The sequence below is a fragment of the Arachis hypogaea genome, chromosome 20 (genome assembly GCF_003086295.3).
Source record: "Arachis hypogaea cultivar Tifrunner chromosome 20, arahy.Tifrunner.gnm2.J5K5, whole genome shotgun sequence".
In the NCBI taxonomy this organism is placed as follows: domain Eukaryota; kingdom Viridiplantae; phylum Streptophyta; class Magnoliopsida; order Fabales; family Fabaceae; genus Arachis; species Arachis hypogaea.
The window spans coordinates 137,847,943-137,908,527 of record NC_092055.1 but is presented as its reverse complement, the minus strand read 5'-3'; the positions used below and the strand labels follow the sequence as shown (position 1 = coordinate 137,908,527).

General features: G+C 33.0%; 3 protein-coding genes, 1 long non-coding RNA gene and 1 pseudogene across 4 annotated transcripts; 4 read left to right on the top strand and 1 right to left on the bottom strand.

Annotated features, from left to right (window-relative positions):
• Positions 1-13,582: 13,582 nt before the first annotated feature.
• LOC112786497 (agamous-like MADS-box protein AGL92) lies at positions 13,583-14,380 on the top strand. Its single transcript, XM_025829869.1, has 2 exons — positions 13,583-13,850; positions 14,202-14,380. Exons 1-2 carry the CDS (start codon positions 13,583-13,585, stop codon positions 14,378-14,380), a joined length of 447 nt encoding a protein of 148 aa, XP_025685654.1.
• Positions 14,381-34,085: 19,705 nt separating this feature from the next.
• On the top strand, positions 34,086-35,084 carry LOC112784510 (putative RING-H2 finger protein ATL71; annotated as a pseudogene).
• A 6,090-nt stretch (positions 35,085-41,174) lies between these two features.
• Positions 41,175-43,169, top strand: LOC112786496 (uncharacterized). The gene is made up of 2 exons (XR_003816183.2): positions 41,175-41,285; positions 41,396-43,169. It is a non-coding gene; the product is annotated as an uncharacterized lncRNA (long non-coding RNA).
• Positions 43,170-45,726: 2,557 nt separating this feature from the next.
• LOC112786495 (uncharacterized protein At5g39865) lies at positions 45,727-46,263 on the top strand. The gene has a single exon (XM_025829867.1). The coding sequence runs from the start codon at positions 45,727-45,729 to the stop codon at positions 46,261-46,263; it is 537 nt and encodes a 178-aa protein (XP_025685652.1).
• Positions 46,264-55,927: 9,664 nt separating this feature from the next.
• On the bottom strand, positions 55,928-59,702 carry LOC112784980 (uncharacterized). Its single transcript, XM_025828375.2, has 4 exons — positions 59,107-59,702; positions 58,450-58,605; positions 57,681-58,340; positions 55,928-57,410 (listed from the first exon to the last, which is right to left on the bottom strand). Exons 1-4 carry the CDS (start codon positions 59,446-59,448, stop codon positions 56,226-56,228), a joined length of 2,343 nt encoding a protein of 780 aa, XP_025684160.1. The 5' UTR covers positions 59,449-59,702; the 3' UTR covers positions 55,928-56,225.
• Positions 59,703-60,585: the final 883 nt, after the last annotated feature.

Here is a 60,585-nt window from a genome sequence, read left to right as displayed (position 1 = left end):
TGACTCATTAAAGCCCAGTGACGTTACGTATTCCCAGAAAAATACGTGTCATTTAAATGATGTGTAACTATCGTTTCACATTTTGAGAATTTGAAAAGGTTGCACGTGCCTGGCATAAGGAGTATTAAAACTTGTATTTTTTAACAAAAATAACAAGTTTAAAAGGGGTAATTTGTTGGCACCAAAAATGAAATTTTTTTCTCAACAAAAGGGCATCTTCGACTATAAAGGATGTCGACTACAGAAGCAGTGTTTTGACTATAGGAACAACAACAGGCAAAGCTAAAAGTCGAAGAAAGATGGTACAAAGAGCGTCGAAATCGAAAGGTAGTTATTGTTTTTCCTTGAACATCAAGGCTTGCTATTCGACCTTCAAGTTGAGTGGAAAACACGGGTGCAAAATTTGAGGAACAAGATGAAGAAACATGGGGATTTGAAAACTAAGGAAGACGTGAGTGTCAAAACTTAGGGGACAAGATTATTTATGGTCAATGCAAGGTCATGGCTGAGAAAAATGAGGAAGTAAGATAGCGGACAACATGCTCAATGGCAAAACCCATTTCCATGTTTTATAAATAGTAGAAACTCAGAAGAGTTATGAGACTTCAATTGGAACACTAGATCATCACAGAAGCTCATAAAAAATTTCTAGTCTCAGTGACACCATGAAAGAACATGAAGTGCAAGTGTATGTAAGTAGTAGAAGTCAACTTCTAATTTATTTTCTTCTATTTTCTTTCAATTTCTTTATATTTTGTTATTATTCTGCTTTTTATTGAATTTTTCACACTTTCATTTATTCAAGACTTTTTTATTTAATTATTTATTTATTTATTCACTTTATTCGTTACAAATTTATCACTAGTCCCTCAACTCAATTTATTTTAACTCTATTATCAAGTAATTTTCAAGTCAAATTCACTCTTTTTTAAAAGAATCTTATATACTTCTCGATACTTAAGATCTTGGTACAAACTTAAATTGATATCCTGTGAAAATTATCAAAATTTGAGGGAAACACAACATATATATAGTTGTAGCAGATTGAAAAAAGAGAAGAGTGTACCTGCAAAGCGTTCTAGTATTCAAGTTAGTGACTATTTTAATTTAATACGTATACTCAATTCATGAGAAGTATAAACATGAGATAGAACTTGTTACAACTATAAGCATATATAATTAAAAGCTAATAGAAAGTATGCAAAGGTTGTAGAGAATGAGAATTGGCTTCTTGCTGAGGTATGGAAGACAACTTATATAAACACTTGGTACTTGGTGGCTCTGGTAATTGACATTGATATACTGACTGTTTCGTTATTAAGTCGGTAATAATCATTGGTTAATGCCTTAATGGTTATAACTAATAAACTCGTAATGAATGGCCATATTAAAGTAAAATAACTCAAGTTATAACTCTTAAAGATACATTAGTAGACTCTTTAATTAGTTAAGTTTTGATTTACATATATATACTCTAAACCTCATCATTTTTAGCAAATTCTAAAGACACACTATATGTGTGTGTGTAATATTAGTATATTACAAAATTAGTATAATTTATTATTTTTAGTTAGTAGTAGTTAACAATATTTAAAAGTTTGTTAAATTATAATATTAAATTATTGAACTAAAGGTATTGGATTATTGACTAAAAATATTAATTAATATAAATTAAAATTATTAGTCTTCAAACTTTTTTCTATATATATCTTTTGTCAAAAAAGAAGAGAGATCTCGTATTTTGTGACATAATTAAAATAAAACTCATAACTTTTTAATTTGTGATTAACTGATATTTTTAAACTTTTGGTTCTATTTTATTATTGACAAATTTTTCTATTAAAAAATTTGTAATAAATTATTACAATCATAAACAATAAATAAAATAAAATAAAAATTATAAAAAAGTATTAAACAAAGATAGAAAATAGACTGAAAGTTTGTTTTGAAACTAAAAATTTATTAATTATGATAAAAAAAATTCTAAAAGATTGTATCTCCTAACCCATGTATTGTTTTGGAACAAAAAGTTTGTTGGACAATAGAAATTTTTAAAAATTTGTATCTCCTAAGTCGTGTATCATCATTTTTTTACTTATTCTAATTAACTTTGCAAATTAAGTATATAATATCATGTTTACTTTAAAGAAAGATGAAACTATTCAAAGATATAGTTTAATGTATAGCTCAAAAACAATAAAATAAAAATATCTAGAATTCTATAATAATATTTAAAATTTTTAATAACAATATAATACAAAGTTCAGATCTACCAAAAGAAATTTTTATCTCAATCTAATAGTTTTCATTTGTATATCTTATTTAAATTTAAAGTTTGAAATTCATTTTGTATCATCTTTTTCTCCTTTAATATATATCATCTTTGGCAAAAGAAAGCGAAAAAATAAATCTACCAGACAAAAAAATTCTATCAAATAATCACTATAAAGATATTTATAATTGGAGAAATAATAATAATAATAATAATAATAATAATAATAATAATAATACATAAGAAAAAAAGTTCACGTTAAAGAACATTTTAAGAAAATGAAAATAATAATAATATCAATAAGTACTATATATAAAAATCAAAATACATAAGAAAAAACAGACTAATATATAAAAAAATTAATTTGAGTACATTTATATATAAAAAAATAAAAAATATCTAAAATAGCAAAAAGAATAAAAATAATAATTCTTATAATTTTATTTGATCATCTATATATAGCAAACTAGAAGACAATAGTTATTTAACTAAATTAATTTGTATTTAATTATTTATTGTATTCAATTTAAATAAATAAAAAATTATTTTATTTTAATTTTATTTTTAATTTATATAATTTAATTTTGACTCAATACATATAATTTGATTTAATTTAATTAAATTTATTATTTTAATATATAATGAGTTAATTAAATCAATTAATTAATATACATAATTAAGTATAATTACTTTGGTTTAATAAATTAAAAAATAAATTAAAAGTATTTTTAAAAATATGTCACCTTAACTCTATTATTATATACACAAATTCGGTATTAATATAATATTATAATATAATATATAATAGATAACAGATGTGCTTCTCATTGTGAAGGTTGACGGAATTAGAAAAAGTGCAATGTATTTGATTAAATGGAATGGACTAATGGAGGATTATAATTTTGCACTAACTATTAAGCTTTTAGCAAGTGGAATATATGAGTGTTTCTTAATCTTCGTCATTCACAACTAGAGATGATGAATATATATATGTTTATGCAATTTGATTGCCAAGTTAGTTAAGTATTATAAAGAATAATTCTCTTTTGAATCTTCATCCACCAATATCTAAAATTCAAAAATTTGCCTTAGAATCTTCTCTAGCAATGAGTCCATATACACTCATTGTATTCTTCTTTTAAATTGGAGCCAACCACCAAGTGGATCGGAGCCCTATGACATAATATAGAAAAAGTTTTAGGTATTTTAAAAATATTGGTGTTTCAATTTTTTTTAGTTGTTAATTTCAATTATATAAAAAATTTATAATTAAGAATAGTGACTAAAATCGTTGTAATATCAATTTTTTTTAAGTACCTAAAAGTTTTTTTCTAATATATATCATTATATTTTGTGTGAAGTTCGTTACATATACTACATACATAATGATTTTTCTTTCCACAACGGAGATAGCTAGGTGTGACTTGCGTGTATGGTAATTAAATCAATGTTGGTTTTGTAGGCACCTCAATAGATGGGATAACTAATTCGAAATTTTTAAAGTTTTTTTTTTTTTTTTTATGTCACGAGATAAGGATTAAACTCGTTACACTTAATTGGTTAAAGAAAAATGAATCCTTTTGTTTAACTATATCCCGATTGCATAATGAATATTATAGTACAGTAATAAGAGTTATTAATGTTGTGATAACAATGGATATGTGATGCTATTTATTATGAACAGTTTATGTTCTCAAGGATGAATGCATTAAAAAAATTTAAAAGTGTAAATCTTTTTTTGCCTATAAATAGAGAAGTAATTGAGGAATTATTACACACAGAAGTAATAAAAAATCTTTTCTCTCTTTTATATTACTAATATAATTCTCTTTCTCTTTATTTTACAAATATTTTTGAATACTCTTCTCTCTCACTATTTATATATAATATTAGTAAATATATTAATCATTTTTATTATACTGAAATAGTAATTGTGGTGCTAGAGTCTTCCACTTATATTTCTTTATTTTATATTTATTTTACAACACGTTATCAGCACGAGACTTTGACCAAAATTTAGAAAGACTCAGGTAACAAATTTTTATTATGTCAAAACTCTCTCATCTTAAATTTAATGCTCTTGATATATCTAGAAACAACTATTTATCATTGATACTAGATGCTAAAATCCATCCTGATTCAATGGATCTTGGAGATACCATAAAGGTTGAAAATAATATATTCCAGAAGGATAAAGCCAAGGCTATGATTTTCCTTCGTCGTCATCTTGACGTATGATTGAAAAATGAATATCTCACGTTAAAAGATCCTGCAGATCTGTGGAAAGACCTTGAAGAAAGGTATAATTATTAAAAGACGGTAATATTTCTTCAAACCCGATATGTTAGAGAAAACTTTCTCGATCTTCCATGTCTCGAATGTGCTCCTGCAGCAGCAGTATCGAGAAAAAGAATTTAAAAAGTATTCTGAGTTAATTTCTTATCTTCTTGTTGCCGAACGCAACAATGAGTTGCTCTTAAGAAATCATGAAGCGCGCCCAGCTGGCGCCGCCCCATTTTCTGAAGCAAATGCGGTAAATCATAACCTCATAAGAGGTAAATGGCAAGGTTTTGGTAACAAGAAAGATTATGAAAGAAAAAAAAATTATGTTCACAAGAAAGGATCTCACCAGAAGTGGGATAAAGAAAGAAACAATGAGCAAAGTAAATCAATTGAGGATAAATGCTTCCATTGTAGTGGAAAGGGCCATTTGTCACGTATCTGTCGTACCCTAAGGCACCTAGTTGATCTTTATCAAGCATCCTTGAAAAGGGATGACAAAGGAAAGGAAACAAATTTTGTTTCAAATTATGAAAATTCCACCACTCATTATGATGTATCGAATTTCTTTGAGGATCCTCAAGGAAATATTGGCTATTTGATCAATGATGGAATAATTTAATATATGTGTTTGTTAAATATTCACGTGAATAATTATACTGTGCATGTACTTTTACTCATTTTATTATTATTATTATTATTATTATTTGTCTTTGAAGAAAATGACAAGGGTATATAATGAAGATGTATGCCTTGCGGATAGTGCAAATTCGCACACCATTCTCAAAAGTGATATATATTTTACCCATCTTGTACCAAAAGAAGAATATGTTAATACTATTATTGGCTCGGGCAATGTGATTGAAGGCTCCGGAAGAGCTATAATTTTGTTTCCCGGAGGAACAAAATTCATACTAAATAATGCACTATTGTCTACCAAGTCTCTAAGAAACTTGTTAAGTTTTAAAGATATTCGCTGAAATGGATATCATATTGAGACTATGAATGAGGGAAGTCATGAGTACTTATGTATCACAACTCATGATTTAAATAAAAAGGTTATACTAGAAAAGTTACCCTCAGTTTCATCTGGATTATATTATACCAAGATTAGTACAATTGAATCACATGCCACTGTAAACCAGAAGTTTACTAGCCCAAATGAATTCGTAACTTGGCATGACCGATTGGGTCATCTGGGAACAACCATGATGCGGAGAATTATTGAAAACTCCCATGGACATTCACTAAAGAATCAGAAAATTCTTAAATCTAGTGAATTTTGTTGTGCTACATGTTCTCAAGGGAAGTTAATTTTAAGGCCATCACCAGTAAAGATTGGATTTGAGTCCCCTGAATTCCTAAAAAGGATTCAAGGCAATATATGTGGACCTATTCATCCACCATGTGGATCTTTTAGATATTTTATGGTCCTAATAGACGCATATTCGAGATGGTCACATGTGTGCTTATTATCTTCTCGCAACCTGGCGTTTGCGAGATTACTGGCTCAAATTATTCGATTAAAAGCACAATTTCCAGAAAATTCAATCAAAGCAATTCGTCTTGATAATGTTGGTGAATTTACTTCCCAAGATTTTGATGCTTATTGTATGGCTAATGGAATAAGTGTCGAACATCTAGTAGCTTATGTTCACACACAAAATGGGTTAGCAGAATCACTTATTAAACGCCTCCAATTAATTGCTAGACCTTTACTTATGAAAACAAATCTCCCAACCTCGGTTTGGGGCATGCTATTTTACATGTCGCAGCACTTATTTGTTTGAGGCCAATGAATTACCATCAGTTCTTTCCTATGCAATTAGCTTTTGGCCAGCAGCCAAATGTTTCCCATTTAAGAATATTCGGGTGTGCGAAATATGTTCCTATTGCACCACCTTCTCCTACCAAAATGGGACCCCAAAGAAAATTAGGAATATATGTTGGATATGATTCTCCCTCTATAGTGAGGTATCTTGAGATACAAACTGGAGATGTATTTAAAGCCCGGTATGCGGATTATTATTTTGATGAATCAAAATTTCTAACATTAGGGGGAAAGAATAAGCTTCCTGAAAAGGAACTTAATTAGAATCCATCATCCTTGATACATTTAGATCCTCGATCAGGGCAATGTGAACTAGAAGTTCAAAAGATTATACATTTGCAAAGAATAGCAAATGAATTGCCTGATATATTTTCTGATACAAAGAGGATAACCAAATCTTATATACCAGCGAAAAATGTCCCAATTTGAATTGATGTTCCAGTTGGACAAATTGCCACCGAAGCAAATACACGCCAGAAGCATGGCAGGTCTGTCGATTCCAAAGACAAAAATCCTCGAAAAATAAAAGAGGTAAATACTATTCCTGTTGAAAAAGACATAGTAAAGACACCTGCAGTTGTTCAAAATTCTGATATAGTTTTAACGCCAGAAGACGTTCAGGTACCTGAAAATTGTGAAAATGACGAGATCTCGATAAATTATGTCTTTACAGGAGAGAAATGGGACCGAAATAAGACAATTGTCAATGAAATCTTTGCATATAATGTGGCATTGAATATCATGCATGAAAGTAAGGATCTTGAGCCAAGATCAGTCGAAGAATGACGACAAAAAAATGATTGGCCAAAATGGAAAGAAGCCATCAAGGCTGAGTTAGACTCACTTGCAAAACGTGATGTCTTTGGACCTATAGTCCATACACCAGAAGATGTAAAACCTGTTGGATACCGATAGGTATTTGTGAGAAAACGAAATGAAAAAAATGGAGTTGTGCGCTACAAAGCCCGACTTGTGGCACAAGATTTTTCACAAAAGCCCGGTATAGATTATGAAGAAACGTATTCTCCTGTAGTGGATGCGATAACATTGCGTTATTTGGTCAGTTTATCTGCATATCATAAACTGCATATGCATTTAATGGATGTGATAACAGTCTACTTATACGGCTCATTAGATCGGGATATCTATATGAAAGTCCCTCAAGGACTAAAGATATCTAAACCATCCAATAAATATTCACATGGATTATACTCAGTTAAATTGCGAAGATCTTTATATGGTCTGAAGTAATCTGGACGAATGTGGTATAATCGTCTTACTGAGTATCTGGCCAAAAATGGATATAAGAATGATGATATATGTCCATGTGTTTTCATAAAGAAATCTGCATCTAGATTCATTATAGTTGCTGTGTACATTGATGATTTAAAACTCCTGAAGAGATTCCAACAATTATAAAAACTCTAAAAGAAGAGTTTGAGATGAAAGATCTTAGAAGGACTAAATTTTGTCTCGGCCTGCAGATCGAGCATATAAAAAATGAGATCTTTATTCATCAAACAACATACACAAAGAAGATCTTGAAAAGATTTTATATGGATAAGTCACATCCCTTGAGTACCCCAATGATCGTAAGATCTTTGGATGTGCAAAAGGATCAGTTCTGTCCTAAAGAAGAAAATGAAGATATTCTTGGTCTTGAAGTACCATATCTTAGTGCCATTGGAGTGCTAATATATCTTGCTAATAATACAAGACCCGATATATCATTTGCTGTGAATTTACTAGCAAGATATAGTTCCTCTCCAACCAAAAGACATTGGAGTGGAATCAAATAAATCTTTCGATATTTTTATGGAACGGTTGATATGGGACTGTTCTATCCCTATGGATCTAAGTCTCAACTAGTTGGCTATGCAGATGCTGGGTACTTGTCTGATCCATATAAAGAGAGATCTCAAACAGGATACCTGTTTACATATGGTGGAACAGCTATATCATGGAGGTCCATGAAACAGACGATTGCTGTAACAGCAACATCCTCTAATCATGCCGAAATACTAGCAATTCATGAAGCAAGTCGGGAGTATTTTTGGCTCAGGAGTTTGATCAAATATATTCTGTCATCATGTGGACTGATTAATCAGAAGATAGCTCCAACTGTCTTGTTTGAAGATAATCAAGCATGCATTGCTCAACTTAAAGGTGGATACATCAAAGATCCGTTCAAGTGATAATCTAGCAGATTTATTTACAAAGTCACTTCCAAAATCTTCATTTGAAAAATTGGTACATCATATTGAGATATATCGATTTCGAGATGTTAAATGATGTCGACAAGAGGGGGAGACTGTACTCTTTTTTCCTTAGTCAGGTTTTTTTTCCATTGGGTTTTTCTTGACAAGGTTTTTAACGAGGTAGTCCCATTACAAAGGATTTTGTACTCTTTTTCCTTCACTAAAATTTTTTTCCCATTAGGTTTTTTTTAGTAAGGTTTTAACGAGGCATAATCCTAAATGGGCATCTAAGGGGAGTGTTGTGATAAGAATGAGTATGTGGATGCCATTTATTATGGGTGGCTCATGCTCTCAAGGATGAATGCATTAAAGAAATTTGAAAATGTAAATCTTCCTTCGCCTATAAATAGAGAAGCAAGAGGGACTATTACACACAGAAGCAATAAAAAATCTTCTCTCTTTTTTATATTACTAATACAATTCTCTCTCTCTCTTTATTTTACAAGTATTTTTGAATACTCTTTTCTCTCACTCTTTACATATAATATTAGTAAATATATTAATCATCTTTATTATATTGAGATAGTAATTGTAATACTAGAATCTTCTACTTATATTTTTTTATTTTATATTTATTTTACAACAATTAATATTAATTTGTGATTTGTGGGTTAGGCACTACACATAATACTATATTAGTGGATTTAGTTGTATAATAGGTAGCCAATAATCAGACATTTGTAGAAGCGAGGTAGGAAAGCTATATCAGCTCAAAATCCATAATTGTAACGAGTTTTTGTTTTTCTATATTTTGGTTTACATACGGGCCTTAGGCCCGTAACAATTTTTGTTTTGGTCGAAAGAGATTAAGGAATTTGTTACTTCATAAATGAACTTTCAATGAGTATGATGGGCTATAAATATATGCCTGTTTGTTGTGTTTGTGGGTTGGGCGTTTGCCAAGCCCAAATCTCAACCAAAATATACTCTTTCAATACAAAAAAGACTACTGATGACATTCACAATTTGTTAAATTCATTCAATATGGTACTCAGTTACTCACCTTAGTATAAAATAGTTTTCTTAACCAATTTGGTTGGTCGAGCTCACTTGTCCGTTTAAATAAGTATTGGGAGTTCAAATCTCATTTCGTGCATGCAGCAATTCATTGGCCAACGACAGACCTTTAAATAAAGCTCAAATCCGTGACGAATTAATTCTTAGTCTGTTGAACTAGAAAATACCATGGACAAAAAAAATAATTTTCCTAATGTCAATCTTTTAGAAAATCTAAGTCAATTTTATTTATAAATAAATTTTCATTTATTATTAAGAAATTTAAAGTATAGACCATTATGATTAATATATAGATAGATAGAATGGACCGAGCAAGTAAAGTTCAAATTATATCTTTCTTAGTCTCGTTAAGTGTTTCTTTGGATTAATTGCTTTTAAAATAATGGCTTTTACATAAAAAAAATATTGTATCGTTATTGTTTATATCTTGACCCACAATTTAATCAGGTCCAAAAAGGTTAAAGCTCAGTTTATAGAATAAGAGTCTTTATCACACTCTAGAACCTATCCAACCTCATAAGGTCGGCCCACGTGGCGCCAATTTGGCCCGACTTATTCAAATAAGATGAATCTCAACCAACTCCTAAGATATCTCCTATTAATCTAGAAGAGAGGTCTTAACAACCCCTAGATAAAACGGAACGGTTATACACCACTAAAGATTGAACTACTCTAAAAGGTAGTTATTTATTCTACTATAAATACATTGACACTTTCAAGTATATTCAGAACCCAATTTACTAAAAAGTTGCCTAAAATCCTTGCTAACTTAAATATCGGGGTTCCTTGCAAGTACCATCCCCCACCTCCTCAAGAGGAGCTCAGATGGCGGCACCTAAGTCGGACGCTACCTCAAAAGGAGTCTGCACCTCATGTTCAGGCCCAAAAGCAACCCAGTTTCAGGTAACTCTCGAAACATTGCCGTCATTGCCGGGGACCTGGAGCTCAATCTTTGATAATGGCGGATGATCAATAAGATGGTCAGACAACCGCTCGAAAAGAATAGGATGCAAGCATATTAAAATCAACGCACAATTATCTTTAACAAAATGTACGCTGGCTTCCCTATGCATCCAGTTCAAAACAGCTTGATGAATTGATGAGGGAAAATTGAATTTTCGCACAAACTCACCGGCAAGTATATCGGGTCGCATCAAGTAGTAAAACTCACGCGAGTGAGGTCGATCCCATAAGGATTATATTTTTTATTTAATTTTTTAATAAATTTTTTTATATAATTTTATGTATTATCCTGTATAGGGTACGAAAAGATACACTAGTTTATTTGTAAAATATACATTCTCATCTTTTATAGCTTTTAAAAAACTCCCTTTTTAATCTATTTTAACTTTTTTGTTAAGTAACGTTAATTTTATCCATTTTTAGAAAAAGTAAATTATTTTTTATAAAAATACTCTTTAATAAAAATTTTATTTTTTTATTAAATTTTATTTATTAAAATATCTTTTAATAAATTATTTTTTTATTGATTAAATTATATTTTTACCAAAATATTTTTTAAAAAATTTTTTAATGATTAAATTATTTTTTTTCTAAGATATCTTTCAATAATTTTTTAAAAGATCTTAGAAAAAATTAATTATTTAATTTTAACAAAAACTTTGATAAAATTACAATTTAATAATTAATTCAACGAAAAATTTGATAAAATCACAATTTAATCATTATTGAAGGGTATTTTAGAAAAAATAATTTAATCATTAAAAAATTTTAAAAGAATATTTTGGTAAAAATATAATTTAATTAATAGAAAAATAATTTATTAAAAGATATTTTGGTAAATAAAATTTATTCACAAAAAATTAAATTTTTATTAAAAGATATTTTTGTAAAAAATAATTTATTTTTTCTTAAAAAATGAATAAAATTAATGTTAGTTAACACAAAAAATTTAAAATGGATTAAAGAAGAAATTTTTTAAAAGTTATAAGAGACGGGTTTATAAATAGAGAAGATGAGAGTGTTATTTAAGTATTTAACATCTCTCAAGAGAAAGGAGTAGAATTTTTCCTAAATTTTACTAGATCTAAACCCAAAATACAATTTTATAGAGACCAAAATTTTAAAATGAATATTTAATCCTTCTGAAATTTTTTCTTTCTTTTTTTGTTAAGAATAGTACTAAATTAACATAATTATTAATGGTTGAGAGAGAAACAAAGCTTTTTTCTGTCTCTCATAAAAAATATCAATTATTAGTAAAAATTGACTAATTATCCTGTTGTCAAGACTTATAATTAAAGATTTATTAGGTTAATTATAATTATGGAACTACTTGTCCAAAAAAATTTTTGCAAATAATAAGAATTAAATTTTAAATTTTTAGATTATAAAAATATTAATAATTTATCCTAAAATTATTTTTTTAAAAGTTTAAATTAATAAAAGAGAATACAAATGATGATATATCTGATCTATTAACTACAAAAATACTTTCAATTTACAAAAAAAAAAAAGAAAAATTTAATCATATTAAACGGTCAAACAAAGTTAATTATATCAAATTATATTTAAAATTGTAATCATGTTATATATACATAAAAAATTAATTACCGAACAAAATATATATTAAAAATAAATTAAACTATATATATATTTATACATAAATATAATAATTAATTTATAGCCTAATTTTTTGTATGCACATTAATTTTTTTTAAATGATTTAATATGTAATTATTTCTAATGGAAAACACTTTATTTTTGCATTCAATGCTTTTCTATAATTAATTTTATAAATTTCACGTTTTATACGATACTAAAACTCATTAAATGACGTCGTTTTTTTTTTGTTGGACAACGAATGAATAATCACTTCCAAAAATACTAATTATACAATCAGAAGTCAACCAACAAATAATAACTACACAATACAAAAGATTTTGGAAAAAGTTCAATTTTGCATTTACCCAAAGGCAGTTCTGGATTGTTAGTTAAATTCTGAATGTAGAATTAGAGCTTGTTTGGTGAGCTTCTAAAAGAAAATCTTTTTTCGAGTTATCTTTTTTTAAAAGATCTTATGAAAAAATAAAAGTAATTTTATATTTAGATATCTCATGTAAAAAATTTTTTTTATCTATCAATTATGTTTGGGTATAACAATATAAAAGCACTTTTTTTATGTATTAAAAAACATCTTTTTTTTAAGAAATTTTTTTTTTAAAAAAAAGATATAAATTACAGTTTCTCAAAAAAGATGTTTTTTTATTTTTCTAGTGCTTTTACTTTTACTACTAGAAATTTGTCAAACATGTTAAAAAATAAAAAAATATCTTTTTTATTAAAAAAATATTTTTTTTATCAAAATAATGGCACCCAAACAAGCCCTTAGTCTTTCTATTTATTACCTTAAGCAATTTCATGTAACTTTAAATACTTGAATTATGCAGCATCATAATCACTTTTAAATTTGAAGAGAACAAAATACATATACCACTCTATAATCATAAAAAATGTTACTATCAGAGTTTTAAAGGCATATTTTAAAAACATAAAAAAATATATTATTATACATTTTAAATACAAATTAACCAAACTCTGAAAAAAAAAAATATAGGACAGCTTTTTTTTTAATATTAAAATTTTTTCTTTCTGATATTAAAATATTTTCTAACATACTTTAATAGTAAAAAAAAAATATACCAACCCACAAAATACGTATAACGTATCTCAAATTTGAATGTGGCTCCCATAATTTTTTGAACAAAACATTTATTTTTCAGATTCTGAAATATTATCAGAGAGAATGCTATGTCAACGATGTTGTTAATGCCAATAAGAAACAAAGAGAAAATGAGAATTTTTTACTTTTATAAATAGATAAGTGTGAAGAAAACACCATCATGAAAAACATATACATACATACATACACACCATTTGTGTTAGTTTTTATAGCATTGCATGATGGATAACAATTGTCGTCCTAACCTGTTTTCCGTTCTCCGAAAAAGGAGGGTGTCATTTGCAGAGCTAGCAAGGCAATATGAGATGGCAGCCAACAACAATGATGACGATATCCCAAAAATGAAGAGGAGGATGAAACTACAACTGATAGATGATATGAATTCAAGAAAAGCTACATTCAGAAAGAGGCGTGCCGGGTTGTTGAAGAAGTTGGAGCAGCTCGCCATCCTTTATGACATTCAGGCTTGTATTGCCATCTTTAGTCCAGGTACAATTTCAATTTCAATTTGAACCTAAATTTAAATTGTAACAAATTATATCAACTCCATTCTTCAAAAAGTTAAGTCCATAAGAAAGAAAAAGATTTTTGAGGGTCAACAATTTTTAATATTTTTGTCGTCATCTAATTAGTATAAATATTAAATTATTTTTAACGAATAAAATTTACTAATTCATATATATAAATTTTGATAAATATAAATACAAATTATTTATTCTTTATATGCAAAATTTTTATAAATATGAATATAAATTAATTATTACTTATAAAGTGCTGACAATAAATAATATTTATTGACACATGAATGATTATATGTCTGACCTAAACTAACATGTTCAGGGGACAAGAATCCTACGGTGTGGCCGTCGGTGGAGGAGGCTAAAGAGATCGTGGAGAAGTTTGAGGAGATTCCGGAGCCAGAGCGGTCGGGCAGAATGGTAACTCATCAGGAGTACAGGCAACAGAAGGTGATTTGGATGGAGAAGCAACTTGAGAAGCTCAAGAAACTTAACGATTAGAAAGAGATGGCCATCTTCATGCATCAAATTTATAACGAACATAGGCCTGTAACTGATTTTAGCGATGATGAGTTGGACCGTTTTCTCATCTGTGTTGACGACAAGTTGAAGGCTGTTAGAAACAGCATAACAATAAGTACCCGCCACTCTGAAGCGTCAACTTCGTTGCAGCCACCGCCGGCGGCACCACTAGCAGTGCAGCCACTGATTATTTCTGGTGAAGTTGACAACAGTGTGCAAGATGAACTGTTATTTAATGCAGAGCAACAATAGAAGAATTTAGAAGATGTTGTTGTTCCTAATGATGAACCAGATGATGATTTTTTTGGAGGATTGTTCTTTGAAGATGAGAGTAGCGGGTCGGTTCTGTTTCCTGTTGGTGATAAGAATGTGTTGGTGGTTCCACCGGCTGAAGCTAATGAAGAATTATTTGCGTTTGGAGATTTCGCTGATTCAGTGGATTTTGGTGATCTTGACAATTTTAGTTACCTCACTGTTGGAACTGATGATGATGACGATGATGATTTCTTAATTGATGAGTTATTATTGCCTAATCAGGGCAATGCCGCCGGAAATACTAGTAATGATAATCATAAAGGGGTGTGGTAGTTCCATTCAAAAAACTTAAATCCGAGTACTGAAATCAATGACCAATGCTCATGAATTAAAGCTGCTGGAATGGAAACTTTGCTATCTCTCTCTCATTAATATTGGAATAAATTTGAAACTTGGAAATAAAGAGAGAGAGTTAATTTATTTTCTTTTAATTATTGTAAGATTATTTTCCTGTCTTAAGAATGAAACATGCATGTTATTTCTTCTACACCAATTAGACTTTGAAATAAGAGAATTGGATAATTAACGAGACACTCGTTCATTCTTCGAAAAGTTGATCAAAAGTTTTACATATGTTTCACAAATTAATATTAAGATGGAATGATGGATCAAATCAATACTTAGTGGATATTCTTATTTCTTAGTGTGGAACTGGAAGGCAGTGTATTTTCTTTCATAAATAAGACAATACTGATGAGGTTTTCTTATTTTTAGAGGTTAGATCTAATCACAGTCATTCATCAATTTTACAATTTCATATAACGGTTCTCGCACATAACAACCTCGTGTTTGTTTGGATTTACGTTGGGCAAACTGGAGTTTAAATGGAAGTGATTTTGTAAAATTGATTTTGGGTAGAAGTGAGTTTGTGCCAACATGATTTATGTTTAACAATTTTTATTAAAATTGATTTTGATAAAATAAATATTGTTTGGATAATATTAGTTAAAATCACTTCTAGATAAATAATTAATTAATTACTAAAAAAATATAATATTAAATTATAATATTATTTTTTAAGTATATTTAATATTTTTTTATATTATTTTAGTATTTTTTTATAATATTCTATTTTAGTATATTATAATTTTTTATTATTATAATAAAATTAATATTTATTTATAAAATAAAAAATAACATATAAAAATTGATAATTTTTAAGTATTTTTTATAATAAAATTAATATTTATTTATTAAATTAAGAATAATATATAAAATAATATATTTTAGTACTCTCTTAAAGTACTCTTAATAATATTATTTTTATTATTATTATAGGTTCTAATTTTTTACAAGTTATATTTTTATTATTATTTATAATTAAATTTTTATTTAATTTATCATTTTTAATAAAAACAATAATACATATTATAAAAATTAAAATAATAAACAGGGCACAAAAATTAGAATAATTGTTTTAATATTCTCAGTATTTATTTAAAAAAATTATGAAAAAACTAATAATAACTAACACATACGTTGGCGTTTAGAAAAAAAAAATGACCAAACATCAAAGAACAACGTTTAAAGTACTGAAATATACTTTTATCCTCTCCAACGTGTTTCACAAACACATCCCTCATCATTATGTTTGCTTACTCGACACTAATTAAAAGACTAATTATAATTTAAATTACATGTATCATGTATGTATAGACATGTGAATACGAGAATATCAATTAATGTGTCAGAGAAGGCTTGTAAATACCGTGGTATACGTATTCGAGTTACAATTTGTGCCTATAGTGCATCTGGAAGAATATATATATATATGAAAAAGTCTCCGTGACCAGCAGTGACCAATAATTTTAATTAAATTTAGCCATTATTTAGTTGGTAAATATTATTTCTTTTCAAATGATTCATAAGCTTTATATTATTCATTTCTTTTTAAATATTGGTTGTTTGCTAATTTAAAATCTAAAAAGTACTAACTCCTTAATACGACTTAATATAAAAAGGTAAATTATATCATATTTTCACTAAAATAATATGTAAGTTATTTCTCATGATATATAATATTTTAATTGATCATTATCTTAATTATAGTTGATTATTTTGTAATTAAATAATTATTTAAAATAGATAATTGTATAATTTTTTAAAATATCAAAACACCTATTCTGTAAATTGAAGCACATTTCCATTCTTCCATTCTTTCTTTATAATGTAATTTCAGTTCTTTCAAACACCACTGTCACCGTCATGGTAAGAAGTGCCGATTATTTACTACATTACATAGAATCAATTAGGTAAATCAAAGTATATTTTTAAAACAAATTTTGATATGAACTCAGCCAAGTTCATCTATCCTTGATCCATATCCATTATTTAGCTCATAGTGTACGTGTTGTACATTTAAATGTCATTACAATAAAAATTGTTTTTAGTGAGAAATATTTTATAACAATAGCATAATAACTATTATATATCTTATTTAATTTATATTTTAATGACAATTATATATTTGTCGTTATTTACATGTTATAATGATAATTATTTATTTTTTATGGTTATTAAAAAATTTTTATTGATAATTGTATAGTTGCCATGAGAACCTTTTAACGATAAAATATAAGATAACGGTCTAATTGTGTCAGTATATATATTAGCAGTTATTTTTATTATCATTAAAAATAAAATAAATGACTATTAAAAATAATTTTTTTTAATAGTTTGTAGAATGTTTATAAACAATTAATCTATTCTAATACAATTGTAAAAATAAGAGTTTGGAAATTAAAAAGAAAGGCTAATACTTAAATTTAATGCGTGGAACGTAGAATGAATGTTCAAAAATAATTTTATTATATAAAGAAATAAGTACATACTCAAATAAGCCATCAAATTAATTGATATATTCTATATGTATTATTTCACATATTTTTAATATATATTTTTTATATTTTAATATATATTTTATTTACAAATTATTAATTTGTGGTATATATGTGAATATTTTTTAACTTAACTAAAAGTATAATATCACAATTGATTTATTCAAAATTGCTCGGTCATATAAACATAATATAACTTTTTTCTCAACAATAATATAACAATATACTAAAAAGAGAAATAACACTACACAAATAATACATATCTCTATTTTTACTAATAACTCTCCAAGAAAGTGAAGACGACTTTTACTGTAAACCCATATTAACTTATAAACTTCATTTGAATAATATCATTACATATGATGTCTATTCATATACTTAAATATGTTAATTAACTTAATCACTAAATCATAATTCCTAACAATTCTAACTAATATCTTTACAAAGTTCTAGCTTGCACAATAAATTGACAAATTGTTTTACTACTTAATAAGCATGCTAACATGTGATGATATAATTGTAATAAACTCTGGTCACAAATTTTGATTATCTTTTTTGTAATATGACCAATTTTGACTTGTTAACATATATAATTTTTGTAATAATTTAGTCAAATATATTAAATTATCTAACAATTTTTAATTAAAAAAATTTACATAAAAATAACTCCATGTGAATATTCATCACTTTTTTAAATATTTAGGTTAAGATCTTTTGTTTGCATATATGTCTTTACATAAGAAGATTATGAAGTAGGAATATTTTGAGAAAGAAGTTAAAAAAATTTTGGTACAAATTGAAAAATTAGTCTTAATATTTGATGTTCGGATACATTTTAGGGATACATTTTAGAAGTGATGAACGAAGTAAAAAAGTACTATATGTATTTATCTTATTAAGAGAATAAGAGTGTGTGAATATTGACTGCATCATTTAACACAAATCTATTTTGTAATCTTTTCACCATATTGTACTTTTTTATGTTTAGTAATAAAGGGCTAAAATCATGTAACCTTTTTGCAAATTATATCAATTTTTGAAGGTGAAATTTTTTGCAAAGAGGATAGAATGTAACACCTGAGTATTCAAAAATTAAATAATGAATTATTTAATAATTTATTATATTTGTTTAGAATTATATTTAAAAAATTATTTTACCAAAAAGTAATTAAATCAAAATTATGTGACTTTGAGTTTAAAATTATTAGGACTCATATAATTTTTATAATAATTGGGTATTTTCTTATCTAAAATTTAAAGTTTTAGTAATTAAAAAATATTGAGCATTTATTAATTTAATAAAGTATACTTTTTGTCCTTGAAATTTGACAAAATTTTTAAAAATACTCCAAAGTTTTATTTTGTTTCAATTTTGTCCTAGAAATTTTCGATTTACATCAAATATACCCCTGACGGCTAATTTTTCAAAAAATTTAAGACCAATTCAACAACAATTTTATAAGAACAACCCCTCAACATAAACAAATCAAGCATAATTTTCATGCATTATTGTTAGATTAGTCTTAAATTTTTAGAAAATATAGCCGTCGAAGGTATATTTAATGCAAATCGAAAACTTTTGGGATAAAATTGAAACAAAATAAAATTTATGAGTATTTTTGAAACTTTTAGCAAATTTCAGGGACAAAAAATATACTTTACCCTTTAAATAATTAGGATTTAATTCACTTTTATACACTAAAAGAAAATTAATTGATTTATCTTTAATTTTAAATTAGAGTACTTATTTAAATAATTTGTAAGTGATAAATAAATGATGTTCTTAAAGTAATTCTAATGGATTATATTTGGTTTTAAATTACTAATATATTCTCTACTTTTTATAAAATTCTTAAACTACCCTTACCCCTCTTTTTCCAAACCTAACCCTAACACAAAAATTCCTAATTTTGCTGTAATTCTATCACACACACCAACACACTCAAGATAGAAAAGGATACAGAGAAGGAGAACGAAAAGCAAAAGAAGAAGGGAAAAAGGAGAGAACGACGCCGGCTAAGGTCCCATCGCTGTCGCCGTCAAGCAAGGGATGAGAAAAGCCAGAGGAGTGAGAGCAAGGGAGAGAGGGAACGAAGATGTGATGAACAGAGGAGAGAGAAGGAGGCGACGAAGGAAGCCTCTATCGCCGTCGAAGGAGATGCCACCGTTTCTGCCCAGAGCCGTTGCCGCTGCCGTGATTAATGTAACACCCTACCATACAGAGTCTTATGCTTAAGTCATAATTCAGAGATGGCAAGGTATTACGACCTCTAAAACAAAAAAAATTAGTACGAATAGTATTGTGAAAAATGATTATAACTAGGAGCCTTTATAAGAAAAAGGGGTAAAACAAAAATCGTAACTCGAAAAGCGCAACACTCCGATCGATAACATACCGAACAAGAATAAACCAACGCGAGATTATATATATACGAAAGAGTGTCAAAACGGGAGTATCAAAACTCAAAATCCGATTGCGAAGATAACTGGTCCGAGCATAGCAATATATATACATATAATAAAATAAGGAAACACCAAAGGAAACCCAAAGGGACATAAAAACAGAGAACCTATTCTCCAAAAATCCCCTCTAGAAGGAGTCATCACAGTTTGTATTATTTAATGGAGATAAAAGTATCTACGCAAAACATATAAACCAAAACAGAGCCCCCAAAAACAAAGGATCTTCGCTAATTCGGAAGTCTCCAGCATGCCTCAATGAGAAGCCTCGCATCCTGCATTTGAAAACCACAAAATCCACATGGGTGAGAACCAGAGGTCCCCAGCATGGTAACAGCTTCCACATATATAATATATAATAATAGAGAAAAGCCGAAGGCAATCCTAGAACTTCCTCCAGATAAAATCAAAGCTTATAAACAAGCTAAACCATAAAGGGCATCTAACTAAAGATCCTTCAGTCTAACTAATACTTCCCTTTCCAATTCCTTCAGACCTCTCAACCACCAGCAGGAGTATAATATAGCAAACACAGTTATATCAGACAAGAGATATACAAATAGGAACAAATAAGGCATTTAGATAGATAGCAAGTAATATGCAGTCAAATAGGCAATCTCAAACAATTCACATAGTATGCATATGATGAATGCATGTCCCTAATGGCTGATGATATCATCTGTCGGTTATAGAGCCAACCCGACAAGTCCTGGTAGCTAACCATTGGACTGTCCCTCTGTCGTGTCTTCCCAACTCGAGTTATACTCAATATAAATTTGATCATAATCATGATCCATATCCATCACCTTCACTGGTGAATATTTATGGGGTGAGCTCATCCGGGGCTTTCACAGTGCCCGGCCACCCTGACGACATAGGGTCAAAAGAGCTTCGAGTCTCAACCTGGAGCACATGGTGGCTAGCCACTGCTTCCTCCCAGGGAAACTCTCATCTCCGATAGTGGAAGTGCAAACATTCACAATTCATTCAACAACATATATGCATTTATACTTAGCCATAATCATGGCTCCGCCGTAACACAACAATAATCCAGCCATCCGGCTCACGGTTAAATCCATAACCAGCCAATTCATTAACAATTACGGCCCTTCGGCCCATGGCATAACAAGCACTTCCACCGCTATCCTCCGCATTTCACATAATCATCTTTGATCCTCATTGATCACTCATTTTTCCCTTGCTTCACTCGCAAGTTACCACATTCACTAGCTCCTTGTCTCATTGCTAGGCATATCATAATGATTTAAGACATAAGTGGTGAGATCGGAGGCTTAGAAGTATGAAATTTGACTTTTAAAACTCAAAAATCAACTTTGGGATGAAAACAGGGCTACGCGTACGCGCACTTCACGCGCACGCGTGGATGGCCACAACACTCATCGACGCGCAAGCGTCATAGGCGTGGACGCGCAGATTGAAAAATAGCCAAACGACGCATACGCGTCAGCCGTGCGTACGCACGGGTACATTTGTGCCCCAGGTACAAAACTGGCATAACTCTCGGGAAAATGGCTGGGCATTTGGTGCAGCGCATCGACGCGCCTGCGCACACCACGCGCACGCGTTGATGGTTCCTTCTTGAAGAACGGCGCGTACGCGCCAAGTGCACCTACGCACGGAGGGTCATTCTGCTAAAAATTTTCTAAGTTAAAAGCTGCAGAATTTACAGATTCAACCCCCAATCTTCCGATGGACATAACTTTCTCATTTTAAATCGTTTTCCGCCCGTTCTTCCAACGGCATGGACATCCCAGATCCAATTTCATTTCTAAATAAGTTTGATACAAAACGGGGATCCATAGTCCAAGTTATGTCTCGTCAAAATATGCCCAAAAACCATGTTTTCATACAAAACCACAAGGTGCCATTTTCAAAACAAGTCATTTTCAACTATTTTCAAAATCGACCAAAACATACCAATTTCAACCCTTTTTGAAATCAATCAAAATGTACCAAAATCAACATCAAGCCATCCTCAGCTCACACATTGACACTTTACCAAAATTCCTAAAACCACCATCTAACCATTTTAATAATTCTCAATCAAATGGCTACAGGACAAACACAATATCATGTCATACATCCTTCCCCATCCCAATTTTCAATAATACCATTTCCAATCAAACATCATTATACATACTCATCATCATACTCACCATCAACATGGTACCACCCACCAATACAACCTCAATCATTCATCAAGCATATATCACAACATGCATTTTCTCATATATCACACAATCAAGGCATCAATATTCATAGTCACATATATGATCACATCATATATCTCAACCATTCAATAACATCATCAATTCAATGCCTATCTTAGGGCCTCTAGCCTAAGTATTTCCTACCACATTACATATTAGATACGAGAAACCGAGACCATACCTTAGCCGATTTCCCAAGCTCAACCGGAGCACTTCCAAACCACTTGTCCACAAGTCCTCTAGGTCTCAACACCTCCAAGAACAGATTTTTACCACTAAAAATCCCTTTTTCAAGCTTTCCAAGGTCTCAATCAAGCCCCCAATATTCACACATACACAACCTAAGCCACAATCATCATACCCATACACAACATCTCAATACCCAAACATCATAGAACAATAAATTATACTAGGCTTGAGAATCTTACCACACCCAAGGTCCAAGGAGACAAGATTAACCTTCTCCTTCAAGAGAGTTGGGTCCTATAACATCAAAGATTTCAAAATCTCAACATTTTTGCTCATGAAACTCGAAATCAAAGCTGGACATTCGAAGAGCAAAACGTGGCTTACCTCAAAATTGATTGTATGAGTTTTGTAGAGCTCTCCGTGGTGAACGCGTGGCTGCAAACAGTGTGGCAATCGGAGCTCTAGATCAAAAGTTATGGTGGTTTGAAGATCAAATGAAAGAAAGAACTTGAGAGAGTGTTCTTTCCTCCATGGCCTCTATTTCGGCGTGTTTCTTGAGTGTAGTGAGAAGAGAGAGTGCTGAAATGAGTGTATTAGGTTTAGTTTAGTTGGGCCAAGGGCCCAGTTTGGGTCCGGTTAACCCGGTTTGGTCCGTTCGGTCCAATCTTGGTCCGATTTCTATAAAATTGGTACCGAAATTCTCGTCTCAATCTCCTCTATCATATTTAGCCATAAAAATCACATTTTTTGGCTTTCTAGAATAAATTCTCATTTATGGGTTAATTGGCCATTAATTAACCGGGTCTTACATTCTACCCACCTAATTGGGAATTTTGCCCACAAAATTCAAATTCAATTACCTGAGAATAAGTGCGGATAATACGTTCGCACCTCCGACTCAAGTTCCCAAGTGTGTTCCTCAACACCGCCTCGAATCCAAGCCACTTTGACTAACGAAACCTCTTTTCCACGCAATCGTTTGATACTAGTATCATCAATTCTGACTGGAGCCACTGGAAGCGTCAAATCTTCTCTTAACTGAACCGATTCCGGTTCTAACACATGGCTAGCATCAGGAATATACTTCCGAAGCTGCGACACGTGAAACACGTCGTGCAGGTTCGAAAGATGAGGTGGTAGAGCCATCCAATATGCCACCGGTCCAATCCTCTCCAGGATCTGAAATGGACCAATGTATCGAGGATTCAACTTCTTCGCTTTAATTGCCCTACCTACTCCTGTGGTTGGAGTAACCTTAAGGAAAACATGATCTCCTTCCACAAATTCCAAGGGCTTCCGCCTCTGATCGGCGTAACTCTCCTGGCGACTCTGCGCCGTAAGCATCCTATCTCAGATTTTCTTGACTTGTTCGGTGGTCTCAGCTATCATCTCCGGCCCCAACAAGCCTTTCTCTCCAGCTTCATACCAACATAGCGGAGATTGACATTTTCTCCCATACAAGGCCTCATACGGAGCCATTCCGATGCTCGCATGGTAACTATTATTGTATGCAAACTCCACTAACGGCATATACCGATCCCAACTCGCCGGTTAGTCCAAAACACAAGCTCTCAACATATCCTCTAGTGTTTGGATCGTCCTCTCGGATTGACCATTTGTTTGAGGATGGTAAGTTGTACTCAAGCTTAATCGGGTTCCAAAAGCTTTCTGAAATATACCCCAGAACTTCGAAGTGAAACGAGGATCTCTATCAGAGATTATAGTAGCAGGTACACCATGGAGTCTCACAATCTCCTTTATGTATAACCGTGCTAGATCCTCAAGGGTGTAAGTCATCCGAATGGGCAAAAAGTGAGCTGACTTCATCAGTCGGTCCACAATCACCCAGATAGCATCAAAACCAGTCCTAGTCCTTGGCGATCCCGACACAAAGTCCATTGCAATACTTTTCCACTTCCATTGCGGAACCTCTAAAGGTTGCAACATCCTGGAAGGTCTTTGATGTTCAATCTTTACCTTTTGATAAGTTAAGCACTTTGAAACATATTCCGCCATATCATTCTTCATACCTGGCCACCAAAACATTGCCTTTAAATCATGGTACATCTTAGTACTTCCCGGGTGAATGAAGAATCCGCTTTTGTGTGCCTCCTTTAAGATATCTTGCCTCAAAGTGCCAACATCCGGCACAATGATCCTACCCTTGAATCTCCATAACCCATCTTTTTCTTCCGACACTCTCCACTGTTTTCCTTGCTCGATAGCCGGTAACACCTTCCATAACGCTTCATCATTTTCATGAGCCTTTAGGAGTTCAGACTTAAAGTCACTTGAGATTTCTAATCGGCTCAAACACAAAGTTCCAGATACTTCTCGAGCACCACTTTTCAGACTCTCGAATCCCTTGAGCAACTTCTCCTCTTGAAGCATCATCCAAGCCGCATATAACGACTTCCGACTTAACGCATCCGCCACTACATTCGCCTTTCCCAGATGGTAATTCAACTCAAAGTCGTAGTCCTTCAATAATTCCATCCACTTTCTTTGCCTCATATTAAGCTCTTTCTGATCAAAGAGATATTTCAAGCTCTTGTGATCGGAGAAGACTTGGAACTTAACCCCATAGAGATAATGCCTCCACACCTTCAAGGCAAACACAACCACAGCGAGTTCCAAATCGTGCGTAGGATAACTAACTTCATGAGGTCTCAACTGGCGTGAGGCATACGCCACTACATTATGATGCCGCATCAGCACGCACCCTAGACCCTTTAGTGAGGCATCACAGTACACCTCAAACGGTTCATTCGGCTCAGGTAACACCAACACAGGTGCAGTGGTCAACTTTTTCTTCAACGCCTGAAAGCTCTCCTCACACTCAGGAGTCCAAACATATGGTGTGTCCTTGCGGGTTAACTTTGTCAACGGCAAGGCTAATTGTGAAAAGCCTCTGATGAACCTTCGGTAATAGCCAGCTAAGCTCAGAAAACTTCTTATCTCAGTTACTGTGGTTGGTTGCTTCCAATCCATCACAACCTCCACCTTAGTTGGATCTACGGCTATCTCCTTCTTACTCACCACGTGACCCAAAGACTTCACCTCACTCTTCCAAAACTCACACTTAGACAGTTTCGCATAGAGTTTCTTCTCCTTTAGAATCTGCAACACGGTTTTCAAGTGTTCCACATGCTCTTCTTCAGTCTTGGAGTAAATCAGTATGTCGTCAATGAAGACAACAACGAATTTATCCAGAAACGGACGGAACACTCTGTTCATATAATCCATGAATACTGCAGGAGCATTTGTCAACCCAAAAGACATTACAGTGTACTCGTAATGACCATAACGAGTCCTGAAAGCGGTCTTGGGGATATCCTCACCCCTCACCCTTATCTGGTGATAATCGGATCGCAAATCGATCTTAGAGAAAACCCCATCTCCTTGTAACTAATCCATGAGATCATCAACTCTCGGCAACGGGTACTTATTCTTTATCGTGACCTTGTTCAGCTGCCTGTAATCCGCACAGAGCCACATACTCCCATCTTTCTTCTTTACCAGTAACACTGAAGCACCCCACGGGAAAACACTTGGTCGGATAAAGTTCTTACCCAACAGATCCTCTAACTGAGACTTTAACTCAGCCATTTCCAGTGGTGACATCCTATACGAAGCACTCGAGATTGGTCCAGCCCCAGGCACCAACTCGATAGCAAACTCGACCTCTCGGTTAGGTAGAAATTTATCAATATCATCGGGAAACACTTCCGGAAACTCGCGTACAACCAGAATTCGCTCCAATCTTTGATCATCGCCCGAAACACCCGCGGTCAACAACAAGATACCCTGACATTCGGTCCCAGAGTAATTCACCATCATAGAATTTAAGTAGTAACTATTCACTACCACCGGCCCTTCTGTATCTTCTGGCATGAAGCACACTGTTTTTGTAGAACAGTCGAGCAGGACATGGTTCTCATATAACCAGTCCAATTCCAAGATAAGATAAAGATCGATCATCAGCAAGCAGATTAAGTTATGGATAAAATCATGCTGCTTGAACCTAAACGAAACTTTCGGGCATCCTAGCCTAGTTACCATGGCTTCATGGGTAGCATTATACACTTTTAGGTCATAACCTAAAGTTACGATCTTCAATCCTAACTCATGGGCTTTCTCAAATGCAATGAATGAATGCGATGCTCCCGAATCAAATAAAGCATTTAAAGTTTGACCAGCCATTTCACAGTTACCTCGGATAAGTGTCTCGGATCCCTTGGCACCTATAACTGAGGTGGTGAACACCCGACGAGTCTGCTGTGCTTTCCCTGTACCTTGTTTTTCCTTCTTCGGACAGTTTGGGACCTTATGTCCCGCCTTACCACAGAAATAGCACAAACCCCATCCGGCTATGCACGGGACTCCCGGATGGTGACTTCTACACCTAGCACAAGCTTGATCATTCTGTGGCTGCTTTCCAAACCCTTTCCCTTGGGAGTTGTTGTTGTTGGGCCTCCTAAAAGAACCTCCCCTCTTGAAAGGTGGACCTCTAGGTGCAAAGCTCTTCCCTCGATTCTGTGGGAATGATCCTTTGTGACTCCCTCTCTCAGCAACTGCCTTCTTCACACACTTTTCAGCAACCCTACACTTGTTCACCAACATAGCGAAAGTTCTGATCTCCATTGGTCCCTGAGCTCCATTTCTGTCGTTGCCATGGTTGTTCATCTGTTGACCAAGAGCCTCAGTAGTGGCTTGCATAGCAGCAGCCATGTTCTCCAACGCAGTCATAAAGTTCACTGGGTCATTAGGGTCAATCTCTGGCGCACGAGCATTCGTATGACCTCTCCCACGGCCTCTACCGCGTCCATGAGGCGCCATCTGGTTCCTATACACACCAAACATTCGATATTAATTAAGTTGATCAGTCTCAATATCGAAAGTCTAGTGCTTCAAAGTCCCAAATGTATGCTCATGAACGTTTATGCCAATTATATCAAGTAGATATACTAACAGCACATAACACACATACAGAGAATGCACAGAAGCATAGTCAGTCCGTCCCTCAGGCTCTACAGGAACGAACTGCTCTGATACCATAATGTAACACCCTACCATACAAAGTCTTATGCTTAAGTTATAATTCAGAGATGGCAAGGTATTACGACCTCTAAAACAAAAAAAAAATTAGTACGAATAGTATTGTGAAAAATGATTATAACTAGGAGCCTTTATAAGAAAATTGGGTAAAACAAAAATTGTAACTCGAAAAGCGCAACACTCCGATCGATAACGTACCGAACAAGAATAAACCAACGCGAGATTATATATATATACGAAAGAGTGTCAAAACGGGAGTATCAAAGCTCAAAATCCGGTTGCGAAGATAATCGGTCCGAGCATAGCAATATATATACATATAATAAAATAAGGAAACACCAAAGGAAACCCAAAGGGACATAAAAACAGAGAACCTATTCTCCAAAAATCCCCTCTAGAAGGAGTCATCACAGTTTGTATTATTTAACGGAGATAAAAGTATCTACGCAAAACATATAAACCAAAACAGAGCCCCCAAGAACAAAGGATCTTCGCTAATCCGGAAGTCTCCAGCATGCCTCAACGAGAAGCCTCGCGTCCTGCATCTGAAAATCACAAAATCCGCATGAGTGAGAACCAGAGGTCCCCAGGATGGTAACAGCTTCCACATATATAATATATAATAATAGAGAAAAGCCGAAGGCAATCCTAGAACTTCCTCCAGATAAAATCAAAGCTTATAAACAAGCTAAACCATAAAGGGCATCTAACTAAAGATCATTCAGTCTAACTAATACTTCCCTTTCCAATTCCTTCAGACCTCCCAACCACCAGCAGGAGTATAATATAGCAAACACAGTTATATCAGACAAGAGATATACAAATAGGAATAAATAAGGCATTTAGATAGATAGCAAGTAATATGCAGTCAAATAGGCAATCTCAAACAATTCGCATAGTATGCATATGATGAATGCCTGTCCCTAATGGCTGATGATATCATCTGTCGATTATAGAGCCAACCCGACAAGTCCTAGTTGCTAACCATTGGACTGTCCCTCTGTCGTGTCTCCCCAACTCGAGTTATACTCAATATAAATTTGATCATAATCATGATCCATATCCATCACCTTCACTGGTGAATATTTATGGCGGTGAGATCATCCGGGGCTTTCATAGTGCCCAGCCACCCTGACGACATAGGGTCAAAAGAGCTTCGAGTCTCAACCTGGAGCACGTGGTGGCTAGCCACTGCTTCCTCCCAGGGAAACTCTCATCTCCGATAGTGGAAGTGCAAACATTCACAATTCATTCAACAGCATATATGCATTTATACTTAGCCATAATCATGGCTCCGCCGTAACACGACAATAATCCAGTCATCCGGCTCACGGTTAAATCCATAACCATCCAATTCATTAACAATTACGGCCCTTCGGCCCATGGCATAACAAGCACTTCCACCGCCATCCTCCGCATTTCACATAATCATCTTTGATCCTCATTGATCACTCATTTTTCCATTGCTTCACTCGCAAGTTACCATATTCACTAGCTCTTTGTCTCATTGCTAGGCATATCATAATAATTTAAGACATAAGTGGTGATATCGGAGGCTTAGAAGTATGAAATTTAACTTTTAAAACTCAAAAATCAACTTTAGGATGAAAACAGGGTCACGCATACGCGCACTTCACGCGCACGCGTGGATGGCCACAACACTCATCGACGCGCAAACGTCATACGCGCGGACGCGCGGATTGAAAACTAGCCAAACGACGCGTATGCGTCAGCCGTGCATACGCGCGGGTACATTTGTGCCCCAGGCACAAAACTGACACAACTCTCGTGAAAATGGCTGGGCATTTGGTGCAGCGCATCGACGCGCCCGCGCACACCACGCGCACGCGTGGATGCTGCCTTCTTGAAGAATGGCGCGTACGCGCCAAGTGCGCCTACGCGCGGAGGGTCATTCTGCTAAAAATTTTCTAAGTTAAAAGCTGCAGAATTTATAGATTCAACCCCCAATCTTCCGACGGACATAACTTTCTCATTTTAAATCGTTTTCCGCCTGTTCTTCTAACGGCATGGACATCCCGGATCCAATTTCATTTTTAAATAAGTTTGATACAAAATGGGGATCCATAGTCCAAGTTATGTCTCGTCAAAATATGCCCAAAAACCATGTTTTCATACAAAACCACAAGGTGCCATTTTCAAAACAAGCCATTTTCAACTATTTTCAAAATCAACCAAAACATGCCAATTTCAACCCTTTTTGAAATCCATCAAAATGTACCAAAATCAACATCAAGCCATCCTCAGCTCACACATTGACACTTTACCAAAATTCCCAAAACCACCATCCAACCATTTTAACACTTCTCAATCAAATGGCTACAGGACAAACACAATATCATGTCATACATCCTTCCTCATCCCAATTTTCAATAATACCATTTTCAATCAAACATCATTATACATACTCGTCATCATACTCACCATCAACATGGTACCACCCACCAATTCAACCTCAGTCATTCATCAAGCATATATCACAACATGTATTTTCTCATATATCACACAATCAAGGCATCAATATTCATAGTCACATATATGATCACATCATATATCTCAACCATTCAACAACATCATCAATTCAATGCCTATCTTAGGGCCTCTAGCCTAAGTATTTCCTACCACATTACATATTAGATACGAGAAACCGAGACTATACCTTAGCCGATTTCCCAAGCTCAACCGGAGCACTTCCAAACCACTTGTCCACAAGTCCTCTAGGTCTCAACACCTCCAAGAACAGATTTTTACCACTAAAAATCCCTTTTTCAAGCTTTCCAAGGTCTCAATCAAGCCCCCAATATTCACACATACACAACCTAAGCCACAATCATCATACCCATACACAACATCTCAATACCCAAACATCATAGAACAACAAATTACACTAGGGTTGAGAATCTTACCACATCCAAGGTCCAAGGAGACAAGATTAACCTTCTCCTTCAAGAGAGTTGGGTCCTATAACATCAAAAAGCTCAAAATCTCAACATTTTTGCTCATGAAACTCGAAATCAAAGCTGGACATTCGAAGAACAAAACGTGGCTTACCTCAAAATTGATTGTATGGGTTTTGTAGAGCTCTCCGTGGTGAACGCGTGTCCGTAAACAGTGCGGCAATCGGAGCTCTAGATCAAAAGTTATGGTGGTTTGAAGATCAAATGAAAGAAAGAACTTGAGAGAGTGTTCTTTCCTCCATGGCCTCCATTTCAGCGTGTTTCTTGAGTGTAGTGAGGAGAGAGAGTGCTGAAATGAGTGTATTAGGTTTAGTTTAGTTGGGCCAAGGGCCCACTTTGGGTTCGGTTGGCCCGGTTTGGCCCGTTCGGTCCAATCTTGGTCCGATTTCTATAAAATTGGTACCGAAATTCTCATCTCAATCTCCTCTATCATATTTAGCCATAAAAATCATATTTTTGACTTTCTAGAATAAATTCTCATTTATGGGTTAATTGGCCATTAATTAACCGGGTCTTACAATTAACGAGCCGAAGGAGAGAGAAAGAGCTCGTAGATAGAGAAACTTGATAGGGGAGGAGCCATTTCTCTGCCGCTGCTGCTTTTATCGCCGTTGAGGCTGCCACCATCTCTGTTGGGGAACCGTCGTTGTTGAATGAAAAGAGAGAGATTGAGCTGGCCCGAAAAGGGAGGAAGAGAGAGTCGTGATGGAGGAACCGTTCACCATCGTCGCGGCTGCTGTTGCCATCAACGAACACTACTAAGAAACTATTTATTACAGACGAATATTTTCGACAGATTTTATCCCACGGAAATATAGACAGATTTTGCGAGAAAATTTCTGTCGAAAATGAAGGAAAATGAATTAGCATAAATTATAAATAGAAAAGAGAATCTGTCGATAATTCCGTCAGAAAAATTAATTTTTTTCGTGAAAAATGGTTACCGACAGAAAATCCGTCTATATTTAAATGAACAAAAATACTGCATTTTGTTAAATTATTACAGACAAAAAATATGTCTGTAATTTAAAATGTTCCGTCTGAAAAATTGAGTTAAACATAACATTCCCTTACCCCACCCTATCGAGCTCCATTCACACCATAGAAATCAAACGAGCTTGTTCCTCTCTTTGTCAACGAGCTACTTCTTCTCTCCGTCGCATGAGCTTCTTCTGCCGCTGCCACCGCCGCTCACATCGCACGTGCCCCTCCGCTGTTGCTCTCGTCGCGTCTGCTCCTTTAGTCACCATCATCCCAGAGCCTTCTCCGCTGCTTGCTTTGGAGCTTGCCGTCGGGGGAGCATCACTGGCGTCACTACTAATGAACCGTCTCAGTCGTTGTTTTGGTCTTACTCAGTCCCACACTCCCTTCATTCTTGTCTCTAAGTGGTTCGGTCTCATGGGACTAAGTTTTAAGTAAGTTTTACATTTATAATTAATTGACTTTGCATCTATAATTATTTTAATATATGCTGCTTGAATTTATAACTTTACTTACAAAGTTACTACCAAAGGATTTGAATTTGATCTTAATAATGAATTTATTAGAACTAAATATTTATTTTTGTGAAATTCAGATTTTCAATATGCACATGAGACTGTATATATGTTTGATGAAGTTTTGCATTATTTTAAAATATTAGATTTTATTTGAATATGTGTTTTTGAAACATTAAAGTATTGTTGATACTCACTTATATATTCTGAAATTGTAAAATATATTTATTTCTTATGATTGAAACAGTATAATTGAAAAGGATATTCGATGAGAAAGTATTATTTGATTTGATTTGATTTGATACCTTATATATTTGAAAGATCAAAAATTTGTTTGTATTTAAAATTATATGTTTTGAATTGGTTTGGGAGGTTCGTATTAGAAAATTGTAGTTAACGGCAGTCATGACGTTAACTTAGATGCATTTAACTCATATCTCAGTCAGCAGGGCCGTTGCTAGCCTAACGTCTAGGTCATGCGTTAGATCTGTTATTCTATTTGGACACACAAAAGAAAAGAGCTACCTTTAGAGGTGGAGCTACCAAAATGTGAACTATTTGATTTGATTTCTGTACTGAGAACTCCCTTATTGATTCACTTATTAGTATCAACTACTATTTCTTAATTAAAATTACTTTGATAATAATTTATATGGTCTCATATAGATTATAGATGTATTGTCTAATCACTGAATTATAAAATTTATTCCTTTTTTCTCAAAAATATTTTTCAATAATAAATACTCGAATAATATCTATTCAAGAATATTAATTTACAATGAGTATCTAGTCATTGTCGAATTTGTAGATATTATATGCTCTATATATTATAAGCATAATCTAACTATATTGATTTATTTTATATTTTTATTAAAAATAATATATAATTATTTATTTTAGTACTTATAAATTTATTAAATATTAATATTTGTAACTTTTTCATTTAATTTATATTCGAATTTATTAAGCCCTTCTTAGAAGACATTTTTTTAAAGGCCGTGACAGTCTTCATGCACGTATTTGACTATTTGTATGTTGTGCATGCAATCTTGTACTGAATGAATTATCTTTCAAATTTAAGGAGGGCATTTGTTGTTAATAATACTCACTCACAGTAAACTCATCAAATTCAACCAGCTTATTACTTTTTAAGTTAGATACATATAAAGTTTAATAAATTGAGAATAGTGAATAATAATAAAGGCAAGAGGCAGAAGGAATGAATATATAGATGGAATAAGATGAATTTAAAGTGATTATTTACAAAAAAAAATGGTTAAAGTCATGCAAAATTTATAATTGTTAACATGTTTAAATAAATTTCTTACATATTAATATTATTTTAAATATTATTTATAGTTGAAAACAAAGAATTTACCATGTTTAGCTAAATTGTTTAACATATCATTATTAACATTTTAAATATTAATTTCACATAAAAAATATTTTAATCAGTTTTACGTGAGTATTATTCATGTAATTAGGCGGACAAATGGAAAAATAACATAAGAATTAAATGGGCTAATGATGCGGATTGAGCAGTTACTTATTCATAGTCACATGTTTTGTGTTGCTCTCTGTATTAATATATCTTCTCTCCATGCTTCTCGCGTGACCCTTCACACATGCATCCCATCCCTTATCCTTATTTTCCTTTTTAGTTTCAGTGATGACCCTTTTTTTCTATTGGGGATAACATCGTTGAACAAAAAAAAGTCAACTATCTCCATGCCATTTTGTTAAATCTCAACTTAATTATAATTTGACTTTAAATATTTTAATATTTAATTAAATTATAACATAAAAATGTTCAGTTATCAATATATTCACGTGAAATATAAAATATCTTATAAGTATCTACAGTAAAATACAGATGCATTTATCCTTATAAATGTTTAACATTGTGCTGACTCGGCGTTATATTATTTAACAAAGAAAAGTTTAGGGAGCTAGCAATTTTTTCAAATTCTGGCTAACCAGCAAAAAAAAAGTGAGTCATTGAATGAAATTTCACACCTCACACAATTAAAATCATTATTAATGACTATTTAATGGCTATAAATGTCAAAAGTTGCTGTCCCTAACACTCCTCGTTTAACAATAAATGATACAATATTCAACATAACATCTGAAACATAAAATATTTACATAACATTTTTGTAATTTTTTGTTTGGTTTTCTTCTTCTTAATGTATATAATATGCTAATGCTACAACATACAAGTGGCAAATATATAAAACCGCAATTGCTTCATCAATTTCATGGCTTTCTTCCACCATGACACCAATCATCAGTGGCTATCCCAATGGATCCCAATGGCTTTCTTCCACCATGTCCAATCAAGAAATGAGCAACACAACAAGTGGGGGGTACATTGGGTCCAGCAACATCACCGGCTATGGGCTATGGCTATGGCATAGGAGTCTCCATTGGGATCCTCTTTTTTATCACCACCATCACCCTAACCTATTACTTCTGCACCAGACACCATCAGCAACACTCCCTCCTGCAGCTCCTAATAGGAGACAGAATGTGCTTGAAGTTAGAATAGATGAAGAATCACTTGTGAGTTATCCAAAGTTGTTGTACTCTGAAGCAAAAAAACTGAAGAAGAATGATTCAACTTGTGCACGCTGTTCTATATGCCTTGCAGATTACAAGGGTAGTGATATGCTTAGGGTGTTACCTGACTGTGGCCACCAATTCCATATCAAGTGCATATATCCATGGCTGAGGCTTCACCCTGCTTGTCCACTCTGCAGAACCTCTCCCATTCCGACGCCTCTTTCAACTCCCTTGCCTCAGGTAGGGCGGATGGCAAATTTTTCCGGCGAGATGAATATCCAGAGAGATTTATCCGCGGTGGAGCAGACTTCGAGAGCATTTTTTTCCGCGGCCCGTGGGTGGGGGAGAGGGGTACGGATGACCGGATAAACGGGACGGAGACGGAATAAAAATACATGTCCTATGATATCCATTTAATATTAGTAAATATAAAATTACAAAAATAATCTCGTATATATATTATGTTAAGAGGAGTATTAAGATACAGCAGATTTTGTGATTTGTAATTATTATTATTATTATTTTTAATGGTATAAAATTATATCTAATGATATAAACTTATTCACTCTTCTTTAATTGATAAAGAGTAAAGTATTGGCCAAATTTTAACAAAAATATTAACCCTTACACGATCTTCTTTCTCACTCACAATTTCATCACTTCCTTCGGTCCTTTTCCGTAGTAATTCATTTGTCATATATATAACCGTAGTAATTCATTTGTCATATATATATATAGGTGAAGTCTCTGGTGGCCAAAATACTAATGGCTAAAGATGGCTAAGAGTTGACTTTTAAATAAAATAGTGACACTTGGTGGGTTTGGTTTTATAACTTTTTAATATTCTAAAAGATTAAGTGAGTGTACAATAATTACTAAAAAGTTACCTTGTGGATAGAATTGTCATTTGAGATTATCTCATGTGTTGTTGGATCTTAGACAAAAATATTATTGGGCCATTATACAAAATAAAATCAAAATTCCTCAAATATAAGGTCCAATAATTTTTTTGGTTAGATTGTAAAATAAAGTTTATTTCTTTAATAATTTGTTCCTTAATTTATTTGTATTTCTCTAAAAAAAGATAACCGTAAAAAATATTATGATACCCTAAAAATTTTATTAAGAGAACAAAATTAGTATTTTTTTTACGAGATATATTTGTAAGTTTTATTTTTTATATTTGTTTAAAAAATTGTTGGATTGTGAGAGTGTTCGTTTTTTTTTTAATAATGATACAAAAAAATAATAATGAATTAATATAAATATATAAACATTTGTAAAATTAAGTATATTAATAAAATTTTAATAACTTAATTAACATATCAAAAAATTTAATAATTAAAAAGTATCTTCTTGCTATTTTAATATGTTGACAATATTGTTTATAATATATTTAATAATAGTGTCTTCGTAAATATTTTGTGTCATTATATTTTATTGGTTATCTTTTGTATAATATAAAAAAAAGTACATGTCAATATATAATTGTGTAAGAGAAATAAAAAAACATAAATTTAAAAAAGACTAAAATTCAAACTAAACAATCACAATTTTTTTTTTAAATTTAGGTTCAAATAATGAAATCTTTTTCTCTTTATAAATTAATTATTTAATAAATTTTTGTGATTTGATTGCATAATTGATTCTGTATAAAATTTACAGTAATTTTTTTTTAATGAAATTAACCATTCCATGCAAGACTAAAACTTCACTAAATAAAGAGTTATGCTATATATACATTAAAATTAGTCACTAAAGTCAGCCACCAATATAAAATATATATTAAAATATAAATACACATGTATTATATCTATTATATACTATTAATTTTACAACCAAAATGTGTCACATGTCAATTTCTTATTGCAATTAAAATAAAATTTTTCTTTCCAAAATTAATGAATTCTTCCCTCATCTCTCACCCTTTCTCTATCTCTCTCACTCTATCTCTCTTATATATCATTATTAATTATTAATTATAAATTTGACAATCAAAATATACAACATGACATTCTCTAATTACATTCAAATAAAATTAAAATTTTAAAATTGAATATAGTTATATTATATATTGTATTTATATATTACTAACTAATTTAATAACTAAAATGTGTCATATGACACTCTCTTATTAAAATTTAGAAAAAATATTTTCTTCCAAAATTACTAAACCTTCTTTTTACATTCTCTTATCTATCTCTCTTTTTTTCTATTTCTCTCTATCATTCGCATTCTATATATAATTTATATTTTATATTAGTAATTTGACAAATCAAAATATGCCGCCCAATATTCTTTTATTGTAATCAAATAAAATTTTTCTTTAGCTTCCAAAATTAACAATAAGTTTTTTAGTATTTCATATGAAAGAGTTTAACTTTTTAATAATAATTAATTTTAACATTCCTTATCTAAAATTTGAAAGAATTTATAACTTGTATACTCTTAAATTTAATTAGGTGTTAAGTTTGTTATACAAATAAAAATAATTAATTTTATACTTGTTATTTAAAAATAATATTTGTTACTCTATATATATAAATATAATTAGATATTAGCATAAAAAAATTTATATCAATTCTAACTTTTAATCACAGTATTAGTATTTTTTTTAAATTATATACAATAAATATTTGAAAAAAAAATGAAAACATAAATTAGAAAGATAATAAGTAGAAAAAATTTAAAGCTAAATAAAAAATATGTATATAATAAAAATTTTTATTTAAATTATATTATGTTGTTAATTTTATTTTTGGTAGAACAAAATGGTAGAGAAAGATAGACAATGAGAAAAAAGAGAGAGAAAGATAAAAAAGAAGAATGGGAATAGGAGTTTGTTAATTTTGGAAGTTAAAAAAGTTTTTATTTTAATTATAATAAAAGAATATTTGGTGGCACATTTTTTATTTGTCAAATTTCTAATATAAAATATAAATTATATATATAGTGCGAATGATAGAGAGAAATAGATAGAGAGAAATAGAAAAAAAAAAGAGGTAGATAAGAGAATGTAAGAAGGAGATTTAGTAATTTTGGAAGAAAATATTTTCTTTAAATTTTAATAAAAGAGTGTCATGTGATACTTTTTAGTTATTAAATTAGTTAGTAATATATAAATATAATATATAATATAGCTATATTCAATTTCAAAATTTTAATTTTGTTTGAATGTAATTAGAGAATGTCATGTTGTATATTTTGATTGTCAAATTTATAATTAGTAATTGATAATGATATATAAGAGAGATAGAGTGAGTGAAGGAATGAGAGAGATAAAGAAAGGGAGAGAGAGAGGAAGAGAAAACTCTTTAATTTTCGAGAAAAAAATTTGATTTTAATTGCAATGAAAAAGTAACATGTGGCATATTTTAGTTGTAAAATCAGTAGTATATAATAGATAATAAATATATATTTATATTCTAACATATTATACTGGTAACTGACTTTAATGTTTATAATGTGTATTTTACAAATATTAATATATTTATATTAATTCATTATTATTTTTTTGTATAATTATTAAAAAAAACCGAACACTCTACAATCCAACAATTTTTTAAACAAATATAAAAAATAAATCTTACAAATATATCTCGTAAAAAAATATTAATTTTGTTCCCTTAATAAAATTTTTAGGGCATTATAATATTTTTTACGGTTATTTTTTAGAGAAATGCAAACAAACTAAGGAATAAATTATTGAAGAAATAAACTTTATTTTATAATTGTGCCAAAAAAATTATTAGACCTCATGCTTGTGCAGTTTTGATTTTATTTTGTATAATGGCCAATAATATTTTTGTTCAAGATCCAACAACACATAAAGTAACCTTAAATGACAATTCTATCCACATGATAACTTCTAGTAATTATTGCACACTCTTAACCACCCTTCAGACTATTGAAAAGTTGTGAAATCAAATCTACCAGGTGTCATTATTTTATTTGAAGGTCAACTCTTAGCCATTTTTAGCCATTAATATTCTAGCCACCAGAGACTTCACCATATTCTAGCCACCAGAGACTTCACCATATTCTAGAGGTAAAAATTCAGGTGCAGTCAACTTTCTTAAAATTCAAATTAAATTTTTATTTAACGACCATCAATTATTAAACTTTACGTAAAGTTAAATGCACCTAAATTTTTACAGTATATAAAAGCATTTGTGCTCGCAGAATTATTCAATAAGATTCTGATTTTTATCCACTTCTATATATTTGTTTATAGTGTCCAATTTTAATATACAAATTAATTAGTATTATTATTGAGTTTGAAAATCTTTATTATTATAACCAATTTTAGATCTTGTAATAAGAGTTTAATTTTAATTTATAATATAAAATATTTTATATAATTATTCAATTACATTTTTTTTATGATCATTTATATTGTTAATATAATATTATGTAATTGAATATACGCATAAAATTATTTTATACTAATAATATATCAAAATTACATTCTCTAAAATAATATACCAATAATACTAATAACTATAAATTTCTTGCTATAATAATAATAATACCAATTTCAGGTCTAGTTTTCATGTTGCTGAAGGCAAGAACATATGACAATTACTTAAATTGATCAAATATAATAAGGGGTGCTGATTTTTTCTTGATGATCGAGTACATAGCTAGATATAAATAAATAAATAAATATATTTGTTTTGCCATGACGTATCAGTTTATAATAAATAATAATGTAGTCAACCATGGCCTTTCAGAGCTTAGATTAGTCATACATATATAGAATTCAACAAAAAGAAATTGCAAATGCTAAAAATATATCTATGGCAAGATCCCATTTCTTCACCAAGTGGCAATCTTACAATGAACAGAAATTATTTTTAATATGAAAAGAGAGATTGTGTTTTGGTTGAATATTGATATTTGAAGTATATTACAGTAGTATGGAAATCATTCAACACGCCCCCCACGTGTTGGCTAAGAAGCTGTCACGTGTCCAACACGCCCCCACGTGTTGGCCAGAATGCTGCTACGTGTCCACCACGCCCCCCACGTGTTGGCTTCTCACCCAAAAAATCCACCCATCTCTAATTACACCAAATACTCCCATTTTCAACAAAAACACCAATATTTTTTCCATACCAAAAAAAATTAGCCTACAATGAAAGCCAATAAAAAATAAAAAATTTGAAAGTAACTGAAATGTGACTGTGTCTATCAATATTGAAAGTTTAAAAGTTTAAAACAACCAATTAAAAGACATGCATACCCAAATTAACTTGACCTTGAATTGAACTAATAATAAATTAACAGAAATATTTGATAAAAAAAATTAAAAATAGTCAAAATTTATTTTATTTAATATTTATTAATTATTATAATAATTAATAAATAATAAATAAAAATAAATTTTAATTTTTTTTATCTCTTAAATATTATCATAAATTAACAAGACTACAATTTAAAATTTTTTGAATAGTTTATGATAATAATATTTATTTATTTTTATTAAATTATTAAATTTGATTTTACAATAATTTTTTACTCAACTTTTGGTACATAATAATTTATTTAAAAATTTTATATTAGATATCTATTAAAATAATCAATTCTCAATTTAAATGAGAATAGTGTTCTTTCTTAAAAATCAACTTAAAAAAGTATTATTTATCTTCTTTTAAAATTAGTTTTAATTATTTTCATAGCAATTGTATTAATTGAAAAAACTTTTTTAACTATAAATATTAGTAAGAATTAATTTTTAATTGTATGAAAAGTAAATTTTTAAATAATTATTTAATAATATATTTATAAAAAGAAAAATATTTCGATTGTATTATTAAAAAAAAATTACTCAATTTTTTAAAATATAAAACCTAAACAATAAAATTTTAAATTATATGTTATTGTTTAAATTACTATTTTAGTATTTTAATTTGTAAATTAGATATTTTAAAAATTAACATATTTTACAATAACAAAATATAATTATAATAATTATGGTATATGTTCGTAAAAAAAATTACTTGTATAAAATATATATTAAAATATAAAATATAAATTAAAAATAAATTAAATAATATATATATATATAAATACATAATAATTAATAAACAATTTAATAATTAATTTTTATATACACATAATAATTTTATTATAAAAATTATTATTATATTATATATATTTTACCACTGTTGTCAAAATATTTTAGATTTGTCACTGTCTCACTGACTATGAATACATGCATTAGCCAAAAGGTAAGTGACACAATTAGAAAAGGTCAATACTGTAGCATATTCCACATATTACTAATTAGCGGTAAACTTTTATTTATTTTGGAGAAATTATTAAAAAAAATGGTTATGTTACACCACGGCAACAGTGCCATAGTAGCTAGAATCTCGATTTAACTCTTAAAATCTTTCGATATTACGATTTTAAATGAGTTTATCGATTTTACGAAATTTATACTAAGTCTGACGATTTTACGATTTAAATCTTGTTAAGATTTTACGTTTTACGTTTTTTATTTACTTTTTCGATTTCCCGTAAAATCTCGATTTTCTCTACCTTACAGTGCCACTCCCACCTAACGTTCTTCATCAATCTACCATTCAATCAACCCTTCTTTTCTATAACATATATCAAACAATAACTTTGAACTAATATATGTTTTATTGTGTTACTCTCTGTTGCATTGCAGAAGAATTGATGGAGATGGAGAGCATAAGATTCAAGCTCATCTTGCTCTTTTCTGAATGGCACCATTTCTGCAACCACAGGTATACATGCCTTTCTAAATTGTGTTACTTTTATCTGTATTCACTTTTTTCTCAGCACAGAGAGCCAAGTGTTTTTGGTTTTTGATATTTTGCATTCCATGATGAGTCAGCGGAAGCAATATATGGTGGAGAAATGGTGATTGATGTCTCATATTTTGGAAGGTACATACACAGTGAGACTACGGGTGGCAATGGTCGAGTTTTTGTCCTATTCAATTTCATCTCATCCTATAATAATTAGCATAATCTGTTCTACTCTGATTCGTAACTAGTAAAAAGTTGAATCCTAATCTATTCTGTTCTTATTTACTTTTATAATTATTAAAATTCAACAAATAAAATTAAATTTTAAATTTTGTATAACCATCACATGTATAATATAAATTAAAATAAAAACTTAAAAATATACACTATTAATAATTATTTGACTAATTATTTTATATATTATATATATATATTAAAATTATATATTATATATATATAGCAAGTCAGATATCACCTAAATTCGTCCTCGCTCTCGCCCAAGACCCCGCATTGAGATTGATAATTACCCCCTTGGTAAATAGAGACAGGGTAGATATTTGAGAATTCGGATAGTGTCATTCCTAAGTAAGACCCATGAACTTTGTGCGGAGACATCTTGTCCTGTTTCAATTGGTGATTTTAATGTTGTTTATACTCAAGTTCTACCTGGTTTCACACCTCCGGTAAGCTATTACAATCATTCTCAATGCCTAAGAATTTTAGATGAACTCTACGGTTAACTTTGTTTCCCAGAAAAGAAAAATGTTGAGTATATATATATATATATATATATAGGAATCTAATAGTTAGCAGTAAGTGTATTTAATTTTTTTTCATTTTGTTTTCATCAAGCAAGTGTTTTCAATTTTCTTTTTTTATTTATTTTTATATAAATCTTAACATCTGACGAAGTCCTGAGTCATATTATTATAACTGTATTTTTCAGCATTAAAAAATTGTTCTACAATGATAATAACACTAGGCTTCTAATCTTAAATGAAACTTGCTATAATTTAGCTGAAAGAGATTTAGATTTTAGATTTATAATAGCCAAAGGGCATGTTGCAGTTATTAGCTAGCGTGTTATTTTGATTTGGTTTGTAGGGTTCATATTCATTGAAGATGAAGATGTTTGATGGAAGCAAGAATGAAGTGACGTACTTGCATTGAATTTGGTTTCTATATTGGGTTTGTTACTTTGTTTCCACCTACCATTGCTGATATATAGCTGAGTGAACTTTGGTACATGTCATGAAATCTATTATGATCAGTTCCACATAAATTAAACTGCAGAAGACCCCTTAATATTTATTCCTTGTATGATTAGCTTGCAGATACAAATAATTACTAAGGTAGCGTTTGGTGGAGAGACAGAGACGGAAAGACTGAGACTGAGAGACAGAGACTAAGAGTCAGGGATTGAAATAAATTTCAGTATTCTGTTTGGTGCAAAATGGGAGACAGGAATTGAAACAAGAATGAAACTCTAATTTAATTTGCACAAAGGGTAAAATTGGAATTAATTAATTGAAATGAAAGTATTTTAGGTATAAAATGTTATTAAAGTTTCAGTCTCCATCTCTAAAAATTTCAGTCCCCTGTGTCCCTACTTTTTAGAGGTACTGAAATACTGAAATTTTAGAGACAGAGACAGAAATTTTAGTACCAGTCTCTGAACTGACAAACACGATACTGAGTTTCAGTCTTTCAGACTCTGTCTCAGTACCTCAAAACAAACGCTACCTAATATATTTCTATTGCTTAAATTAAACTTGGTGTTTCATTCATATAGATATATATCATATGGTAGAAGATTGTATAGACACAGTTATACATACATGTAAAAAATCTCTTTGAACATATATAGCATTATTTAATTTCCTTCTTATTTTTCAGAACTATATGTACTATAAAAGCTAAGGTTACATCCATTATGAAGCATTTAAGCTTATCATCAAATTCTAAAGATAAAAAGTGGTCTGAGATGTCTTAATAACATAAAAGTTTGATGGTGAGTATGAAGGTGAGCTGTAACTGGTTCATGTAGCATAGTCCAGAAAGTTGTAGCTAGCAATGTATAAAGATGAACAAGGACGTAAGAGTTGTATGGGAATCACAAACAATGCACCCTTGGGAATGGACATGTATATAATTGGTCCCAATCATATAATGCTTTTACTTAGTATTTTTTTTTTCTCTTTCTTTATTTGCTTTCTACAATCCTGTTGGCTTCTTCCACAGTCTTTCACTTTATGTGTTTTGCGCGATAACTGCATTTGATTGCGGATTTTTTTAGGATTAAAAAATATGTATGTAGTCACTTTGCATTGCAAGAAAAAAGATCACTAATAGTAATAGCAATCTCACTAGGTAATCGATAAAGGTTTAGCCATCAATAAGTTAACAAATATTTTTAAATTAAATTTTATATTAATTAATTATCATTAATTAATAATTATTTAAATTTTACTTTTTAAAATATAAAATTAATAATTATTTAATAATTATTTAAAATTAACTTATTAAAAATTGTTTACCTATACTTTCTCTTTCCTAATAATAGTACATCAACTCTTTTAAATGGATAAAATTGCAAGAACGAATGAATGATACAAGGAAAAACATCTAAATTCATCCTCAATAATAAAATATCAGATTTGATAGTTTAGTTTTTAATAATTTTTTATTCTCAAAAAATTCTTAAAAATTATTTCTATTGAATATATTGTTCTATTTGTTATTTTAAATGGAATCAATTGTCTTGTAATAAAATTTGTTAGGAACTTATTTGTATAATATGCATATTAAAAAAATTTGTTTAAAAGCAACGAAAAGGCAATTTTTTTTAATAAAAATAATTTTTTAGGATTTTTAAAGAATAAAAATTTGTTAGAGATCAAAATATTCGATTTAAAATTCTCTAGAGATCAATTTAAGTGTTAAATTAAAAAAAAAATAAATGATGCTTGATATATAATAATACACGAAAATATTTGGTAACTAAAGAAAATCAGCCAAAAATAGCCATAATTTACCTTATTTAGCATTCATTAATTGTTACGACATTTAATTAATGCTAAATAAGGCAAATTCTATCTGTTTTTTTTTTTTTTATCTAGCATTACTCAATAATACACAATAGCCTAGGTCAATTCATATATACAGTGAGTGTGAGTAGTATAGGATAAGGTTTTGTTGTTTATATTGAAAATGTAATTGTATAATTTGTGTAGTGGTTTTGTTGTGTTGTTCCGAAGAGAGTTATACGTAGCAAATTGAATATTTACGTACACGAGTGGTGTCTAATAATGATGGGTATTGGCACACTTTGTCTCCTTTGGTGTGGTCCAAGTAAGGGCACCCCCTTAGCAACATTGGAGTAGTCTTAACCAACTGAACCAGCCTCGACCATCAACCATGTGCCAAACAGAGATTAAGGCTGGCATCATAATAAAGGGGATGGATGAAATTTAGCCACTTTATTTGGTTCTAGTTGACAATTATCCTTCCATATTATTATTATTATTATTATTCCACATCCATGATTGAGGCACCTAATGGTAGGTAATGGGTCAGTCCACTCTTAATCCATCATAAAAGATTTACGAGTGGAGCCAACCATAAAAGTCCAAAACATTTCATACACAAAAATATTTCAATGAAAAATCACTCGTTATGGGTTCATCCATCGCAGAACTGATATGCACAATTTATTATTTTTATCAATAATATTTAAAAGTATTGGTTAAAAGAATAATATTAAACAATTATACTGGCCATGAAGGTAGCGTTTGGTGAAGAGACAGAGATGAAAAGACTGAAACTAAGAGACAGAGATTGAAATAAATCTCAATATTATGTTTGGTACAAAATAGGAGACATAAATTGAAACAATAATAAAACTCTAATTTAATTTGCACAAAAAGTAAAATTAAAATTAATTAATTAAAATGAGAATATTTTAGGTATAAAATATTATTAAAATTTCAGTTTCTATTTCTAAAAATTTTAGTCCCATGTGTCTTTATTTTTTAGAAGTACTGAAATACTGAAATTTTAGAGACAGATACAAAAATTTTAGTATCAGTTTCTAAACCAACAAACATGATACTAAATCTCAGTCTCTCGATCTCTATCTCGATACCTCAAAACAAACGATCTCTATCTCGATACCTCAAAACAAACGCTACCTTAGTGTTTTGGTAAATTAAAATTGTTGATTTTAGTTTTTCAGTTATTGGTACTAGAAAGGTTGTCCCCACAGCATGCAGCAAAGAAACGAAGATGGCAGAGGATTTGAACTTTCCCATTCATCACTTTATATAAGGACGTTGATTTGGAAGCTAAAAGATGGACGCAACTTTAATTTCTTAATTCTTATACATGAGATCACAGCTAGTATAGTCTGATGACAGCAATGAAGGTCCTTCAACTCAATCACAAAGGCATGGATCTGGAGAAAGAAGAAGAAGGAGGAGGAAAGCATTGGATCATTCTGTACACGACGAGCATGAGAGGGATAAGGAAAACATTTCAAGACTGCAACAGAATCAGGTTCCTTCTGAGAAGCCTCCGAGTGAAGTTTGATGAGAGGGATGTGTCCCTTCACATGGACTACAGGGATGAGTTGTGGAATCTATTTGGCGGCAAAGTCACCATCCCTCCCAAGCTCTTCATCAAGGGAACCTGCATTGGCGGCGCTGACGAGGTTCTTGCCTTGCATGAGCTCGGCTGCCTTAGGAACCTTCTAGAAGGTGCTCCCACTATCACTACCGATCATGATCACTGCCCTTGTCTTGGTTGCAACAATTTCAGGTTCTCTATTTGCTCTTTGTGCAGTGGAAGCCGCAAACTCAGCACTATTCACGCTCATCAGGATCATGACTTCTTCTTTGTTAGGTGTCCAGAGTGCAACGAAAATGGTCTTGTCAAATGCACCATTTGCACCTCCTAATAGATTTTTAATTATTAGTATCTAACTCAAAATTAAGTAGTACTACTTCTGCATCATGTTGCTTAATTAATTAGCTTAATTAATTTGTATGTCTTGCATGTTTGGTCTTTTTCAATCTCATGTATCATCATAATAATAATGATGTGCTAATAAACTTCATTGAATGTAAAAAATCATAAGCTAGCGTGCCTAATGTTGAGGTTAAGCTAATTAAGTAGTGTGAGATCGTCTATTGGCTATTCATTATTGTCGGTAAATATTAGTGAGGAATGAAATGAAAGATTGATAATCATATGGCTTAATTTTTGAGGCAGAATTTTGTAATTTTTTTTTTGTTTTTTAAAGCTAGCTAATTAATTCCGTCATGCATGAAGCATATGAAGCATGATGTAGATTGAAAAGGAAAGAAGCAATATCGGATGGGTGGGGTATAATTAGGGAGATCACAGGGACATGCACATGGCTTTTTTCTTCTTGGAAGATAATAATGAAATTAGGAAAGCAGCAACATCTACTTTAATTTGTGTGTGAAAATTAAAAAAGGTTATTATGTGTGTGGTGGACACATCAAACTAAGCCATGTAGATTTTTTTTATTATTATATTGTTATATTTCAAGAGTTATGAGTAGACTACGTCTTCATTTATATATCTAATTATCTATCATACAAATATATATATAATACATGGAGTGATACTGTAGTAATGAAATAAAGGAAAGGAATGAATACCTGATGATGTCCCTTGGAAGTTGCTCGTTTACCAAAAAGAAACAAGTGTGGTTGTAAAAGGTGATAGTCTATGTGCTAACCAACTAAAGCTCATCTAACTAATCATGTCAATGATGCCATATATAGCTAGATAAACGGCGTAATTTAATCCTGTATGCTTTCACTATTATATAAATTAGAGTAAATTTCTATTTTTCTTTTATTTTTTCAATATTTTTCAATCGTCAATTATTAATTTGTCACATATCTGAGTTTTATTTAAAATTTTATGATTGGCTAACAAATTGTTGTATATATAAGATAAAATTTGAATGTCAGACTTTTATTATCTAATTACAAATATTCTTTTATTTGTCACGAATTCCAAAGAATGAGATCCACCATATAACCCGATGAGATTAAGGCCCAAAAATGATGATATCCACCATAGGATTTTGCCATGGGATGGATGAAACCCTAAGAAAATTGTGGCTAAAATTGTGATTTGGAACTAAGGATGAAACTTGTACTTTTTATTTTATTTTATGTTATGCATTTTTCTCATTATTCCAATTGGTTTTAAAAAGTTGAACTTTTACCATGGGTGAGTTTTTTTTTTTTTTGGTAGATTGAGGGGTCAAAGGCCCACGACAAAGGAAAAACTAAACGGTTATATTACGAGGCATAGAAGCCCCAAAAACATCATCAAAAACTATGGAACTAAATAAGGGTGAAGGTGAATTCCAGTATCTAATCTCCAGGTTCTGTTCCAGGCTATGGGTAGCAAGCCAATCTGCACATCTGTTCGCTTCTCGTTAGACATGTGTGAATCTAATTTTTCAGTCTCCATCGATAAGGGTTCTTATTCTATGATATAGCGCTGAACCCGAACCCGTCTTCTCCTTGTGACTCAAAATGCTCTCCACCACCGCTTTTGAATCGCATTTCACCCACACTCTTGAAAAACCCAGCGTCCTTGCCGCCTCCAAACGAATACACACTCCCTAGAGCTCAGCTATGAAGGCTGTGCAAAAGTCAATATTTTTAGAAAATCCTATTATCCACTAGCCTTCACTATTTCTAATCACTCCACCACATCCTGCCTTGCCTGGGTTGTTTTTTACCGCTCCATCTGTATTCAATTTTACCCAACCATCAGGGGGTCTGTCCCACTTAATATTCATGAGAGTATATTGCTTAGGGTTGGATCCATTTCGCCTAAAATTTTTTTGAATTTTCAAAGCATCTTCTTGAATAATCAAGTGTGTCATTGGAGGTCTTCTATAATGATCCTGGAAGATTTCCATTTCCTCCAACTCCATAGTTTGAAACAAGCCACCATGAAAGTGTTAACCCACTCCACCTGAACTGAGCTACCCTAATCGAAGTTTAAACTCTGCTGAATCCATTCCTTCCCCTGGATATTGAAGAATAAAGGCAGGGCATCTGGTTTGACCAATCTCTTCCACACCTTCTTGGCTTCAATACAGTCTCTGAGAACATGAATTGTATCTTCGATCTGATTGTCGCAATTACAGCAATTAGGGGAATTTCCAAGCCACTTTTGCCTCCTTGAGTTCGTTGGTAGTTTCCCATGAGCAGCTATCCACATAAAATTTTTTATCCTCTGAGGTCCTTTCCAGTGCCAAATCTGATTCCACATACTGTTCTGACAAGTTGGTAGATTTGCCAGAGCTTTATAAGCCGACTTGACCGAAAATTTGCCATCCTCCGAATGTCTCCAAGCTATATTGTCATGAGGGTCAGTTTCCTTTGGAGCAGGGATCGCGTTGATTCGAAGGATGAACTCTTTGGGCAAGTACTTTCTGAGCTCCTCCATATTCCATTTGCCATCCTGAGTAACTAAATTTGAAACCCACGCTTCTTCTTCAAAATTTGGGCCATTTGTATTTGCATGCTCAATTAGACATCCATTCATGTTAAGCCAGTCCTCCTTCCAAAATCTGGTGTGTTTGCCATCTCCAACTCTGTGAACGGTACTTTCACCTATAAAGGGCCAAATCTATTGAAGAGCTTTCCATAGTCTCGAACAATTTGCTTTGGCATAAGGGTTGAGCGTTTGATCTCCTGAATTGTATTTATGCCATAACACTTTGGTCCATAATGAAGAGGATTCTGTTATCATTTCCCAACACAACTTTGCTAGGAAATCTGTATTCATAACATCTAATTTCCTTAAACCTAACCCACCAGCCTCCTTGGGAGAACACAAAGTATTCCAATTTATGAGGTGTGCCTTTCTCTTATTTTGATCGTCGCCCCAGATAAAGCGTCGCTGTTCTTTCTCCACCTGATTGCAGATAGACTTTGGGATCTTGCTATGTTGTATCGAAAAGAAGGCTATAGGTATGATGGCTGATTGCGCTAGAACCACTCTCTCTGCCATCGATAAGCTATCTCTTTTCCATCCCTGCAAACGACCCTTCACCTTATCAATAATATGATTGTAGCTTCATTTGGTGCCTCTTCCTTCCAAGATGTATGCCCCCAAATATCTACCGATTTCCCTCATCTCTTTGAAACCAGCAAGATCAACAATTTCCTGTTTCCTAGCTGGGTTAACCTTCTTGGAGAAGAAAACTTGCATTTTTTGGCCATTCACTATTTGTCCTGATGCTTCACAAAATTTATCCAAACAGGATTTAATAACCTCCATTTGGGTGCAAGAAGCTTCTCCAAAGAGCATCAGGTCATCTGCAAACATCAAATGTGAGATGGGCAGACCATGCTTACCAATCCTGAAAGGCCTCCATTCGCCCACGACAACCTTATCCTCAATCAAATGTGCTAATCTGTCCATGCAAATAACAAAAATATAGGGAGACAAAGGGTCCCCTTGCATAATACCACAGGATGGTGCAAACTTCTCTGAAGGCTCCCCATTCCATAAAACCTGGAAACTAGTTGTCCGAATACATTGCATAATAATGTGAATCATTTCTGGAGGCAGACTGAATTCCATAAGGCATTTTTCAACAAAATTCCAATTAAGATAGTCATAAGCCTTCTCTAGGTCTATCTTTATAGCCATGGACCCTTTTCTCGCATTGGATCTTCTCATACTGTGAATAATCTCTTGGGTAATTACTATATTATCTTGTATTCTTCTACCTGGAATAAAGCTCGATTGAGTGGGAGAAATTCTTTTATCAAGGACAGATTTTAGCCTATTAGAAATTACCTTAGTAATCGTTTTGTAAGTAACGTTGCATAAGGAAATAGGCTTGAATTGAGTAACGAATTCTGGTTGATCATTCTTGGGGATCAAAGCAAGGAAAGTGTTATTGGCCTGCTTAATATTACTAGGGTTGGACCAGCAATTCATGACGAAACTCTTCGAACTGCTACCTACCAGCTCCCAATTAGCTTTATAAAAACCCGCTGGTAATCCATCTTCACCAGGGGCCTTGAGAGACCCCATGGCAAATATGGCTTGTTCAATTTCATCTGCCTCTACAACTCTTTTCATTTTGAGCATGTCACCTGGTTCCATCTCCGGATAGGTAGTATGCGTATGAAGATTACAATCTCTGTTGGGATTGGTTTCCTGGAACAGATGCTTGAAATAGGCACAGACATGATCTTTGAGATTGTCCAGGTTATCTATCCAGCTACCACCAGAATCTCTTAGCTTGAAAATCTTATTTCTTATTCGGCGAATAATGGCTTTGGTGTGATAATATCTTGTATTACGATCTCCTTCAACCATCCAAGTCTCTCTGGATTTTTGTATCCAGAACATTTGTTCTCTATCCAAGATTACCTCCAGCTCTTTGTTAAGATCATCCTCCAGATTGTCCAAGAACTCGCTTCTCTCATATCTAGGGAAATTCTGAATCCCCTTCAACCTGCTAAGTAAAATCCTCTTCTGATTGAAGATATTTCCAAAAATGTTGTGGTTCCACTGCTTTACTTTCTCCACAAACACCTTTATAGATTCATCAAGGGCCAAATCTCTGTTCCAGTTATTCTTGAGAAAGGGTTGAAACTCTTTGTGCTGCATCCACATGTATTCGAACCGAAATGGCTTATTTTTCAGAACATGACTGTTACCTGTACACTTAATCAAAATGGGATGGTGATCGGATTTTATCCGCGGTAGAGTCTCTACACAAGCCTCATGAAAACAGATCCTCCAATCAGGATTGGATATGGCCCTATCCAAATGCTTGAAGACTCTTTCTCTGCCTTGCCAAATTGGACCTCTCCAGGTAAAGCGCGTACCTTGGAAACCCAAATCCATGAACCCGCACGAGTCCATCCAGTCCCTAAAACGCCTTATCTGAGCTAAGTTGGGAGGTGCTCCTCCTTTCTTTTCACTTATGTCACTGATATTGTTGAAGTCCCCGCAGAGCATCCAAGGGCAGTTCATTGTAGGGACCAGATTAGCAATATAATTTCTCAACTCCCTTTTCCTATCTTCATTTGGATTAGCATAGACGATAGTAAGGAACCATTTCTTTAGATTGTATGAAACTGAGATGTGCAAAGCTTATTCGTTTCTACTTATCTCTTGAATTGAAAGATTGGGATTATTCCACATGAGCCATATTCCTCCTGAAAACCCATGAGCATCAATCACCAAATTGAAGTTAAAACCTATTTTTTTAATAGCATTTTGTGCAACTATACCACTGCACCTCGTCTCCTGTATCGCAACTAAGTCCGGCTTGTATTGAGACATACTCTTTCAAAACTCTAGTGAAATTTGGGCTGGCAGCCCCTCTAGCATTCCACGAGAAAATAATCATCACTATAGCAAGAAAAGAAGGAAGCTTAAGGCTTCAGTGTTCAAAGGTGTACTCTGAGAACATATAGGCCCGTTTAGGCCAAGTTCATATCCTCCCCTACGGGAGCAGCATCTCTATTACCCCATTCCATCACAGCCAAAGTGCCTTCTGCCATAACCTCATCTAAGTCTGATCCAGAGAAGCACGGAACAGTTGGGTCCGGAGGTTTTGGGTTAAGGTTTGGGTCCATAGGGGTCTCCTCTATCACTGTTTCATTTGAGAGAGTGGGTTGAGATTGAAAAGGATTTGGTATGTTTGAGGAAGGCATGGGGGAAAAGTGGGCCAAGGTTTCTTTTGGTTGATTGGCCCAGGAGACTGGACCAGGCTCAGAGTTGCTACCCTCCTGATAGTTACTCGGTTTTCTCTTAGGTGTTTGGGTTGGATTACCTTAGGCCAAGGGAATTGGCTCCACAAATGTTCTTTCCGTGGACGCTTTAGTTTTCCTCATTTGACTCCCATTAAGAAACTCTTTTGGTGCGCCGTTTGGGATCACGTTGCATGAGGACACTTGCTGACGAGGACCTTTCTCATTGTCGCATCTGGCCTGCTCATAATCTGTGCCTTGTGCCAGAACCTCGTATCTTGTCGTATTCGCCATCTTTTCCATATTATTCTTCTCCCCACGATCCTTATGGCCACTATCTCCACTCTCCTTGGCAGCATATTTTCTTGTCCTTTTTTGCTTTTGTACTATCATCCATGCACCAAAATTAGGATTCTCATTAATGACATTTTTGCCCTTATCAACCTCCTTCCTCCCTGATTCCTCCTGTCCCGCCTGAGCTCCTACCTGTGCATTCTTCTTCTCCGTTTGGGCTGAAGTCGATGGCCCCGCTTGCATACAGCCTTCATTAACATGCCCAAATTTACCGCACTTGAAGCAAACCATATGTAAGCCCTCATATTCAATGAAATAGTTTTGGCCATTCACTGAATACTTGGCATCTAGAGGCTTGTTCAGATCAATCTCCACACACAGTTGATGAGCGGATAATTTATACGCTTTTTGGCATTATTTTTACATAGTTTTTAGTATGATTTAGTTAGTTTTTAGTATATTTTGATAAGTTTTTAAATAAAAATCACATTTCTGGACTTTACTATGAGTTTGTGTGTTTTTCTGTGATTTCAGGTATTTTCTGGCTGAAATTGAGGGACTTGAGCAAAAATCAGATTCAGAGGTTGAAGAAGGACTGCAGATGCTATTGGATTCTGACCTCCCTGCACATAAAGTGGATTTTATGGAGCTACAGAACTCCAAATGGCGCGCTCTTAATTGCGTTGGAAAGTAGACATCCAGGGCTTTCCAGCAATATATAATAGTTCATACTTTTCCCGAGTTTAGATGACGCAAACTGGCGTTCAACGCCAGCTTCCTGCCCTATTATGGAGTTAAACGCCAGAAACAGGTTGCAAAGTGGAGTTAAACGCCAGAAACAGATTACAAACTAGCGTTCAACTCCAAGAGAAGCCTCTACACATGTAAAGCTCAATGCTCAGCCCAAGCACACACCAAGTGGGCCCCGAAAGTGGATTTCTGCATCAATTACTCATTTCTGTAAACCCTAGTAACTAGTCTGATATAAATAGGACCTTTTACTATTGTATTAGACATCTTTGATCAGTTTTATGCTATCTTAGACCTTTATGGGGGCTGGCCATTCGGCCATCCCTGGACCATAATCACTTATGTATTTTCAACGGTAGAGTTTCTACACACCATAGATTAAGGTGTGTAGCTCTGCTGTTCCTCATGAATTAATGCAAAGTACTATTATTTTTATATTCAATTCAAGCTTATTCCTATTCTAAGATATTCATTCACACCCAAGAATATGATGAATGTGATGATTATGTGACGCTCATCACCATTCTCACCTATGAATGCGTGCCTGACAACCACTTCCGTTCTACATGAAGATGAGATAGAATGAGTATCTCTTAGGTATCTAATACAGGGGACCCAGTCCGAGATATTAAAATCTTCGTGGTATAAGTTAGAATCCATGGATGGCCATTCCTGAGATCCGAAAAGTCTAAACCTTGTCTGTGGTATTCCGAGTAGGATCTGGGAAGGGATGGCTGTGACGAGCTTCAAACTCGCGAGTGCTGGGCGTAGTGACAGACGCAAAAGGATCACTGAATCCTATTCTAGTATGATCGAGAACCGACAGATGATTAGCCATGCAGTGACAGCGCATTGGACCATTTTCACTGAGAGGACGGGATGTAGCTATTGACAACGGTGATGCCCAACATACAGCTTGTCATGGAAATGAGTATGAAGGATTGGATGAAGACAGCAGGAAAGTAGAGGTTCAGGAGGAACAAAAGCATCTCTATACGCTTATCTGAAATTCTCACTAATGAATTACATAAGTATCTCTATCTTTATTTTACGTTTTATTTATCTTTTAATTATCAAATCTCTAAAACCATTTGAATCCGCCTGACTGAGATTTACAAGGTGACCATAGCTTGCTTCAGGCCGACAATCTCCGTAGGATCGACTCTTACTCACGTAAGGTTTATTACTTGGACGACCCAGTGCACTTGCTGGTTAGTTGTGCGAAGTTGTGACAAAGTGTGATTCACGTTTGAGAGCACCAAGTCTTTGGCGCCATTGTTGATGATCACAATTTCGTGCACCAACAGTCTTGCGAATTTTCCTCGTGATTGATTGGTCGTGTTCATATCAACCTTGAGGGTTTTTCCTATCTGGTCTCCGACTGTCCCCAGAAATCTCTTATCATAGTACTCAATGGGCAAGTCAGGAAGACGGACCCATGCCGCTATCTTATTAATTGACACACCGAAGGGATTAAAGTCTGGCGTCCATCGGCGGATAGTAAGGTAATGATCAAAAAGCATCCATGGTCCTCCTTCCAGAACATACCAGTAGTCATCTTCATTGAACAGCCTGACCACAAAGAAATCGTTTCCTAGATCAATCAAGTCTAGCCCTCCAGATTTCGCCCATATTGTGTCGAGCCTTCTCTTAAGTACCCCGTAAGAAATACTCCTTCCCAGCAGCTTGATAATCAAGGTGTGTTTCCATGGCCTTTCTAGTCTTTTCTTCTCAGCTTTATTTACCTGGATGTTGAAAATGCCATTCTGTAAACGGTTCACAGTGATGGAAGGGATTGCTCTCTCCTCCTTACGTGCCTTCCTGTAAGCCTCTCTCTGTGCTTGGCTCCACTCCAACATTTCTTCCATCATCCCCGATTCCTCTTCCTCAGAAGACTCCCCTTCGTTGGTCATTTCCTCATCCAAGTCTTCAAAGTCCTCATTATTCTCTGTGCTGCCATGGATTACCAGGTCTGCATATGTTCTCCTTCTTCCATTGGCTCCCACAAAAGTGGTCTTATCATACATCCAGTCCTCTTCTCTGGGAATCCTGGAAGTCTCTCCGATATAAGTGCCTCCATCATTTCGAAGCTTTTTCTTACTCCTTTGTAGCTGGTCAGCCTCCTCCACAGTCGTTTCCGACGGGTTCATAAGGAAAATGGGTTGTCAATACCTTAACTAAGATTTTAAATTTACCATGGGTGAGTTTATTTTCCTCACATAACCAAGGATGAAAGTATGGGCATCCTTTGGTCTCTCGAAAGGTGGAGAAAAAAAAACTAAAATCCATCAAAGAGCACACTTAAGACCAAATCCACTACTTTTTTTTTTTTTTTGGTCATGAATCCACTACTTTATCATAGCATAGCCACATTCATCAACAATGGATCATACTTATATTCAAGGACTGCTCAATTATTTTTCGTAACTATTAACCAATATGGGCCTCATACTATCATAGAAACACATGCTGAATGAAACTTGACCAAAAAAAAAACTCTGAATGACACTAAGAAAATTGGCATGATATACCCTTACACACGCACACCCCTTCCCTTTCCCAATGGGTTTCATATATCAACTTCCTAGACATAGCTAGGATTTGAACCCACTGCACCTCCTAGTAAGGCAAACATAGTTGTCACTAAACCAAACCTTGCTGGATGTTGTTTAAGAACTCATAATATGTATCCATGTAGTGTGTGTGAGTGTGTAATACATGGATATAATGTCTAAAATTGAAAACTGTCCAATCCACTTAACCAAAAAAAAAAGATAACGAATCAATTATAAAAAGTTTTTGGTCAAGTAGAATCTTTTGAGAACTACATTTATCTATCAACTGCCAAAAGTTTGTGACCTCTTGAAAATGAAACTACACAGAATCATTTACAAAGATACCCTTCACAAGAAATAAAATTAGACTAAGACACAAACCTAGCACACCACATTCATTTTTATGTGGCATCAAGAGCCTTGAGTCAGTCATAATTTGTTAAACTAAAATTTAACTTCAAATCAGAAAAAACAAAAAAAAGTTAAAATTTAAAACTAGTGACACGAGTTAGAATCACTGCAGTTTCTCCAATTTACAGTTAAGATTGCATAGTAACATCTGTTACTGTAAGAGTAAGAGTCTCATATTCTTGGATTTCTGGAAGAGCAAAAGCCTCAGGTGTCTCGGTAACCACAAGAGCGAGGGTCTCAGTAGTAGCCGCCATGGATAATGTTTCAACTGATGAAGTTGTTTCAACTGCTGAAGTTGAAGTAAGGGTATCAGGAGTAGCCATGGATGATGTTTCGGTTGCAGCATGAGACTGTACCAGTTGAGTGTAGTTAAACTCAAGTTGCAGTCTATGATGAAGAGGTGTTGATGATAAGAGACCTTTCTTGAGATCAGCTTGCAGTTCTCTTATAGGGATTGCAGCCAGGAAGTTTTTTATGTACGCTTTGCATGCTTCCTTCCCTTTACACAAGAGTTCCTTTTCTGACTCACTCTTTGACTGATCATCCATCTCTTTACCATTAACTTGTACTGCTTCAACAATTTGCTGCTCACCTTTTGGTTTCTCAGCATCATGCATCTTGTATATTAGTGTATTACTGTCAAATTTTAAGATGTAAGCCTGATTACATCCTTCATAAAGCCTCTCTCCCAATGTGTCAATGATGTAATAAGCATCATCTTCAACTTTCAAGATGAAAAAATGGTCATTCCAGCTAACAATATAAACTTGGGGTTCCCCATTGCTTGGGCACTCCTCTCCAACTCGAGTGATCTCATCCCAAATGTTATCAAAAGACATAGCACCATGCAGGAAGTCAAATCTCTCCTCATCCATCCCTTCAGGATGGAAAAAACCGATAAAGGACTTCCCTGGAACCACAGAAAGGGGGCGTATCTTTGCTTGAATGACAGTTTCCAAATCAAAATGCTTGTCAGGGAACCGCTCCCTATAGGTTTCACTGTCACACAGTTTTCTCCATTCTGATGAGCCTTCTCGAATTAGACTGTCAAACTGTGACTTTATGGGCATAAGATCATGATTGTTCTGGAACCAATCAGCAATTACAGCAACAAGAGCTGTACATGCACTCTCACCAGCTGCACGTTCACTCCGTTGATCAATTGAAGCAAAGAAGACCTGTGTCTGAAGCTTCATGTGACCATCACGACTCAGTACTTCTTTCTGCTCCCAACTCCCTACAGCAAAGTTGTCATCACCAAACTCAGACACTGATGAGCAATTTGCACACGAGTCATCCTCAGTCTTGTACAACTGGAAAACAATGTGAAAACATTAGTGTTGAATATTAGTCAAAAAAAAAAAAGAATAAGTATAAAAAATCTTCCCAGGTTAATGCCACTAATTCTTTAGTGAACATATGGCTCATCGTAAAACATTTACATTCCCAAACAGGACAACAGGACTGAGCTAAAACTGTCAAAGAAGAAAACTACTGTAGAGACTAAAGAGTTGCAACTTGCAAGTAAAACATAGTGCACATGCTAGAGGTGCAAAAGGAAACAACTGTGAGATTATTCTTACCCGAAGTGAAAAGGATTCATCAGAGCTAAGTTGCCGACGATCAAAATCTATGTCATCACCACCTTCTTCTGCATAGGCCTTCTTTAATAATGGCTCTCCCTTGTGACCTTTGGGAGATCTGAAGCTCAACTTCCTCTTCCTCCACGGTAATATGCTTCGCTTTGACATTTGAGACAAATAAGGCTCAGATGAACACATAGTTGAATCCTCCATCTGTGAACACCCATCATCTGACTTCCTGTAGCTGTAGTAAATACAACTTTCATCTTCACAATTTACCCCAGCATTTGCGTATGCCAGACTTTCATAACTAAATGACTTCCTAAAGCTGGAAGCTTCCTTCCTCTCATCTGATTCTCCTTCTTCAAAATCATCCAGTGAATCAGAATCCATGGGGTAATCTTCACTCCTAGAACACCTACTTTCGCTTCCCTCTAGCTCATTACACGCTGTTTTTGCTATTTTTTCTTTCCTAGAGGATACATACTCTGTAAAAATCTTGACTTTCCTAAGGCCAGCCTTGATTGCAGATAGCTCATCCTTTTCTGTCAAGTTTGTCTCTCCAGACTGAGTAGAGGGAGATGAAAGGGGAACTACAGATCTCTGAACTACGTCAGCACTTTCCTGCGCCGATCTTAACTCCACTAAGCTAACCGATATCTGCATAAGGGCAAGAGGTACTACGATGAATTCAAAACAAGGATTGATAAGCTTTAATGTTAATAACTATGACTGCTAAAAAAGATAAAACAAAAGAGAGGGGACATACACAAAGTGAGGGAGAAGATTCGGTAGAAACCCCAGGAATGGTGAGAGGAATGCTTAAATCAAAATCCTTTTGATCAGCTAGAGATGCAAATTCAGCAATATTCAACAGAGCAGTCCCAAGAACAGGAACCTTACTCTTAGGCCCTTGATTCAGTCCCTGCAATCCAGAAGGAAAAGTGCTGTTTAGCCAAGTAACAATGATAGATACCCTTGTCAATTGACATATAAAAGTGCAGACAAAATATATTTCAATTTGGCTAAGTATTATTATTTTCTTCAAAAAGGAAAAAAAAAAGTCAACTAAAACATAAACATTCTGATAGGAAGGAAAGTTGCAAAATTTCGTCCATGAAGGTCACCGATCATCCATCGGAAAACAATAAGTCAGTAGAGATGTTAGCAACACAAAAAGTTAAAAACCAACGCAACGTATTCAACATCAGAGTTAAAATTAATGGACACGAACCACAAAACAAACAATGATCAGTGGCGGAATTCCCAAACAGAACATGTTCTCCAAGAATTAAAACAGAGTAAATGAAATAACTTGACCAATCAAATGGTAATTCACAGGCCCATGAGTAAACAAATTTCAAATAACAGGATACATTCTCTAAACAAATCCCACAAAGGCACAAGTAAAAGGGAGTAGACTGACATTAAAAAGAGTGAGAGCGATCTCCCACGGATGGAAGGCATTGTCCTTGTTGACATTGAACGTGCAAACAGTGTGAAACTCCTCGTCCCATTGAGCCAAGGTTCTTGCAGTGTCAAGGATATCCGCTTCTCTAGTGAAGTTTCTGGAGAGTGGAGTCCTCCGTAGAGAGCCGAGAGTGAGTTTTGGACCCTTCCACCTAATCTCCACCGTCAATCTAGGAGACTCTTGGGAGTCAAACTGCAGCAGATCGCAGCCCTCTAACTTCCTAACCACCAACCGAACCTCATACTTCCTCGCAACAAGAGGCGGCCAAGGCCGCCACCTCATCATCTTCACCACCATTCCCTTTCTCCACCCTTGTTCCTTTATATTCCAACCAAGAAACAGTAGAAAAGAGAAAGAGTGAGGACAGTGTTTAAGGTTAGCTGTTTATTTATTTAAGGATAAGGGGTAGGTCACCGGATTCTCAGAGAATGGAGAAGGAGGGAGAGAATGCAGTTGAATTGGACAATTGGAATTGAGAAATACAGAAAATATGCCGTTATTTGGGTGGTTCCGTTGGAATGAAAGAGGAGAAAAACTGAAAAAAGGGAGATATGTGTCTTTTCCCAACTTAGCTAATAATAATTTTTTTTTTTTTTACCAAAGATAGAAGACTCGAACCCGCAACCTCTTAATTGAGTACGGGGAGACTATGTCATTTGAGCTATAATTCATTGACTTTTACCAAAGACAAGAGACTCGAACCCGCAACCTCTTAAATGAGTATGGAGAGACTATGTCATTTGAGTTATAATTTATTGGCCAATAATAATAAATTTAATTTACTAGAAAAGAAGCTTAAATTTTGTATAATTTTTTTCTAAAACACAAAAAAATATTTTTATATATAAATAATGTATAAAATAATTTTTAAAAATTAATTTTTTTTTATATAATGTATCATAAACTGATAAAAGAGTTAAATTAGGGTTAAAATACTGCACTGCTTGGTTGGTTTCTTAATTTAGTTAGTTAGGTGGATATTTGGATAGGATTGGATCAGATGAATAAATTTAGGATTGAGTTTTTTATTTGTTGTTTCTTTATTTTCTTTAGCAATATCCGCATGTATTGACTTTTTAATTTTTACTGTTTCACACCATATTTTTTGGATTTATTTTCTCTTTTTATGGTCTTCCTTCATTTTCTAACAAACATGTACATAGTCAGAAATTAATCCTTTTATGATGTCCATATTACTCGCATTGTTTTTATCCACATCTTCACATGGATTTATGGGTGGATAACTTCAAATATTTTCTCATTTTTATTGAATAAATTTATGAAACAATCAAAGTTTTTATCAATAACAATGAGTTGAAATCTATTTTACCCTTAAATTTTTGACCGACCTCAATTTTGATCCTTAAATTTATAGTTATCCAATTAACCCCTCTAAATATTAGATTGTGTCCACGCTTGTCCACGTAGCTATCT

Bases quoted from the DNA above. Each gene is read 5' to 3' on its own strand.
- LOC112786497 (XM_025829869.1), top strand. From the start codon at position 13,583: ATGGATAACAATTGTCGTCCTAACCTGTTTTCCGTTCTCCGAAAAAGG. The intron at 13,851-14,201 runs GTACAATTTCAA...TAACATGTTCAG, and splicing joins TATTGCCATCTTTAGTCCAG to GGGACAAGAATCCTACGGTG.
- LOC112786495 (XM_025829867.1), top strand. From the start codon at position 45,727: ATGAAGGTCCTTCAACTCAATCACAAAGGCATGGATCTGGAGAAAGAA.
- LOC112784980 (XM_025828375.2), bottom strand. From the start codon at position 59,448: ATGGTGGTGAAGATGATGAGGTGGCGGCCTTGGCCGCCTCTTGTTGCG. The intron at 58,341-58,449 runs GTATGTCCCCTC...GCCCTTATGCAG, and splicing joins AATCTTCTCCCTCACTTTGT to ATATCGGTTAGCTTAGTGGA. The intron at 57,411-57,680 runs GTAAGAATAATC...ATTGTTTTCCAG, and splicing joins ATGAATCCTTTTCACTTCGG to TTGTACAAGACTGAGGATGA.